This window comes from Mercenaria mercenaria, chromosome 5 (genome assembly GCF_021730395.1).
Source record: "Mercenaria mercenaria strain notata chromosome 5, MADL_Memer_1, whole genome shotgun sequence".
In the NCBI taxonomy this organism is placed as follows: domain Eukaryota; kingdom Metazoa; phylum Mollusca; class Bivalvia; order Venerida; family Veneridae; genus Mercenaria; species Mercenaria mercenaria.
Window position 1 is genome coordinate 48827624 of NC_069365.1, and position 72089 is coordinate 48899712.

At 34.7% G+C, this 72089-nt stretch overlaps 2 protein-coding genes across 4 annotated transcripts; one reads left to right on the forward strand and one right to left on the reverse strand.

Moving 5' to 3' along the window:
• The first annotated feature begins 12317 nt into the window (after positions 1-12317).
• On the forward strand, positions 12318-23028 carry LOC123557103 (uncharacterized). Of its 2 annotated transcripts, none has more exons than XM_045348341.2 (15): positions 12318-12448; positions 14113-14139; positions 14651-14863; positions 15202-15234; positions 15913-16119; positions 16351-16422; positions 16888-16920; positions 17378-17590; positions 17853-17885; positions 18225-18431; positions 18589-18651; positions 21088-21123; positions 21551-21763; positions 22045-22083; positions 22433-23028. In XM_045348341.2, the coding sequence occupies exons 1-15, from the start codon at positions 12373-12375 to the stop codon at positions 22642-22644; spliced, it is 1677 nt and encodes a 558-aa protein (XP_045204276.2). In that variant the 5' UTR covers positions 12318-12372; the 3' UTR covers positions 22645-23028. The 2 variants fall into 2 exon arrangements, with proteins under 2 accessions (XP_045204276.2, XP_045204277.2); XM_045348342.2 differs by having other exon boundaries at positions 18592-18651.
• Positions 23029-30820: 7792 nt separating this feature from the next.
• Positions 30821-55113, reverse strand: LOC123557102 (heat shock 70 kDa protein 12A-like). Of its 2 annotated transcripts, none has more exons than XM_045348340.2 (7): positions 55006-55113; positions 37346-37505; positions 36949-37100; positions 33665-33889; positions 33196-33352; positions 32784-32918; positions 30821-32479 (listed from the first exon to the last, which is right to left on the reverse strand). In XM_045348340.2, exons 2-7 carry the CDS (start codon positions 37485-37487, stop codon positions 31548-31550), a joined length of 1743 nt encoding a protein of 580 aa, XP_045204275.2. In that variant the 5' UTR covers positions 37488-37505; positions 55006-55113; the 3' UTR covers positions 30821-31547. The 2 variants fall into 2 exon arrangements, with proteins under 2 accessions (XP_045204275.2, XP_053399446.1); XM_053543471.1 differs by lacking the exon at positions 55006-55113 and adding an exon at positions 43535-43770.
• Between the last annotated feature and the right edge of the window lie 16976 nt (positions 55114-72089).

The window sequence follows — 72089 nt, forward strand, 5'->3', positions numbered from 1 at the left end:
ATGTTGAAGTTAATGGTTGTCATTCTCCCATACCAGATGTCTAGCATTGCAGTGTTTCTTCACCGAAATTTGGTCCCATTCTTCCTTCCAAAACGAACGTAAGGACATCGGACATTATGCTAGGGATTTTGCCCTAAGTTCAATGCTATTTCTTGACTAAAATAGTTTTATATAATAGCTTCAAATACTGATAAATAAATTATATTCCTATCAAACTGTCACAAAAAATAGTTTTATTTCATATTCGTTTTCTTGAAATTCGAACAGTTTGTAACTAAGGGTCATATTTTTGAAAAATTTAAAATGTGTATTGTTTAGTTAAAATAAGCATTGGCATTTAAGGCATGTCAACTATGAAATATTTCAACACATTAAATAAACATACCATGTAGATTATCAGTTTTATTGACATTTTTGAAAAACAGAACGGAAAAAATAAAAGTGGAACAAAACTTTTGGTCCCTAACTGTACTTCAGTTATTTCCACCCGAGTGCCCATGATAACTGATGCATTGATCATAGCCTATTGTTTGTTTTCTATACATCTATTGTTATAGTGTGCTATTTTTTAACCTGTCAAATGTGCATGCATTATACGCTCTGTGCGTTCGATATTATAATATTCGGCCCAACTTCGGTGCTATCCGTATGTTTTACGGAAATAAATTTTGGTTAAGTGTCTAAATGCCATTATTAGTATTGTAAGTGAAACCCTTACTTGTCGTTAGTATCGATGGCTCAGTGGTTACAACACATTGCTTTTATGCGGGAAATTGCTGGTTCGAGCTGGTTCATTTTTAATTGCTTATTGGTTTATATGTTTTAAATTACAAAGGGACACGTGAAAATCAAAATTCACGGGCTTCACGTTCAAATGTGTTTCGTACTGAAATTATAGCGATCGAATCTGAATCATGAATATAGCTTGTTTTAATTTATATCTATGAAATTGTAATATACTGAAATAAACCGTGAATAAGAATGATATTAAAGAAAAGAAATTAAAAAAGAGATAATAGATAGTTGTAAAAATGGAGGAAATATTAGATAAAAATGTACATGTACAAAGTGTTTGTGAAAAAAAATATAGATACTGCACGGATTCGATTTTAAGAGCTCGAGGTTTCATGCTACTGACAGTAATCACTGAGCTATCGTGACTATCGAACCTCCGTATACACGCTTTAAATATAAACCATTTTAATTGCAGGTTACTTTCCGTACACTGTACGGAATGTACCGAAAATCAACCGAAGATTAAATATTCTGTGCACCGACCATGTAATCAATATGCATTTTGACAGGTCAATAAAATAGTACAATACTGTATTTATACACATGCACAATACTGACCGGGCATTATGTGGAGGATTATTATTGAATACATGCTGTGGTGTAGCCGGCCATACATTGGCGTAGTTGGCCTTTTTCAGTTGAAACGGAAGGGTGAAGGAGACTCCCTATTCCACTGTGGGTTCAGGGATGCCTTACTTTTAGCATTTTATATCAGTGGAACAGAACTTCACTAGTAGCTAGTATCAACATTTATTTAGATATTCTTGGGGTGTCTGTGTTAGTTCTTTGAGGTCCTTACTAGTATTTCGGTTGGCTTCAAAATAAGCTTCAGACGTGTGAGCGAATTGATATTAATTCTGGGCGTGTCAGTGTTAGTTCTGGGCGAGTCAGTATTAGTTCTATGGGTGTCAGTGTAAGTTCTGGAAGCAACTGTGTCATTTAAGGAGATGGTGTCTGGTGTAGCTCTGTTAGGGTATAGGATGCTGGATCGAATAAAAGCAAATGTTGCTCTTGAAATGTATTCTAGGCTCGCTTCAATTGTGTCCTACAAAAGGTAAAAAAATGCACCGAAGTGGCACTATTCCCATAGAAGTTCGTCTGTATTTCTTTGTCATGTTTACGTTGAAGACACATATGTAACATGTCTAAGCCACTTGCTTGGTTCTTGACTTAAGACAGACGCAGTTGTCTTAATCCTGATGACACTCAATCGTCTTAGACTGTCAAGGGGTAACAGATCTGATTGAAAAATTCATAAGATATACTTATACGATCTGTCTGCTTTCTAGCTTGACTATCTATGTCCGCTATTTATTTAGTTTAGTGTTTTCTGTGCTTGAAATATTTACAAAAATGAATAAAGCTGTAGATATGTAAGGTTAAGGAAACACATGCAATAAGTGTCAAATATTTATGTTTGCTGACACCCTGTACGTAGTTTATTTTCAATTTTAAACACTTCCCCCCTGTGACCAAGTATCATTTTTTGCAGCATACGTATAAATAATTATTTACAAAGGCATGTGAACTATTTTGTAGCGTCACTGGGGGAAAATGTGTTTAAAACGTAAAAATGATTTATGTTCATATTTTAATAGAAAAGAGAATGAGAAATGTCTGCAAAGTCTTCTTTTTTGTTCATAAACTTGTAAAATGAAGTCGCATTTATCAAGAAATGGTCTTCAGCTATCGTAACTATGCAATTTCAGAAGTCTATCCCTATGTCACTTTTTCCTTAATCGGATTGGCAATATAAATAGGAAAATGTCCGAGATCCTTTGCATTTATATATTATGGCTAATCATTGATTGAAATAACAGAGCATGATTTTCCTAATACGGATCCGTAAATACAGATATTTGCAGCCATTGCAATAACACCACTTCATTTAATTTTAAGGGGCACTGGTGATTTTTTAAGGAGTTCTAAGTTGCACTGAATTTAAAAGCTAAGTATTTTGAAATATGAAACGAGTACTAATTCAGAGTCACCGCTAAGTCAGGGGACAAAAAGATTTGATTTTTTCACTGGAAGCCGCCATATTGGAAGGAAGCTTGAACTTGTTGCATTATCCTACGACCGGGCATAATTTGCAGTGCGGTGCCGTCGCAAGTTTTGCACAGATCTTTTAAAAGGTAAATTTCGTTTTCAGGCAGAATCTTGATTTTCTTCACAGAAGTACATATCTATTTAGCTAAGTTGGTCAGGCGTTATTTCTATTTTGTGACGGTCGCGTCAATCTGAAATATTGTTGAAATAAAGCAAAAAAACATATAAAACTAGAAAATTTGTTGCAGGCTATCGTTGATTAATCTGGTGAACATTATAGCTAGGCCCGTCATCGATCTCGAGTAAAGCCGTAACAATTCCAAATGTAATAGTGTTTTAGTGCCTTGTTAAGTTTAATACATTTAAAATGTAACTGCTACTCATCTCAACATAGTCTCACATCTGGTGCGCAATATTCAAGACGTCTTGTGATTAATCACAGTACTTTTGTGTCAGTTTGCTGTTATATAACCTGTATATAATGTTCACAGTTTTGTTTTGTACTTGCACTGAATGGAGATGGTCATATTGGCTAAATAAATTCCCGGTCAAACCACCGGGTGGGGCATGTATTTCAATCGGTTTAATACAGTGTATTGTTTTTTTATGAAACAAACGATTACTACATGTAGGGCTGTGTTCATAAACCATCTTGAGATATGTTTACCTAAGTCACTATATTTTCCTTATATTCAAAACTTGTCCCTTTAATTTATTTCAATGAAATATTTCACACGCATTAAAATGATTTGCATTCACTGAAATCTAGAAAGTAAAAACGTAATCAAGTATTTGTGATTACAGTCTCTCTCAGTTGAAAGGGCTCAAAGTTAGGAAAACAATTACCTAAAAATAAAGACAAAGATGCTTTATGATTCTAAGCCCCGGAATGTAGTGAATAAGACAAACTATTTTTGTAAATGCATGCATGTTGAGAATCCTAATTTTGTTTGATTTTTTAGAACACTTTAAATTAGTCTAACATTGTTTTATTACTATATTAAAGTTTAAAGAACATACAATGTTCTTTCTTTTCTCTTATAACTATGCTTGAAATGCGACCAATATCTAAATTCTGAAATTACCATAGAGACAACAAAACTCCGTTTTAAAATTAGCAACCGGCAAATGCCCAGGTAATGACGGATTGAATGCTGAATTTCATAAGTTTACAGATGATATGATAGCTCATGCACTGTGCGCTCTATTAAATAAGATATTCATCAGTGGGAGTTTGTCCACTTCTTGGGGTCAAAGTATAATTTGTCCAATACATAAGTCAGAACCCCTTAATGATCCGAGCAACTACAGAGGTATATCTGTAACTACCACAACGTACAAAATCTTTTCTAATATAATGAACTCACATTTATATTCTTGTGCTGGAAACAATCAGAAAATTGACGAAGCCCAACAGGTTTTGTAAGAAATTTAGTGAGATTCGAAATCAGGTTTTTTTTGTTTTGTTTTTTTGTAAATTGTAAATTGAAATTTAGCTGAAGTATTTATAACATACTTAGCTCTAATAATGAAAAGGTGTTATACCGAACAGCATTGTATCTTGAGAAGCTTTTAAATAATGTGTGACGAGTCCACACTCAACTTCATTTTGTAGAAATTACTTAAAATTATAATCCTGGCCAGATAAGATTCCGTAGCGAATGTAATAGGAAGGTCATTTTTCTACAGTAACGCATAAAACGTCCGTACACGAAGACATTGGCTGGATAGATTTACTTGTGAATTGATAGATTCCTCCAATGGAGACGGATACAAAAATATTAACTTTCGATTTCAGTGGCACAACCGCCATCATTCGGATACGTCCGTAACTACGCTAAAGAAAGTGGCTAATAGTACGGCCCTACTGATTTATTTTCAACCGATCTCTTTCATTTTCATTAACAGGAAGTGATTTTGAATATAGAAAAAAAGGCTAATTTTATGTATGTGTGCAATATTGTTGTCATCGTATGGTATATATGCAATAAATCAATGACTGTAAGTGTGAATAATTAAAATGTCATCTATAGAAGTTCATTTGAATATCATATTTTATGGTTGATCTTACCTTCATATTTCGGTTGATAAGACTAGAATTAATTGTTGACAATATTCAGAGACTCTCTCTCTCTCTCTCTCTCTCTCTCTCTCTCTCTCTTATGTATTATCTTACTTCATTATTCATGCGGTAGAGCCGTATTCACTATCCATATATCATTACATTATATCTGTTTCTTATGTATCGAGTTCAATCCTGATAAGAGGATTACTCGAAAGAAAAAAAATCCCTATCATCTACAATAATACACTCTATACTATAATATAAACTAGAGACGCTGCTAAATACCTGGGCGTCACACTAAGTAAACATCTCAGTTGGTAAAAACATATTGATAACATCACAGCAAAAGCAAATAATCCCCTTAGATTAATCAGAAGGAATGTAAAAAACCCATATCAGGAAAGTAAAAGGAACAGCTTATAACACCAATGTCCGCCCACATCTTAAATACTGCTTCTCTATAAAATATTACTAAAATTTACATGTTTTCACTTGGTACTGGCAGTGTTCCACAAGACTGTAGGACGGCTATCGTTGCCCCTGTATACAAAAACGGCCCGTGAAGCAAAGACAGCAATCACAAGCCTATTTTCTTACTTGCATTGCTTCCAACTGATGGAGCATGTTTTATTATCATATTATGAATCATCTAGATAATAACATTTGCTTAAATCCTTCCAGCATGGCTTCTGCTCAAAGCACAGTTGTGAAGCTTAGTTAATCAATTTTAGTCAAGAATGTTTTCGATAACCATGAAGATATTAAACAGACCTAATAGCAATGGATTTTAGCAAAGCGTTTGACAAAGTTGGTTACAATCATTTGGTCTACAAGCTGCTTTAATTATGTATAGACAGAAAAACATCCATGTTAATAAAATCCTTCATTAATAAAAACGAACACAAAAGGCTATCAATCAGATATACTACCTATGGTGTCAGGAGTACCCCAAGGTTATGTCCGTAGGCCTTGCCTTTTCGTAACATATCAGTGACCTGCCAGACTCACTTAAAAGCAGCGTAAGACTCTTTGCTGATGATTCAGTAGTTTATCTCACCATACAAATCATGCATGATTGCGAGACTCTCCAGAAGGACTTCCATATATCAGAACTTTGAAAAAGACCTGTTCAATGGAGTTAAGTCTGATAATGCGAAGTGATTAGGATATAAAAAAGAAGTAAGTCATTGCTTTTCCCTATAGAAAATCACTTTCAAAATGTATCAAACAAGGCAAACAAGACCCTAACAACATGAAAAAGAAATGATCAAACCGTATAAAACATGTTCACCCATAATTGAAATATTGCTCAACTGTTTGGCATTCATGGCAACAAAATCTAACATATGAAATTGAAAGAGTACGGAAGGCTGAAGCCAGATATGTTCAAATCAACTATGACTGTAGTTGAAGCATGACAGAAATGTTAACTCTACCTAAATGATAAACGTTAGAAACAAGGAGAAATTTCACATCTCTGATAATTCTATATAAAATCCATCATTCCATTGTTTCTGTAGATCAGCAGTACCTACTAGAATCTAGGGACCTTAACTTTCATATTCCCTCCTCTCGCACCCATTATCACATGAACTCAGTTTTTGTTAGAACCATTAGTCTCTGGAACAACTTACCACCACATCATGTAACATCCAGTGCTACTCTTCAAGTTCAGGAGTGGCCTAGGTTACATGTACAAATGTTCTAACCTGCAATTTATTTGAGCCGCACCATGAGAAAACCAACATAGTGGGTTTGCGACCAGCATGAATCCAGACCAGCTTGCGCATCCGCGCAGTCTGGTCAGGATCCATGCTGTTCGCTTTTAAAGCCTATTGGAATTGGAGAAACTGTTAGCGAACAGCATGGATCCTGGCCAGACTGCGCGGATGCGCAGGCTGGTCTGGATCCATGCTGGTCGCAAACCCACTATGTTGGTTTTCCCATGGCACGGCTCATATGTTTTTATCATCTTTTAATCTGTAATTTGTTAATATGTAACTTGTAATATAATAGTACAGATTTTAATATTGCACACTAACTTGTGTTTTCAATAGCGGCTTAATAATCAAGTGGCGACCAGACAGTCGCCTTCCAGTCATAGTCAGTTATTGACTTTGGGGACTATCGTGCAGATGTAGATGAATTGACTTTTCGTACGGGACCGTACAAAGAGCCACGCTAAATCTATTTTGAGAAACACGACAACAACATGTCTAGCACATTCGTGTCGCATTTTCTGCTAAACTGCCTTTAGATTTATTGAACAACAGGCTTAATTTGGTAACATGAATGTATTTTTTGTAGATATGACAAAGAAAAGCAAAATATTTGTAAATTTCTACATTTATTCACCGCCTTTACACAAAGTCCTATCACGGCCAATCAGCCATTGTTCTTTTCGACGCATTTAAATAGTTGTCACGTGACACTGTCTTCGTTGTTTTACAGAAATCGGCGAAGCCTGGTGAGTTTATAGGGACCAGCGGTTCATCAAATATTTTAAGATTTTATATCCAACAATATGTGGCCATCCAAGTCTAACTAACGGGCGAGTTGTTCATTAGACTGTTTTCAACAAACTATTCTATTAAACATATTTTGCGAGTTGACTGTATTTAGAATCTGTGAATATGTATCTCAACTTAATCAGTGTATGTATATTTTGTGGGATCACAACTATTTGATTTGAATCACTTACCATATATATGTTATGTATCTTGGGCCGGAGGCCTTTGCTACATTTAATAAATTTTTGAATTGACTTGACTTGTTTGTTATAGAAGTGGTTAATTCAACCTATATAAAGAATATATATATTATAATATATATATATATATATATATATATATATATATATATATATATATACATATATATATAATATATTATATATATATATATATATATACAAGCCTCCTAGTGAAACTTTCTTACAGTATACAACAATCTTTCACTTAACCTTCTTTGTGTCCATAGTGTCTAGTGATAAAGCCAAGAAAATTCTACTGTGCAGCATTTCTGAGACGACACCACATGATACAAGTAATAACATGACACTTGTACTGCAGAAAATGTAAACAAGGTTAAAATAAACCTTTATCTGTAACTTGTGCACAATCATAAACAATACAAACGTAGGCTTACTGTACTTTATCTAATTGTTGTGTGACTTTTAGTAAACATTTACTTGTTTAACGCAAATGTTCATTTTTGCTCTGTTTGATTTGCCACTTTTCAAGACAACCGTCCTTCAGTGCTTTCAGCGCTTTGCTTTTAATATTGTCATTGCAGAGATGTGTAAGCACATTACTCATTATTTCACAGGATTTTCTGTCAAGAAGTGTCTACTGTCAAGAATAATTAAACAGGAATTCATATCAATGTTTGCAATACTTACCATGATAACTGACTGCATAAGAGTCCAACCCAAATAGGTCTAGGCGTAACAAAATGTGATTTAAGTAGTTTTATGCTATTAACCTGTAAAGATAATAATGTAAAAGGTCATACATCTAGTCTCATGTTGAGAGACCACACCTCGGTAGTCATGCACCTTAATAATGATTACGGGAGAAATATCTATAGATACTCGTAAATCTAATATACCGCGGAAGTAATCAAAGGTTTATTGTGTACATATGACTATCCCTAGAATTTAAACCCACGTTTCGCTTTTGTGTCTGAATCAATTAATAATCAAAATCGTCCTAGCCATTCAGGATACAACATACGACAAATGATGCAAACATCAAAATTGACAATATAATGTTATGAAAATCATTATGTTCATTTGATATCATATTTTCAATGAGTAAGAAAATGTTGAATCATGTAAAGGATACAGACAAGCATTTCAAAATTCATCAACCCTGTTATGTGCACGTTTTAAATCAATATGTAAAACGATTCAAATGGATCCCGGAAGACTTTTTCCACTCCTTAAAAATTAATCTCTTTCTACTTTATGAGTGTTTAAAGGTATGCTAGACCCAAATATCATATTTGAGAATATGAAAACTTACAAGATATAGTTTATGTGTAACAGTAAAATGCATTAGATTTAAAACATTACAGGTAACATATGTATTTTAGTTAAGTACAGTACAAATGTATAGTGTACTATCACTAAAACCTGGAAGTTTTTTCGTATAATAGTCAACTATTACTGTATGAAATTTAATTATGAATACAGCTCTGTATAAAAATTAATATATATACTTAGTAAAATCAAAGTGATTTAATGTGGATTTTCTATATTGTAGTATCGTCCTAAAGATAAATATTAATATTTTAGTGAAAGATGGTTATTTGATATCTCTAAATATTTGTATAGAAGTAAACACGCCGTCAGTGTTCTAAACCAAGAAACAATAAATTTTCAATTGTATTACAAACAATCAAACCGTGGAAATGTTTGAATTAGAAAATTTATGGTCCTGAATTTTGAAATAGCCACCCCTCCTACGTCTGTAAGCACAAGTGTGTTATGTAGTAATCATAAATAATCGATATGGTGACATGTTCTATACTACGTACCAAAATGATATGATATTTGTATGTTTGAAATGAAAGTTAAAATTACCTTGAACATTTAGTCGGTTTTATTGTGTTTTATGTTGTGTGAATTTCATAACAACAATGCATTCAGGGAAGTGAATGAATACTTCAAACGTATTTCGTCGGCCGATCCGCCAGGCAATATATTCAACTCGTCTACATAATGAAGTCACGATTTTTGTCCTTGTAGGCCAGAGCTCGCTCTTATGAGATAGCTGGAGGATTCTTGTAAAATATGATGTTTTTGAAAGCGTATGGTTTGTTGCAGAAAATTGTATTTTTTCCTAAGTTCTGTGGATTTTCATAAAGCATCAATCTCCCGTTTGCTCAGCCAAATATCTCTTATAAAATGACAGAAACAGTGCGAAATGAATATCATACTACAGATGAAAACAAAATGAGTCACAGACATTTCAGGATGCCTTTTACCTAGCGGAGATGATTAAGCAAAAGTAAATACTAATTCTTTTAGATGCATTAGATCCAAATTCATATTTGAAAATATAAATGATTACTTCATAGGATCTATGTAAATATAAAATCAACCTGTTTGTATGTTCTGGTATAAACAGAACTGTATGTTAGGTTTAAATCAGTTCATAAAACGTGTACAGTACTGCACAGTACAGATGTGTACTACCATTAAAACCTAATAATGTTTTAATAAGTAACTGTTACACATGGCATTTGATTGTAAATGTAGCATGTTATGGTGCCCCGTTAGGGCCAGTCGCCGTATATTGTGAGTTTGAAACAACAAAAGTACAATACTAAGTCGAAATAATGAAATAACGATGTTGAAAAGTCGAAACTACGATAAGAAAACACGAAACTACGACGTTGTAAAGGCAAAACAACGAAACTGGGATTGTGGAAAGTCGTTACTATTTCATACTTTCATCATCGTACTTTCTACTATCGTCTTTTCTTGTTTCGACTTTTTAACGTCTTGGTTTCGCTGTTTCGACTTTTCACCATCGTAGTTTTGACTTTCCACCATCGTACTTTTAACTTTTCGCCATCATGGTTTTGAGTTTTCAGCATCGTAGTATCTCCTTCCAGGCGCACAGGTCTGTTTACCATTACACAAGGTAAAACATAATCATGTTGGTACTTTGTGTTCGTCCATTGTTTTGAATCCGTTGCACATGTGTAACAGGGACGCGAAAACACAAAAGTGAAAAGTCGAAATTACTATGGTGAAAAGTTGAAACTACAATGTTGAAGAGTCGAAAGCACAATTATGAATGTACGAACTAATTTCGACTTTCACTATTCGTAGTGTCGTTGTTTCGACATTTAAGCACCATTAGTTTCTTGTTTTCATTGTCATGGATTCGACGTTTCACCATCGTATTTCTTTCTTTCAACTTTTCAGCATCGCAGTATCGTTCTTTCGTTGTTCGAGTTTGAAATCCTAACTGGACAAGTTAACAACCTTTATCCAGTCAAGTTAAATTCATTTGACGAGGATTTTCTACATTTAAATTTGATACATAAAAAATAAACTATTTTAGTGAAAGATGCGCGTAGTGTCTGTAACAGAATGATCCTTTGTTCATTGTACCCCCCGACAACAAAGTTGTAAGAGGGGGGGGTATATTGGTTTCAGGTTGTCTGTCTGTCTGTCCGTCTGTCCGTCTGTCTGTCTGTCCGTCTGTCCGTAGACGCAATCTTGTGCGCACCATCTCTCCTTATCCCCTTGACAGAATTTAATGAACTTCACACAAGTGATCAGTACCAACAGTAGTTGTGCAGTGGGCATGTTAGGTTCTTTTAGAAGAAAAAATTTGCAGAGTTATGGAACTTTGTTTTTTTGTTACTATACTATATACATAGACACAATCTTGTGCGCACCATCTCTCCTCATCCCCTTGACACAATTTAATGAAACTTCACACAAGTGATCAGTACCAACATAGTTGTGCATGGGGCATGTTAGGTTCTTTAGGAAAAAAATTTGCAGAGTTATGGGACTTTGTTTTTTGTTACTATACTATAATACATTAGACACAATCTTGTGCGCCCATCTCTCCTCATCACCTTGACAAATTTAATGAAACTTCACACAAGTGATCAGTACAACATAGTTGTGCATGGGCATGTTAGATTATTTCAGAAAAAAAATTGCAGAGTTATGGGACTTTGTTTTTTTGTTACTATACTATATACATAGACACAATCTTGTGCGCACCATCTCTCCTCATCCCCTTGACACAATTTAATGAAACTTCATACAAGTGATCAGTAACAACATTAGTTGTGCATGGGGCATGTTAGGTTCTTGCAGCGACAAAAATTGCAGAGTTATGGGACTTTGTTTCTTGTTAACATACTATGTACATACAGTCTGCATATGCAATCTTGTGCGTGCCTAATCTACCAAACCCTTGCACACAATTTAATGAAACTTCACACAAGTGATCAGTACCAACCCTAGATGTGCATGGTGCATGTTACATTCTTTTAGATAAATATTCTGCATAGTTATGGGACTTTGTTTTTTGTTACTATACTGTATACATACAGTCTATACACATACAGTCCACATAATTATGCAATCTTGTGTGTGTCAAATTGCAATGTACTGTGTCAGTGCATGCGGGGGGTACATTCATCACCTTTAGTGATAGCTCTAGTTGTTACTGTAACGATTTTGTATGAAATAAAATTTCCTCCATAAGTTAAACACAATACATATATAAAACCACAAGAAACAAACTGAAGAAAATTGCAATTTACGTTTTCAGTCATAGACATGTGTTTTCAATTTCAGCTCTGGTTTAGAATATTACGGCATCAAACGCTTTTTTTCGTAAAGCAGTATACATACCCCCATTAGTTCATATACAAGTACAAAATCAACAACCAGCCATTACCACCTGAAGAGTTAAAGTTTTAAGATGGCTAGTTGCATGATTTTGTGTTTAGTTTGTTTAGTTTTATCGTTCAGTTCTATATACGGACAACAGAACGAAGGTATGGACACTTTTCCTTTTAAATATGTAGTTATTTTAAAATCATAAAATACGTTTTCTTTGTTTGTCCATATGAAATTAAAAACAAATACAAGCAGTAATACAAAAGATCTTTTTCATTCTTCTTTATAGTTAAGTATATAAAAAAAATCTGTAGTTAAGGGGGCTGGCTAAAACATGTTTGGCAAAAAAAAGGTTCTCTCAAAAATCCATTAAAAAATAAATACTCTGAAAGTAATAAGTGGTACTAACTTATTGACATAAAATTCTTGCAAGATATTCTTATAAATAACCAAGAATATTGTGCTGACGCAACGCTTTTGAAATAATGCAGAAAAATTACATTCTTCTTGCATTTCTACCAGTATCTAAATTTTATTTCCACCCACTTTATAATTTTTCAGTGTCATATATACATTCTATGCTAAACTTGGTGGAAATGAGTATAAGTGACACTGATTCAAACACATACTATCCAGTTTGTGCAACAGCCTGCCTACTTAATAAAAGTACATAAAGAAACCTATAATGGACAGGACTGTTGGACACAACGTTGTTTAGGTGTTGATGTTTCACGGTTTGTGTTTCGGAATTAACATATTTTTCAACAGTTTTTTCAGTTGTATATAAGTAGAAGTGAGCACAATGTGCTGCCTCACTATCTTTATAGTGCAGCATTAATATCACGCTGTAGACACGAGACATCATATCCCACCAGGTCATATCATACTAGCACCGGGCTGATCAGTCCTAGAACTATCCTATTCTATCCAATGGTACCATTTTTCACGTCTTTGGTATGACCCGGCCAGGGAGCGAACATACGACCTCCCGCACTCAAAACGGGCGCTCTACTTGATATGTTAACATGCTCGTTAAGTTATATATATATTCCTTGAAATGTCAAACACCTTTTCGACATTAAATAACAGGCATGACTTATACTAAGACAATAACATTTTGCACGTTTTGGGGGAAATTGTTTCGGTCGTTGCTCTTATATGTTGTTTACGAAAAATATTTAATTTTATTTTTCCTAACTTGATTTCAAACATCCTGCATCTAAAAAGCTTGTTTTTAAATTAAATTTAGCGAACAGATGATATCGGTTGCAGTTTTTACTTTTTAATAATATCTAACATTTTAATCAAATTAATGTCATAACCTACGCAAAATTGTGAATCATAACCAAACTGCAGTTGTCATGTAATGTAAATAAGAAAACACATACTGATTGAATAACACACATCGGTTATGCAAATTGCATTATAAATTAGTCATCTACTTTAGCTGGGTTTACGTTTAGGAAGGCTGCGAGCATAGAACGTGGCATTCCCTGTTGGATATTCATCTTTTTTGTGGCGTTTATCTATAGAAGAATTGTGCACAATATTTCTTATTAATGTACTCTAGTTTAATTTCAATTGAACCATTTGAAAAACAAAAATTTTATCATTGAAAATCTCAAATTCAAATCCAATGAGTCAAATCGTCATATCACAAAAGTACCATACTGACTTTATTTTCACACATGCCCTTGCAATCCTTAGTATAAAAAGTTTAAAGACAAACTACTAAGTATATTGCTTGACAATGTTGATATGGTTGAATTCAAATAACAAAATATCTATGTAACAGTTATAATTCGTTTTTTTTCTATTTCAGAGGATATAGCATGTAAAAGGGAGCATGGTATTTATAAACTTCATTTATTATGTTTATTATGATAACAATGAGCAATGAACGAGCCCAGTCCGTTTTATTATTACAAGTATTGTTAGTTTTACCGTTAAAACTGTTTTGTAACAGGTGACTACTTTGTCTTATTATAAGACAGTAGACTATGATAAGAATCTAATGATAAATCGTGGGCTGAGCGCGAAACTATTGTAACTGTATATAAATAAAGAACAAGATACAATAGTTTTGCGCTAAGCCCTCGAAATAAGTCCATTTTTGCACGGAAAACATATGGAAAGCATGTGGGCTAGCTAACATTTTGTCTTGTTAAATGTGCATTCGAGAGACAGCCAATATTTGATATCTGCACTGCAAGCCTAATCCAAATTATTAGAATTAAAAACTTTTGTATACATAATCCACCAAATAGCAGTCTGGGCAAATAAATATCAGCAAAGTTGAAACATGATTGAGGAGACAGTTAGTATGCTATATTTGATATATCAATGTGTCGTATAATTAGGTGCGTGTACACAACATGTCTACGAAAATATTCGACTTGCCGCGTTAAGACGCTCCGATTGCCAGAGGTTTTGCCAGTGTGTGCATGCATCTACTGAACTAGATGGCAGTGTTACCTATATGTGGGTGCAACAAACATGCCCACCTACCACCTTGTTTGATGACAGTCTTCCTGCACCGGTGTGTAATCACGCGGAAAACGTGCAATGCCATGGTACGAAAAGGTTTACTTTTTTGTGCATATGTTTATCATTTATCTGCACCTTGATACAATTGTATTTTTAGGGAAAAAACTGAACACAGACAAGGAAGATGCTCACTTAAATATAAGTGGAGAAAAATAAAAATTGACAATTAATGTTTACGACACGATAGGTTAAATTAAAATGACTTATTTGATTTGTTTGAATATTACCACTAACTGTGTATGCGGTAATGTTCATGAACATTGCCTTGTTTCACCTGGATGAATTTGATATGTTTAGATCTCTTTACGTTTCTATTTCGAATTGCATATACATATGCTTGAATTCTATCTGTTATACATTTCAGGCGAAGAGTATGAGGATTGCAGAAGTGAACATGGTAAATTACCAATCCATAAAAACACCCTAAGTTAAAATGTGAAGTATGCTCTTGCGTATAACTAAAGAAAAATATTAACAATTCATGTAATTGTATTAATATATTGATAATTTTAGAACTTTTCTTAAAGGCACTGACATTCAGATTTTAGCTAAAAATGTTCTTTCTTTAAAATTGAATTTTAGTCATATTATAAACATTAGAATATGAGCTCTTGTGTCCAGGCTATATTAAAAATGCAAATCGGGAAATAAAATGATGCCCTCGTCAGGAATTGAACCCGGGCGGCTGCGGTAATAAAACATTTTCTGTTGTCTTTACCACGTAGGATTACATGTTTAACGCATTAAATGTAGACGTTGTTGATTAAGGCAGATTACCTTGAGTAAAGCGTTATAAAATAAGTAAAAACAATTTATTATCATGTGTTTCCATAACACATAGTCTGTCAGCGTTAAGTTTCAAAGCTTTCTTAAGAAATATACCGTTAATTGCCTGATACCCTATTTTTATTATTTGTGTTGTACGATCTGGAAGCCAGTGCTTTTAACTTGTGTCCTACTATATTTTTATCTAAAGGTTAAAACTTTTAAAAAAAAGAACAGTTACAAACGATACTTCCTTTTCATAATGATTTGTATCTTTATTTGTTTTAAGCCATAAAATTTCTTATTGTAGGTGCATGCACTCAGTTCATGTACGAGAACGTTCGCTTAGTTGCACAGACAAGTTCTGGTTGTAAGAAGTTTTGTCAGTGTGCGCATGCGTCAACAGAGTTGGATGGGTCTGTAACGTATCAGTGGATTGAGCACACATGTCCTGCTCAGACTCTGTTTGATAGCAACATTCGAGTCTGTAACTTTGCTGACCGTGTTCAGTGCGATGGTAAATAGTGTAACTTCTTTAGTTCCTCAGTCTATAATTATCCCGGTTTCAAATATATTTCAGTCTAATATAAAACTTCAAATTGGAGCATATAGTAAGAGTGTTTTTTTTTTCTGAATATGATATTTGTTACTATAACTGTAATTGTTAAACGCTTTAACTATAAACGTGACATATAATAGAATGCAAGTTACATATAATGTTTATTTTATGGTGTAATAATACTCCTAGGAAATCCTGGGCAGAATGAGTTAACTACTACACCAAGGACTTGGGTGCAAGAAACAACCCAAATTGTCACAGGTAATCTTTACAACAGACTTATATCACAACCGGTTGTTTGTTATTGTTGCAATTTTCAGTCATGATGATACATATAACCATAGGCTTTATAGTTTCAAAAAATGTTCATTACCATTTATTTCGCTTGTTTCTGTTCAAACAAAGAAACGTAGCTTAATAACCACGACAACATTCGCTCAAATACAGTGAATATTCTTAACTTTTTTTTTCATTCTTCAAATAATGACACTGGTAGTAAAGTAATTAAGGTGACGGCCAATTTACCCGAGGATTTTGGGTTCAAGCCGCACTGGAGTCACGACCAAACCTCATAAGACACCAGTACTGGCTTTTCCATGAGGCGGACAAGAAAGTGGTTAAAATAAATTTGAAGCTTTCATCACAGCCGAGTTAAAATAAATTAGTATAAATCAAATTATGTTACTAGGTTACTCTCTAAACTCTTTCGGTAATCTTGCATTTCAGATGAAGCAAGCAACGAGTGTTTTGAAGAATATGGTAAACAGCTTTCGTAACTGCCTAACTTCCTATTGATGTGACATTGAACGTTATCTGTAGGCAAACAGTTGTGTATATAAATCTCGCACCATATTATAAGGGGTGCTTCAGACGAAAAAAAAAATCATCTTTAAAAATGTAACCAGGTTCAAGTGATTGCTTAAGATTTCAAGTGTTTCATTTTCTCTCCTAAATCTTATCACTCGGTTCAAAGTAGACATTATAAAAGTTTGTAAACTTCTATCAACATGTGCGTGTAAATAAAAATTCATGTAAGCAAAAATCATTAAATCTGCATATGTCATTGCCTTTCATGATCGGACTCAATCAAACCGAGTCTGCTAGTATTATTTGATGTGGGTTAATGCTATGTTTCCACGGAATACATTTAATACAATTCGTAGCAGAAGTAACTAAATTGACTGTTACCGTGGCTTATGTTTATTTCTTGTTTTAGGCTATTGCACCACGGATCAATATGAAAATGTAAGACTTGTCGCCCTCAGAAGCTCTAGCTGTAAGAATTTCTGCCAGTGTGCGTATGCGTCAACTGAACTCGACGGATCTGTGACATACAAGTGGGTGAAAAAGACATGCCCATCTAACACACTGTTTGATGAAAGCCTTCCAACACCAGTCTGTAATCATGATTACGAGGTCCAATGTCCGGGTACGTTTCACACTATGTTTTCTAAGCCTCATCTAATCCTTGTTTGTATGATGATAAATATGTTCTCATACAAGTAATTGTTTAATTTACATGAACATAACATAATCCTTTGATATCAAAAAATACTACTCTATATAATATCACTGTTAATATATTTGTATCATATCACCGTTTGTATATAGCTGAGTAATATAGCCTTTCATACATTTGAATAATGTTACTGTTTATATATTCGAATAAGGTCACAATTTAAATTTTTCAGTTGAGGAAAGCGAAGATTGTACCACAGAACATGGTAAATTATAAATAAAGACTTTCATTTTCGCTGTTTTCTTATCAAAATCAGTTGAACTTTATGTCATAAAATACACCGCATCTTCTAAGAGGAATAAAATTATCAAATGCATTTTTTTCTGCTGTTGTGATCAAATAGTGCACCTGGTCAAATTATTTTGTATATTGTCAAATGTTTCTTATCTGAAGCGAGAAAAGTACCTCTCAGAAATTGTTTGTTCAAAAAATAATTGCATGCAATGAAATAACAAGGAAATGTAATTTTTGTAAAAGCGTATAAGCACTTACTAAATAGGAAGATTTAACAAAGCTATGACAAACCTTTCCTTCGTATGTGTAGGTACGTGCACAAAGTACATGTATGAAAATGTCCGACTGGTACCGAAAAGTAGCTCGGGGTGCGAGAAGTTCTGCCAGTGTGCGCATGCGTCTACTGAACAAGATGGCTCCGTCACGTATAAATGGGTTGAACATGATTGTCCCGAAGGACTTTTGTTTGATAAAGACAGCAGAGTCTGCAATTACGCTGAAAATGTTGAATGCAGTGGTATGTATATCGTGTGTATTGCTTTTAGTCACATGTTATTTGTGGTATTATATTCTGCAAATAAACATATTTCAGATAAATAGTTAAATATTAAAATACACGATATGAAGTTGTGTTCCCATTAATTTTTCTGTCAGTAAATACATATATGTTTTAGCAGGCGATCAAGAACGGGAAAGAAGAATTCTTGAGATTTTACGGCAGTTGGTCTCTCCACAAGGTATGTATGTAATGTACATACATTTTGTATATAGAACGACCGCTATAATCGTACAGGTTCGAGTCGTAAATTCGGCCAATTTTTGCGGTTTTTCATAAATATTTCTTTTTTTATATAATTGATTTGTAATAAATTTCTACCATATGTGCTTTAATACAAGAACATTGATTGTTATCATTAACGGTCGTTTACAGTACGGTAAACAAAAAAAAAACCGCGCTTAAAATAACGGACAGGTTTAGCCTCCACATTTTAACTTCTAGAGGTTGTAAATATTCGGTCACTCTAAACATAAAGTTGGTTATATTTTCAACATTGTCTTGGGAATAAATCGATGCTACAGCCAAAATCGTTCTTTTTTCAACAAACGTCAATCAATTTTCAATAGCGTACCTTGTGGAAAATATTTGCCAACAGAGATTTAAAAAAGCGCCTGTCATCCTTCTCACACAAGCACATTCTCGCATACCAGAGGTCTACCGTGGTTCCCCGGATGAACCTCGGGATTTTGACGAACAACTGATGGATGAGAATGTCACAAGCATGACGTAGTTTAATTTTTACGTCACTGTTTATCACATGTTCTAGCATAAAACTGCTGTTTTTGTCACTTTTCGGGGTTGTTTTGACCGGAGAGTAAAGATATTCTCGCGCTCACGTGCTGCTATAACACCTTTTTATATTTGCTCGTTCCGTGGCAAAGCATAAACGTATTACGGCCCAAAAAATGGATAATTCAAAAGGAAATGACGTCAACGTGAAAAAACAACGTAGACATGGAAATTCAATGACGTTGAAGGACTATATATATATTTACCTAATGGTTTTAACGCGTTTTATGCTAGTTAGCGAATGTTCTTTTCGTGTTATAAAGTTTAGATTTGAATTAACCCTTGCTGGACCTCAGCAAAAATGAGCGCATTCGATGACGTCACGCGACCCACGAGACAAAATATTTGCTATTTAGAGTCACAACTTTAGGGAGGACAACTTCTTTCTACTCACCTAAACTTGTTGTTTTTTTGCCGACTTTGTTGCTAACGCAAGTGCTTGTGATGATACAGATATGTTCTCAAGTATCTGGCTCGAAAAAAAGCTTTAAAGTGGGTGGCCGAATACTTGCGACCTGGCAGAATTTACGACTCAAACCGGTATTCAGGGAATCTAAAAATCATGGCTGAGGAGAACACTATCCTCAGTAATTTTAGCTCGACTATACGAGGTATATGGAGAGCTATCCTACTCAACCCGGCGTCGGTATCGGCGTCGGCGGCGGCATCCTTCAGCATCCACATTTTGGTAAAAGTTCTGATACACTTTATTTTTTCGTTTTATCTCTATAACTCTTTGATTTATATCATTCAAACTTGAGTATAGTTTTTTACCCACATCATCTGGCAGCAAGCCTATAACCGTTATTTTATGAATTATCCCCCATTTTACTTAGAATTTCATGTTAAAGTTCACTCTATGTCAGTTTTTTTTCTATATGGATTTGTTTCAAACTTTAAACAGTTGTTCCACATTATGACACACATCATATGACACAAAGTAATAATTTTTCATGAACTATGTCTCATTTTTACTCAGAAATTTAGGCTAATTTTGGTGCATTTTTACTATATCTCCGTAATTACAGAAGGGATATTAATCAAACTTAAAACAATTGTTCACTATAATTATTATTGTTCTATGAAATTGCTTTTGCAGAAATTTTGCCTGAATTAGGTCCATTATATTTTTCTTTAAAGTTTTGATATACTTTTCTTTCTCTGTTAAGTAAAACATTTCACAAAGACTTAAAGATTTTGTCCAAATCTCATCATCCACACTGGAGTCATTAACAGCTCCAGCTTCCTCAAATGTACTCAGTTTCACTTTCCAGCATCGAAATAGTCGATAGCACAGTATCCTGTGACAACTCTTGTTTTAACTGGATGTTGACTCGGCATATATTGATATATATTGGCGGCCGTTTTCGTCATTTACCCAATGCTTATCATTTCATTATTTTCGAATCAAAGGGTAAAGCTATGCGATTTCGATTGTTCCAATGGTATAATTGGGATATCTTCTTCATTCAGCTCGTCCTATTTCAGCCATTGGAAACCTTTCAACAGCCAAAGTCAGCGTGCATTTTCTGTAAAGTAGCTAAACGGATGTCTCCTATAAAATGGTTAAAACACAGAAATTTCTGAAATTGTTGTCGTTATTGCTATCGAAAACATATAATTTGAAGTCGGAACATGAACTAAAACGCGGCACATTACTTTCTATACTGTAAACATGTAATAACAAAATGTTATTAGATATCAGTAATCAACAGACAATATAGCCAACCAATGTCAGATGTATTTTTTCTTTATCTTACTTGAAAAAGTACTGAATAATGCACCATAAATATCACTTTATTACTTTATGCATTGATTTTTTCAGATGACGATGATGACGATGATTGTTTCCAGGAATACGGTATGCATTTATATTGACTTTATGTTACATCTGCCAAATATACATGATGGTACGTTAATATGCTCATTTTAAAAGTCCTCCTCTGTCTCAATTTATATCAATATCAGACTTCTGGACAGTTTAGAAAGTATCATTTCGTTTCGGCATTTGGTTTTCGCGCAACCAAAGTATCGCACAAACAAAGTAGCTGTTCAAACTTTAATATAAATAAATATTTTCAGATCCCGGGAAATATATTATATGGTGATGAATACGTCTAAATTTATAAAGCTGATATGAAACTGTATTCTTTTTATGCTATATGCAACAGAACTGACAAAAGTTATGTCTAACTTTGTAAGTTGTAAGCGTATTTCTAGTTTATAGTAAACCTGGAGAATTGAAATTTAGCAAGACCATTTTTTCATGACATTAATACTTTCTACAGGTACCTGCACACAATACCAGTATGAAAACGTAAGACTTCTTGCGCTTAGGAGCTCTGGTTGTAAGAACTTCTGTCAGTGTGCGCATGCGTCAACCCAGCTGGATGGTTCCGTCACGTACAAATGGGTTAAACAGACATGCCCTGATGCAACGTTATTCGATCAGGACCTTGACACACCTGTCTGTAATCATGAAGCAGAGGTTCAGTGCCCGAGTAAGATATTGTTGTCCAAAATCAAATCTTCAATCTCCCGATTCATTTTTTATTCATGTCATCGAATATCTCTTTCGTAGCAAGTAAAAATTTTTATACGATTTTATGTAGGCAAATATCGAATAAACAAATAATATAAGCCTGAATATTCACTTTAACATGATGTTAAAAATCATTATTCTTTCTTCAGTTGATAGAAATAATTCTTTCTTGAAATATTAAGTACATATTGTAACCTAAATAGCGTTGTAGTGGTATAAAGTTTACAATAAATTTTACAGGTGTCATCGCCGATGAGGATGGGTGCTGGAGAGAACACGGTATTTCTGTTCTTTTTTTAATGTTTCACGGAATATACGTGTAAACATGTTTTGTTTTCACTGACAAGTCGTTCAGGTCTGAACTGATAAAATAATTTGGCTCATAAGTATCAGACGTTACATATTGTGCTTAACAATTAATCTACGGGCTTCTCAATCATTATTATCAACCTTAAAAATAAAAACAGAAATTCGATGTCAATTTTAGTGACAATCTCTTCCTAATTTTTGTTATAGATTTAGTCTATGTTACCTTTATCTTTGTTTTCATTTAAATTTGTACTTTTCCGCAAGGATGAAAGTAAAGTCTAACTTTGTTAGTTAAAACAAAATTAATGTATTGTTTCAGGAACTTGTACTCAAGACGAATATGAAAATAAGCGACTCACGGCCCTGAGGAGCTCTGGTTGTCAGAAATTTTGTCAGTGTTCGTTTGCTTCTACCGAGCAAGACGGATCTGTAACCTACTATTGGGCGGAGCAAACTTGTCCTGCTGACACACTGTTTGACGACAGCCTTCCCACGCCGGTCTGTAACTGGGCTTACAATGTTCAGTGCTAGACCTGCCTGATTCCTTGTGATGAACTCTTTTGAAAACTGTTGTTACATTCACTGCTTTTGCAATTATATTTCTGTTGATAAGTATATATCACATTTAGTGTGTATCAAAATCTTTTTTTATTCATCTGTTCTCTTAATTAACCAATCTGCATACAACCAGTTGAAAAATGACAGTGTTTTTGTTTTAAGATAGGCATCGCAAAAAGCAGCTTGATAGAATAAAAACAGATACCCGGAGTATAGAACATTGGTTCCTTGGTTATTTAAGCACTAGCATTCGCTAAACAAGTCTAAACTTTCTTGTATGTATGAATAAATTGTTAATTTGCTCAAAGACAAAGAAATAACGATATGTACAACTGTTCATAAATGTTCTTAACTTTTTGTGTTTATTTTTTAATTTGTTTGAACATTAAACGTTTGAGAATGAAGTTCAAGCATCAAGTTGAAATATAAAATTTTTAAAATTTAAAGTAAAACGGTATTGTTGTAAATTGTGTGAAAGCTTAACAAGTTCTTCTTTGTTTTTACCGTAACAAAGATCTTGATCAAATAATGATAGGCTACTATGTGAATGACAGTTGAAATTTGTATTAGGTTGATTTGAAAGCAACTTGCTACAGCAGCAGAGCACATGGATATTCTTTTGTTCGTTAATTAACAGGATATGTTATTGTGATTATAAAAGCTAACAGGAGATATTAAAACTCAAATATTACTGCTAGGTTATAGAAAATGTGCGCAAGAGAAATATGATTTTAATTTTAATTGCACAATTTGTTGAAAAATGAAATCAGATATGCAAAGAAATAGAATAAACTCAAATTAACCATGTGAAACACAAGAAAAACAAGGGAAAAAATTATAATATCCAAAAGGGTAAGCCGTGTTCAAAGAACGCAGCCTCCAAAAATCGCAACTCACAGCATGGCACAGACCAACAAACACGCACTGGCTAACGGTGTATGGCAACAGAAAGTACGGCATATGAAACACAAAATGTTCTTGTAAACTTAAATAAAACCGTAAATACATGTACTCAATGCCATGCAGAAGGAAGAGCATTAAAACATAGGTTCTCAAATCTATTGATAGTTTAGAGCTCTAGAGAATGGATGTCTTTGGCAATCGATCAAATACGAAACTGGGTCAAATGTAAGCTTCAGGGTCCTAATTTATGAAAAACATGTTGGTCTTTTGATGAAGCATTTTCTTGTTCCGATGGTTCCACTTAACCAAATCAAGTGACTCCTACTGTTACATGTAGAAAACCTTTGGAATGACTAATTTTTACATAAATTGCATTATGTATATTCACCAAAATTGATACAGTTTAAAGGTATACTAGACCCAAACTTAATATTTGAAAACATGGACAAATACTACATATAGTTTATGTAAACCTGTATCAAGCTTATGTGTATTAACAGTACTATGTGTTTGGTTGAAATAGTACACGATGTATACATGTATAGCAGGGCACATTATAAATGTCCACTACCACTAAAAACTGGAAGTTTTTTCAAACGATCGACTGTTACTGCATGACATTTGATTATGGATGTAGCTCTGCATGCACAATATATCTATATATTTAGTAAAATTACATTTATTTGACGAAGATTTTCTACATTTGAAGTAAATATTTAAATATAAAATATTTTAGTGAAAGATAGCCATTGAATATCTTTAATTTGCTGACTCAAACATAAATATATAACGGCATTAAGATTGTCATGTTTGATAATTTTCGTTATTACTCGTAGTAAACCAAATGCATTATTTTGTGCTTTACAACTGACTAAGTTTCATAAATTGGAAGTGGTTGCATATTTTAATATAATTTATAATATCTTTTCGATGTATATAGAATTCATTTACATATAACTTAAAGCCAGCAATGTATGTTTGTACGTGTAAATGCCCGTTTCATGTAGTTTTTCAGCTTGATCATTTCGGCTAGGTTGGTTTCCATTACTTTTATAGCTTTGAGTATTGTTTAATTACCCTCTCAAATCCCCTCCATTAATTTCAGTTTATTTAGTTCTCGTTATATTAAGGGCAAACACTTTACTTTAACTGGGCACTATACACCGCTTTTCATGGAATTGAACGCTGTGTATTATTGTACATGTAGGTTCGATGTACACTGCCCATCTGAAATCATACATCTGCTAATGTCCCTAAAATGTACTGGTACCTGTAACAAGTGCAAATGTTGAGTTCTTTTCAACCCGGGTCTACAGGGCGCGGACGGTATCATGCATTACCATTACTGTCCATGAACAGGCTCAATAAAACCGAGCCTGCAACATTTTCTGTTTTGCAGTGTTGGGTGACCTGTAGAGTTTCCACTTTTTCTATCATATTTGTACAAATGTGATTTTGTTAAAAAGTGTTCAGAAGATCTTGCAGGAAAATTAAAATGGACCATTTCTCTGCTCTGTACAAGATTTATTTCGAGATTGCATTATTGAATATATGTAAAGTTTTAATTTATGTAGATTTGGATCACATGGTATTGTCGACGACTGACAACCATTGCAATACATTATTTAACCTACCCTACAATACATTGTTAACCTACAATACACATTATTGTGAAGATAAGCGCTAAAAAAGGACACATTCACATATTTACTGTATGTGCCTATCTTTGTTTAATGTTCAATCTCAGTGTAAAAAGATGTTTTATTTTCCCCACTGGCACCAGACCAGAAAGAAAATGCCTCTGAACAATATACCCTACCCCTAGGTATTCTATAAGAACCATGATCATGAACGGGAAAATATACTAACCCATTTCAATCACACATTTCATACCTAAAACGCGCAGTTCGATAAATGTGTACTATGGATATTTAACAAGTGGTAATTTATGTTCCATCGTGTACCGGTCACATTTCTTCAATATTTCTATTCTTAGAGAAACAATGCTTAGTTCATAATTTTTTCAACGTTACACAAAAAACTTGGTTAAACTTCCTTAGTGAAGTTCCGGTCTGGATTACAAATCCGTGGTGGTCGGATAGCTCAGTGGTTAGCACACTGGCCTTCCAATCCTGAGGTCGGAGGTTCGATCCCCGGCAGCTACTCGGGAATTTTCAGAAACGCTTTTCAGTGTTTCCCACCAACTACAGGTGTACTGGTCAGGAACCCAGGCAGTCCTTGTGTGTATCAGTGCTATACATTGGGCACGTTAAAGAACCAGGCTGTCTATTCGCAACGAGCTAGGCTAAGTTAGCCGGACAAGCCTGTATCTGATTTCTGATCTCTCTGTCGTGGGGGCTTTGTCTCGCTCTGTCCCTCTGGTCAGATCGCTCTGTGTCTGTACTAGTAAAGGATGAATAATGCGCCCTGTGTGGCTGCATTTGAACTAGTATGTAAAGCGCCTTTGAACGTGAAATTGATCATGAAAAGGGCGCTATATAAATCTGGTATAATAATACGAATCCATTCTGATTGGCTGATGTGAAAATGTATGTCACTCGTCGTTTAACTACACGTGTACGCTAAAATGTGTATATGCAGCATAAATATGCAATATGAATTGAATAAACAGTACAGATGTATACCAATGTATGACTTAAAAGTCAAAACCATATCTAAGATGAATTTCATTCATCATTTCGAGTTTTATTGTGAACATTTTACATTCTGCAATAGATTTACATTCAAATGTGATGCCTCTTAAAGGATCATTTGTGTACGTTTTTGTACATGTTTATTGAAAATAAAATTCTGGTATAAGATAAAGGAGGGCCATAAATACTCATACCTGCAAATACAGAGACTGTATCACAATACGATAACACATGAAAGAACAAAATGCATCTAGCAATCAATATGCACCCATGAAAAAGCTGAGCATCGTATGCATGTGTTTGTCGCAAATAAATTAATGCAAAGCCCCAAATGGATAATGTTACGTGCAACAAACACTGAGGCACCCTGGTGTTCTGCTGGTTGTCAGTTGTAGCTGCATGTGGCCATTCCAAATGGTTGTGTCTCTATGGCAAACCGACATTTTGGCATGTGTTTATGCATTATCTCGTTCCAATACAGTCTCAATACATTTGCAGGTGTATGGCATCTTTACTTATTGCAATTCCTCGTTTAAATGTTTGTAAAGACCACATGAACATTATCATACAACAAAAACCAATATGTGAGTTAGTAACTGAAGCGAGGAAAAGATATTTTCTGAAGGCAATGGACAAATTGGAAACAACTCTCTAAGAGTTATTAACTTTTCTAGTGTAGAGCACTGTACCAAGCTGCTTGTATATTGGGTCAGGCATTTACTGCAAACACTAACTTTGCTAATCCTGTGAGTTGACCAAGAGAACTGGCACTTGGTTTCTAACAGCTGCAGAGTTGTAACTAAGAATACATACACAGTGTGTATTTCATTGTTGTTCTTTTTGTAATTTATATTATCATTGAATGAACCATTGTACGCAATATGTCTTCTTTGTCTATAGACTCCTCTATAACATGCTGCATTTAAACTTCAAAGTTCTCATTCTGAAACTGGTACACTGACTTACAACTGAGGCATGAAAAACAGAATCGTCTACTTCACTGAGATAATCTAACAAAATTCATTTCTGTGCAGTTTTTAAAGAAAAAAGACATTTTGTTCTTGTGCGCTGATGCAATGATTGGGGAATCTAATTAGGTATATTTCCTTCACAAATGTCTTCAAAATAATATAGGAAAGCTATTTTTAATTGTTTATGAATGTCTATAGCTGTATTTCAATAGTTATAGTTAAATAAATTCAGGATTTGTTTAAAGACGCTTGCAAAATTGGTTTGTGAGGTTTAGATCTAGTTAATACATTTGAAACAATTTAATTATATACAAAAAACGGACTTATCTTTAACCGTAACAACCGTTACAAATGAACAAAACCGAGATATTTATCGACGCCAAAGCGGTATTCTACTCGTCCTCCAACCATTTCTTGGCCCCTTTGAAAACTGGACTTCGTGTATGTAATTTAAAAACAAACTTTAAATCATTTGATTAATGTCATCAGTTTTTAAATTTAAGTAACAGTGTCAAAAGATGACATCATCTATGCTAAACAATTTAAATGTAAAATGTATCGAATATTCAGAATTTTCAATACCTAGTTTACAGCTGTTATAACTAAATCATGATAAGGGTTGGGTGGTCTAGTGGGTAGGGTGTCAGCCACTCGACCTGGGGATTGTGGGTTCGAGCCCCACTGGGGTCATGACCTAACCTCATATGACACTAGTACCGGCTTGTCCTGGAAGCGGACTCGAGGGTGGTTCGAATAAACTTAAAAAGCTTTGATCACAATCGAGCTAAAACAGATTAGTATAATATATTCCATTACTGAGATTTCAAACGGTATTCAAAGCGACGGCGCGATCAGTTGATGACATTTGCAACTGTTTTAAGGTAGTTCTGCCCGTTTGGGTCAATTTTTTCTGCAATATAGAATTAGAATAAACTTTTTTTTTCAAAACTTCAAAAATACATAGAAAATTCAGCAAACAAAAATGATAGGGTCATGTGCTTAATATTTTGCTAGACTGATTTGAAACAAATGGACCTCACACAAATTTTCATAATGGAAGTCTATTGGAAAATCACAACTTTGATGACATTATCGCTAATAGAAATTCTTCTACAATGTAAATTTTAATGAAGTTTTTACAGTGGTAAATAAACATATGGTCTATGATATGGTGAAATGAAATGAATATATCCGTGTTTGTTTTTTTATATTTTCCCTTAAGTAAAGAAATTAGCATATTTCAAGTTGTTTTACATAATTATACGGAATTATTTAACGTGTCAAACCTAATAATATCATATTTTGTTGGGTTGTCATTAATTCAAAAGGTTATAATTTTCGTTTCCGTATGCCGGGTACAGGCTTTATTTTGGCTGTTATATTTCGATCTTTTCAAATCGTTCAGACTTTTATGGTGTGCTTTTGGTACTGTTTAGTTTTTTCTTCAGCTTGAACATTTCGGCTCGGATGGTTCCAATACTCCCGCTTTCATAGTTTTGTTGTATAGTCACCCCTTGGATATGATGCCTGCTCTTTAATTTTGTCTTTTGGCAATTTCAGTAATATGCAGGATCCGTTCGCTCAGATCCTCTTATTAAATTTCAGCTTGTTTAATTCTGCCCACTGTTTTCTCGTTAAGGGCAAGCTCATTATTTTATCTGGGGTCCATACGCCACTTTTCAATGAATTACGCACCAGTATTTCTTTGAAGATTCAATGAGCACCGCCGTATGAACACATCTGCTGATGTCTCCAAATTGTTTTTTGTACTTGTATCATGTGTAAATTTTAAGTTCTGTTCAACCCGGGGCTTGAGGACATGGACGGTAGCATGCATTTCCACTATCGTCCATGACCAGGCTCAAACAAACCGAGCCTGCAACATTTACACTTTTCTTTGTCGTGTTTTAGCGACCTTTGGAGTTTCCACTTTTTCTATTTTATTTTATGCTTTACGGATAAATGAAGTTACATCATCACTTCCGGTGTTTCAAACGTGCAGAACTACCTATCCCACTCCATGGCCTACAGACAAATCCAGACAAGCTCCGACTTTTAGAAGTATTCAATTTTCCCTCGCATTATTGTCCATTGGAACTCACTCCCTGAGAATATTGTCTCTCTTTGAGCAAATCAGTTCAGCCAGGCAGTCTGCCAGGTTGAACATGTGTCCCCCTAGAAACCTGCTCTGTTTTAAACCTATTTTAATACAATCTGTATATACTCATTCTTTTATGCTTTAATTCTTTTCTCTCTTTGCCAGTTGACGCGCGTCAAAGTCTATGTCATTGCAAGGGGTTTGACTGAATGGAAGATAGATTAAAGGTAACATGAGCTGTCCCTATTAGTGACACATGACCCCCAAAGCGTGCCCAAAAATGCTTCAATTGTCTGTGCAAAATATGCCAGAAAAGTTTAGGTATTAATCATTTTGTGACCTTGACCTTGACCGGAGAGACCCGGGTCGCGACACACTGTCTTAATACGGTTAACACATTCCTGTCAGATCATTTTCAAATCCCTTGATAAATGGACCAGACCTTGTGTGACCTTGACCTTAGAGCTAGGGGTCTTGGTCTTGCGCATGACACGTCATCTCATTATCGGGAACATTTATGCCATCCCTTAATCGATGGTAGAGTTATGGACCGGACAAGAAACAGACCTTTGACCTCTAAGTGTGACCTTGAACTTAGAGCTAGGCGTCTGGATTTTGCGCCATGACACGTCGTTATATTTTGAGCAACATTGATGCAAAGTAATTTCAAAGTTCCTTGATGAATGGTAGAGTTATTAACAGGACAGGAAACAGATCCTGTTTATCTTTCAGTTTTATGCGTGACTCTGACCTTGAAGCTAGGGATCCGGGTCCTGCACAAGACAAATTGTCTCATTATTGTAAACATTTAAGCCAAGTTATTTAAAAGTTATGGACCGGACACGGAAGAGACCCTGTTAACATTCGACCTCTAAGTGTGACTTTTATATGTGACCTTGACCTTGGAGTTAAGGATCTGGGTCCTGCGCATGACATATTGTCTCATTATGGTAAACATTTAAGCCAAGTTATTTCAAAATCACTTCATGGAAGGCAGAGTTATGGACCAGACACGAAACAGACGATTTTAACATTTAACCTCTAAGTGTGACCTTGACCTAAGAGCTAGGGGTCTTGATCTTGCGCCATGACACGTTTTACTATTTTGAGGACAATTTATGCCAAGTTATTTCAAAAGCCCTTCATGGATGGCAGAGATATTGACCGGGCATGAAACAGTCCTTGTTAAACATTGACCTCTAAGTCTGACCTTGACCTTGGAGCTAGGGGGTCTGGGTCTTGCGCATGACACGTCAACTTATTATGGTGAACATTTATGCCAAGTTATTTTAAAATCCTTTTATGGATTGCACAGTTACAGCCCGGACAAGAATTTACACGGACACAAGCACACATGGACGGACGGACAGTGCGATTTTAATATGCCACCTTCGGGGGCTGCCGAAAAGGATAGTTCTCGATGCGTTTTAATGTTCTTTAAATAGATATGTCCTGTACACTAAAGTAACATTTAGCAACGATATCGTATATTTAATGCTCCAATAGAGTACAAATTGTTGACACTGATGACAACTTTTATTCCACAAAAGTAGTTGTTACAAATACTTTCAGTTCTCTTCATAATCATAATAGATACGTTTGATATTCAATAAAATATAAATACATATTTTTATGTACATACGCATGTAAATATGCGGTTAGTTGTTTGAGAGGATAAAGTTTATGTTAATGCCGAAACCTTCATATTAAAGATTGTGTACAAATACGTATACATATGCTTTCCTTCCCCTATGTTAAGGTTTAGGAGTATATAATCAAAACACAGATAAAAGAAAAACATCTTCACCGACAGTCTACCTGACCATGCATATTCTGCCGTACTGTCCCGTACAATGGATACTTAAAATATTCTAAAAAGGTTTTCCTCTTTAAACATAAATGTCATTTGTAAAGAAAAATAAGAAAAAAGAAATCACTGAAAACTAGGTTCCACCTATTTATGTTAATTTCAGCACAGACATTTTTTCAATGTATCCAAACGAAGATATGTAACAGTTCTTTGAAAATTGTGAGTTTTTGAAGGCGTTGAACTGTCAAAACTGTGGCCACTCTTTGCAGTTCTTTTCCGAATTTCAGTGTATATTTCAGTTTTCTGTCTAATGTTTTATAGAGTTATATACATTTTTATATGGTGTTTAATTTTCATGTCAAACAACACTTTGTTTCAATAATTTGATTTTTTAAAATCATTTTAATCCAAAGCGTTTATATTATCTAAATGTTGACTTTTTAACCAAGGAAATCTACAGTCTTTATTGTCACTTCGCCTGTTGTTTTGTCAACGACCTTTACCTCGATTTCTGTTCCTCCAAATAAAAAACTCACCCCAAATCTTCTTTCTCTGCCTAATGAAGTGTCAGAAATAGGTATTGTTAAAGTGCCGATTCTGCTGCATCCCACATCTGTAACGAAAACTGGGTCTACACTAGACGAGGCATAAATGTCGTAAGTAACAGATGTTTGATCATCATACATAGGCCAGGACAGACACTCTTTTTGCTGTTCCCCAATTCTGATTGATTGGCCAATTTTCGCATGCTTTTCAAAGATACCATAGCACCGCATCTCACCATATTCGTCAGGTCTTGTATTCTTTCGATGGTGTTTGCACATTGGAGAGGCTACATGTGTGATGTCCGTGCCATATGTATATTTGCAAACCCTCTCAGCAATCATCTTCGGGTTGTGACCAAATATAACTGCTCCTTTTAAGACAGCTAGCCCAGCTTCCTCTGGAATTACGATTTTCAAATCTGAGAACATATTTTGAATATGTTCTTGCAAAATCGTAGACTCAGAAAATCCACCAACCATAACGATAGCGGAACATCCGTATATCTGCGGTTCTGACAGAAGCTTACCGACGTGATCTAAGATACTCTTAAGCGGCAGATAGAAAAATCCTTTCATGACATTTGCTTCCATTCGAATTTTGTCACCAATAAGGCTTAACTTCTCCTTAAACATAGACTTTGAAATAGACTGTTTCATTGGTTTGCCATTCGTTTTTTTCGCCATCTCAACAAGAGAGACTGGTACTCGTATCGTGATTTTGGAATCTTTACTTGGAGCTGTTTCCCGCTTTTTTATTTCGAAATCTCTAAATATGTCAATGTAATCTTCCATATGATGCTGTTTGAAGTTTTCTACAGCTTTTTTTCCTTTAAAAATAGGAACATATTTTTTTTTTGTTTGTCGTTATCTTATTTATATTCTTACTAAGATAATTTCAAGGTGTGTATACATAACAAACCAATTCTGATACACTTACATAAACATAATCAAGGAACACTATTATCTTTACGTGTATTCAGATTCAAATTTAATGCTATTGAAACACAGCTTAGGAAAACAGATGAAAACACAATGGAGAAAATATTCATAGATTTATTTCGTAATTATGTAGAAGAGTACCATTTACACTAAGACGTTGTTTAGAATCTTTATTTCTGTTTTTGAACTCACCAATGACCACTGTAAGGAAGTTTTCGAATGCATCGTCCACTTTTGTTCCTCCCCATGCTCCACCACTAGCCTTGTGAAGTTCTCTTAGGTCTCCGTTGCTCATAACCTCATGTACAGTAATGTCAACTGTTCCACCTTGTTGATGATAACATTAAAAAAGGGATATATCATAAATTAACGAGTGCAAGGTGCGTCATAAAGGCATATCATGGAATATCAGTAAGAGGAGAAAGTATTATCAGAATGAGCCTGAATTGCAATACCCGTCAATTCCTTAACACCTGCTTAAACGGAATGTATTATATTTCGTTAAGCCAAAGTAATGTTACACATACAGTAAATAAACCATGGCATAAAATAATGATAAAAGATAATCATAATATAAGAAATCCGAGAAATATCTTAGTATTACCTCCTGCATCCAGAACCAAGTATTTGGTTCCTGCTTTAAACTTTGATAATGAAATCTTTTCTCGGCCGAGACATTTCTCAACAGGAAGGTGTCGACAAAAAAGAGACGCTGCCTCGGGCTCTAGAGCAATTGTCAGATTTTCTTTAAGAATTCCAGCCTAAAAGATTAAAATAACCTTTACTTTTAAACAACCTTTTCGTTTCTCTTACAACGCATACACAATGATTTTGCCAGTGAATTTGAAATACAGTACACATGTATCTCTGAATCATTTTCTAATCTTCATATAAAAAGATATCAGAGATTTATATTTTATCCTTCAATTTAAAAATTCATTAGAAACAATGCATAACATTAATAAGTAAATAAAACACTTCTGATTTATCGTAATTTGTGCTATACCTATTCAATAGAACCTTTACATGTAATGGCAAATCAAAATAAAATGCTAATAGTGAATTGAAACTACATCTTGTGCGGCTTCTCTCATGAATTGTTTAGCAGCATCGTTCCAGATTGCAGGAACTGTCAACACCCAGTGGATACTATAATTTCTAATTCCTGCGCCGGCCAAACGTTTCTCTGACATCTTGATCAGGTCATCTTTTAGATATTTGATAGACAAAGCAAACACTGTCTTCGCAGTAAGCTTCTTCCCGCTTGCATCTTCAAGCATGATATTACGTTCAATACCCTATAGAAAGGAAAATGCTCACTGTGCTTACTAGACTAGCAACTAGACTGATAATAAATATATTTCTATATTTTCCCTTTTTTAGACGAATATAATTTCATAGAGACAAAAGCCAGTCTATTTTAGAAAATTTTCACAGCGGAATGATGTTGAAATTATCAGTCTAGTACAATCCGAAATGCTCTCAGAGAGATGGTTGGCACCTATGGCTACTAGATTACCCGTGGATAATTTGGTACATCATGCCAGTGGTCAAGTGTTATGCTGCTGATCATAAATCTGTTTACCTAACTAATTTTTCAATGGTGATAACTGAAGAACCATTCTCATCTAGAATAAACCATTTTGCTACTTTTGAAATCTTGATGTAATATGTTTATTTTACTTAAAGGATTATTCTAATCAGTAAAATTCTGAAAATGAAGAATGGATTTTAAAAGTTTCTTACAGTATGTCATGATCAGAAGCACAATTTAAAAGATATGTTGAGTTCAAGTTTATTCAAACGATAAAGAAACTGTTTTGTGTAATATGTGGCAAAAAAAAAAAGATTACGATTGCTACCATATAAAACTGTTCAAAGGTTTTAATAAAACTAAGACTTGTTGTCCCATTGGAAAGCCAGTTAATAGTTTACGTAGGAATTTTTGTACTGAGCAGTCTAAACTCATGCATATAGACAAATTATGAGAAAGCTGTACCAACATTGAAAGAAACACAAGTGTCGGCAAAAATAATTTCTATTCAGTGACCAAACACCGTACTGCAGTCACTGCAGCACCAAACAAAAAAAAGATGTTTTATTTTCTTAACAAAAATTGATAAATAACAAAACTATTGAATGTCAATGCATATATGGAAGGCTGGTGCACCATTCTAATTGCCAGATATCTAATAGCTAAATACAATATTCTCTCTCTCATGATAAATGCGAACTTTTCAAACATCTAATGTTTCTTGCTGAAAGATAATGCTAAATGTCCATTAATTTTATGAAATAAAGATCTGCATCATGTCTAATGAGTCTGATTTGAAGCACTATCATGTTCTACCATGTCATGCCAACATTGGACAATACATGTAAGCATTCAGCTTTGTATGGAGAGCCGGTGCGCCATGCTAATTGCCGAATGTCAATTTTAATGCTGAATGCCAATAACTTTATGCTAAATAAAAATTATTTAATGCTAAATGCTATAATTTTATTAAATTATTTGTTATTTAGCATTTGGCAATTAGCATGGTGCATCGTCCTTCCATAATACTGTTTTGCCATCGCATTTGACAATTATGACTCAATGTTTAAGATTTAGCATTTGGCTTCAAATACTTTGCATTTTGCATGTGGCATTTTTCAAATGAAAGGGCGGAGGTATAATGTTAACTGCCTAATGCTATATATTTTATGCTAAATATCAAATGCTTACTTGTATTTAGAGTATCAAAATGAAGTATTTGGTAAATTGAACAAGCCTTCCATGGATGAAACTATACTATTATCAACTAATAGCAAAAAAAAAAAACAACATCAACTGGCGATTAATTGAACAAATGCATGTACCTTATAAGAGATATGTAATTGAATGTTAAAATGTAGAGTTACCTTTCCAACACCATAAACATTTTGAAACCAAATGTCTCTATTTAATGTTATATTTTTCACAAATCAATTAATTTTTATTTTGAAACATTTTGCTCTGCTAATCTTTATTAAAGATTATACAAGCATGGGGTTTTCGTGATTTGTAAAGTAGTAGATAACTAATTGGTGTTAACTGAAGAATATTGTATGCAACATGCGAAATTCGCACAAATCAAAACTATAAGAATTAGAATAAGAATAAGAATTATAAGCTTAAATGTATTTCTAACTTTGGGACTTTTCTATCTTCTGCAGAAATACCAATTTTGATGTAAAAATGTGCTTTCGTGTATTTACATACATATTTTTAAAGCTAAAAATTCCTCCAATGAATGTGACACCTGCATTAGATTCAGAAAAGCCATAGACCTTCTAACTAATAGAATACAAGATAAGAAGAAATGAAAGCATTTTGTCCGAATATTCTCAGAGCAAGATTGCAGATTTATGTGCCTGTACATGTGTTTCACTGTCCTTCAAATACAACACTTTAATATGCATTTATTCAGCCTCTGAACCTGGATATCATTAATGCACCAAGAGGTGAAACCACTTTATTATATATGCATTCCGTCTTTTAACATTCAAGGTTTTAATACAAATATCGCAAAAGCTAACTTTTCCGCTACCAGTTCGGGGAAGAAAACATCTTTTTTTACTCCTTTATTGTTCAGTTACAGTTTAATTTCATATGTCCATTTTATGACTTGCCATAGGAAATGTGTATCTTTCAGATTTTCCAATCTAACTTCAAGTACCAAGTACATAGAAATGAAATTCATTTCTGATAATATTTCAATTAAGCTGACCCCTGCAGTTGTAAATTCCAGCTACCAGATGGTATCAATGAGTTACTTAAACATGTGGCAGTAAACCACTGATCTCTATCAGTTAGGCTGTGGTCAGTTCTTGACTTTGATTGATAACAAACCTAAAATAAGGTTTGTGAATTTTCGGATTGCACTAGACTATGATATTGGACATAGGATATAGACTGGCTCAGTTCACTACATTTAATCATAAAAAATGTAAAAAGATATATCATAGTCTAGGAGCTAGTCTATATGCTTACTAATAACGTTAATTCTACGTAAATGTCTCATATTTAGTATTCAGTTTATAAAAAATATATATCTGACAAATAAACATCCATTTAGTTCCACTTTTTTTCTATTAAATGACTAATGACTAAAGCGGTGATACAGGTTGTATAGATTCTACTAGATCTACTTATTTTGGAGAATAGATGTGCAAACACAACCCTGTCTACTTGAAAGACCCTTTTACTGGAAAACAATACGCAGATTGCGAAAATGACTTAATATGCTACATGTACTTGCTTCCTTTAAAGTCTATCCAAACTATTCACTAGAAAATTTGTCCATAATTACGTGTAAGATATTGTAAATAAACATACTATTCTACCATACAGACTCATTTTGAAACGTTTGAAAAAGAACCATTGTTTGTGACGCTTGTCTAGTGCCAGTTCACCGTATTTGCTTTCCGCCTCATATCCAAAAGAGTGCAACCTTTTACCGTCTGGGTGAATGAGAACGCACGTTGGACCTACAATATATAAAAAGTTTAAATGTAATTAATTCAAATGTTCAAAAAAAAAAACGATTTTTAAAAAATATATATATGAAAGGTTTCAGAGCGGAATGTTCACATACATGTGATAATCATATTCGATGCAAAACGCTAAAATTTTTCTTCAGCAATGATTGAGAAATTGGATTCCATAAAAAGAAAACAAGTATTTCTGATGATTTCTGGGTATTCTTTTCGGGATACATAGTTTAACAGAATACCTTTTTGTGACACAAGTTGACCGCCGCTCCAGTTCTTAGCAAAGACTTTGGTTGGGTCTCGTTCATATTCGTGTTCGAAAGAGAACGCCCATCCCGAGTATGTCGTACCAAAGTCTATAGCAGCAACAAGTAATGCACTCATGTCATATACCTTCTTTAACTGAAAATATACATCTTGTTGTTGGTTTTGTAAATTTAAGATATACAAAAAGCAGCAATGTGTTTATTAAAATGCTGTAAGTGCTATTGGGAAAGACTGGCACAACATATCTACGCGAAGTGTTCAACTTATAATTGAACACTTTGAAAAGCATCTTCCAGAGAGACATGCATAGGAATTTCGAAATATATGTATCATAACAATATCTTACAGATGTATGTATTTTGATTCAAGGAAATATGTTACAAATGAGACAACATAGCGTTTTGGCTTTTGAAGACTGCCATTCTCAATGGCCTATGGTATTTGGAGAATTCTGAAAATACTTACGCTAGTTATTTGTCACAATAATGCTTTTTGACTGTCTTAAATCTTGTTTGGTTGTAGAGTAAAATGTCCATTATTCCTTTGAAGGCAGGCATATTAAATTTGCACTGTCACACTTCCGTCTTTTTATTCATCAGACTGTTGTTCATTTGTTCGCCACACTTATGGGCATTTGTAACTATCAGTGACTTATGTCACAGGTCTTGTTAATTCATTAATTTATTACATGACAAGCAGCTTATTCGTAAGGGAATGGTTACAGGGCATGTCAGCAGAAAACAAGCTCCAGTGTTCTTCGTATTGGTTATCCAAGGAATTTCCCCTGGTATTTGCTGTAGGATATCCGGTAATTTGGAAATCAGGAAATGTAAAATATGATATCATTACTTGGTATCAGTTGATAAAAGTGCTTTCAAATATCGCAATTTACAATTAAGGAGCTCTTGTTGTAATTTTGTTTTCTTGGTGAAGCTGGTTTTTTTTCACAATTCTTCACACAGACTGTCAAAGTAGAACAGCAAATGAAAAACACAAGGTACAAAACTTTTTAAGACCAGTCAGAAAGACAGTCATAATACTAAAGAAAGTAATGCCTAGTCAAGTCCGTTACTAATAGCACATTTTATCCAGTTATGCTAAGCGATTGGAATGCATGAGGAAATCGACAAATCACGATAAATATGGAGCTCAACTTGCATTAAGGCCCGTTCTCACTGTCCCGGTTTAGCGTCCCGGTTCACCCCGGTTCAAAGAATCGGTTTAGCGTCCCGGTTCACCCCGGTTCAGAGCACCGGGACAAAACGGGAAAATCCGCGCACTTCCGTGGTGACATCTTGAGCGACCGGGACGAACCGTGGGCAATATAGGGAGAAATCACCAGCCAGAGTTAGGCGAAATCACCAGAAAGTAATATCTACGAACCCATTTTCGACTCGGCGTCGGAAAAATCAAGATTTATCCCAGTCCCAGAGGGTAGACTCATACCACCAGAACGTGTGACCGACCACCTAAGAATCCCACTAGGTCCCGTCCACCCCAATGGGCGATTAAGGGAGAAATCGCCAGCCAGAGTTAGGCGCCATAGTTTTCTGAAGAAAATTCCAATGACAGGTGTGACACCAACATCGATACACACGGGTGCCATACTAAAGGATTTCACGTGTCTGACCGAGACCGCACACGTGTTTTTAGGCCAAGACAGCTTTTTAAAAACCACGTAACACGCAAAAAAATTGAATTTAGTGGTTTTACATCCATAAGCGTTACGAGGACCTGTGTCTTTTCGTTTGAATTTGGCGCCAAAAATTATTTTTTATTCAACAGAAGGACAATACACTGGGGCTAAAATATGCCGTATAAGATCCAGATTGGGTCCATGTTTCGCAAAAAAAAATGAAAAAAAAAATAAATAAAAAAAAATAAAAAAATGTTGTTTCGACGTGGCACCATGACAGCCAGGTCGCACTGCATTAAATCACAGCCCAGTGTGGTATAAGTACTGAAGCTCCAGGATTGATGGGTGTCTCTTCGTGGGAGGCTAAGTTAGCGGTGGGGTGCAGCAAAAGCCCTTACGAAACCTTATGGTAGGGCGAAGGATATGATATCTTTTCTCCTAGATGGGGAAAAATAAATAAGAAACCAGAACCTGTAAAAACTGTTAGAGGTCAAAAGAACTTGTATTGAAAAATACCTTTTTACATGATACAGGCATATGACTAGTATGTGTGTATAATACAGCCTTGAATATCCCGACTCGCAATGTTTTTACGACTTTTTATTTTTACATTTAGTCTTGAGGCAAATTTATTTGAAAATGAACTGTATAAGCATATAGAAAACTGTACAACCTGATTTGGGGTACGTTAAAACTAAAGTCAGTTTTGAAGAAATTTGAAGGAATTTCAAATTCTGTTTTGCTTATTGGCAGATTACATATGTATCTAAGTAGTCAATTTAATATTTTGTCAAAATATTTTCAAGAGTAGTGGATCGAAATCGTCCAAAATCCTGGACGCTTACCAGTTCAAAATAAATTAAATGTGGGCTGACATATACTGCCACAGACCTTGTAGGCTAGTTTGTATAATTATAATTTATATAAAAATAAAACATACCTAAGCATTACTTACAATGTACATAAACAAACAGCTTTTACTGCATATACTCTGTAACTGTTTTTAAAAGTGTCACTTTCTGACACGTGTTTCTCTTAACTGTGTCTGAAAATGAAGCCGTCTAACAGTTTCTTTTTTGTCTGGCTTGTTTTAAAGATTTTCCATCTACTAGAAAGATATAGACCTGTCCGTCTTAATCTATGTGAATTTCAACCTTCATATACCACACACACGACACACAGCAGGTCTAACTTTTTATTTACATAATTATTTTATACAAAAGTTAGTGCAACCTAAATATGTTTATTAATAATATGATTATTATGACAAAGGGTCATACATATTAAAAACGGCTCTAGTTTACATTTTTGACTGTATTTTCTCCGGCTGTTTTAGCCAGCTAGAGTAACCAGAACCGTGCGCATTTCAGCTATTCCTAGTTACTCTGGCCAGCAAGAGTAGCCGGACTATGTGAAAATTATTGAATTGGCTGCTCTGGTCAGCCAGGGTAACCAGAGTTCTGACTACTCTGGCTACTCTGGCAATAGGTTTCACTGTATTTTCTCTGGCTATCCTGGCTAGCCAGGGTAGCTAGAACAAATGGACAGCTCGAAAATTCTGACTGTTCTGGCTAGCCAGAGTAGCCAGAGCAAATAAAATCCTGGTAACTTTGGCTTCTCTGACTGACCAGAATAGCCAGAACATGATAAAATCCTAGAAACTCTAACTACTCTGGCTGACCAGAGTAACCAGAGGAAATGAAATTCTGGCTACTTTGGCTACTCTGGTTACTCTGACTGACCAGAGTAGCCAGAACATGTTAAAAACCTAGACACACTGGCTTCTCTGGATGACAAGAGCAACCAGACCAAATGAAATTCATATTACTTTGGCTACTCTGGCTGACCAGAGTAGCCAGAACATGTTAAAATCCAAGAAACGCATGCTACTCTGGCTGCTGTCTGAAAAATAAGACAATTCTTTGAAGTCCGTTTGAAGAATCACTTGATACATAAAACACAAAAAAATCAACCCTAAGAACCAAAAGAGTCATTTCGCAAGAGGTTTTATTGTATTTTCTCTGACTATTCTGGCTAGCCATGGTAGCTAGACCCAATGGGCATCTCGGAAATTCTGACTGTTCTGGTTGGCCAAAGTAGCCGGAACAAACGAAATCCTGGTTACTCTGGCTTCTTTGGCTGACCAGAGTAGTCGGAACATGTTAAAATCCAAGACCCTCTGGCTACTCTGGCTGCTGTTTGAAAAATAAGAGAATTCTTTGAATTCCGTTTGATGAATCACTTGATACATGAAACACAAACAAATCAACCCTGAGAGTACCAAGAGAGTCATTTCGCAACTGGTTTTACTGTATTTTCTTTGGCTATTCTGGCTAGCCAGGGTAGCTAGTCTAAGAACAAATGGGCATCTCGGAAATTCTGGCTGTTCTGGCTAGCCAAAGTAGCCAGAGCAAATGAAATCCTGGTTACTCTGGCTGACCAGAGTAGCCAGAACATGATAAAATTCCAGAAACTCTGGCTACTCTGTTTTAAAACTAAGACATTTCTTTGAAGTCCGTTTTATGAATCACTTGATACATAAAACACAAGAAAATCTACCTTGAGAGTACCAAAAGAGTCATTTCGCAACAGGTTTTACTGCATTTTCTCTGGCTATTTTGGCTAGCCATGGTAGCAAGAACAAATGGGCATCTCGGAAATTCTGGCTGTTCTGGCTACTTTTGCTGACCAGAGTAGCCAGAACATGTTAAAATCCTAGAAACGCTGACTACTCCGGCTGACCAGAGTAACCAGAACAAATGAAATCCTTGTTACTCTGGCTACTCTGGCTGACCAGAGCAGCCAGAACATGTTAAAATCCTAGAAACTCTGGATACTCTGGCTGCTGTCTGAAAAAACAAGATAATTCTTTGAAGCCCGTTTGATGAATCACTTGCGTAGCCAGAGCAAATGAAATCGTGGTTACTCTGGCTACTCTGGCTGACCAGAGTAGCCAGAACATCTTAAAATCTCCTTTGGGCAGCCAGAGAAAATGAATTCCTGGTTACTCTGGCTGACAAGAGTAGCCAGAACATGTTAAAATCCTAGAAACTCTGGCTACTCTGGCCAGCCAGGGTAACCAGAGTTCTGGTCACTCTGGCTACTCTGGCTGACCAGAGTAGCCAGAACATGTTAATATCCTAGAAACTCTGGCTACTCTGGCTATTCTGACTGACCAGAGTAGCCAGAACATGTTAAAATCCTAGAAATTCTGGCTACTCTTGCTAGCCAGAGAAACCAGAGTTCTGGCTACTCTGGCTGCTCTGGCTAAGACACGCATATGTGTGCTCAAGATAAGTTGAACAAGATTAGTTTTTCGTAAAAGCGTTTTATCATGCTCAACATAATTGAGAAATATTTGTGTCTATGATCTAATTTTGAATGGTAGCCGTACAAGGATAATTTCTCAAATTAGACAGACATAAAGTAAATAAACTCCTGGACCAATTAAATTAATAAAAACAATCAATTAATGATAATTAGCCAATAACCTATGTACTACAATGAAATATCTTTAGTTTGAATCCTTAAAACGATTATGTTACGAAGTATAAATAAATAAGAACTATTTAAAAAAAATGAAGAAACAAACGGAAATTTAGTTTCATTTGTTCGGTAATTTTATAACTTCCCATGCTCAACAGTTGGAATGTCTATTACGTATATTATATATTCTATCCATTTTTTTTGTGTTGCTTGCAAGTCTCTATACAGTGTCTCGCGAATAGTTCAAGGTTGACATAATATAAGATATTACGCGCATCATGTCAATTCTTTTTGGAAGTGTAACATTTAAATTAAATTTATTCAGAGTATTGCAAACTTTTGTTTATCATGTTAAATGTTTTTTTCTAAACAAACTCAAAGATGTGCCATTGATTCAAGAGTTCTTAGAATTTGTACTTACAAGCATGCATTTTTTTCTTTAATCATCCTATTGATTTTAAACTATGTTTTGTTTTTTGTTTGTTTTGGGTTTAACGCCGTTTTTTTAACAGTATTTCAGTCATGTAACGGCGGGCAGTTAACCTAACCAGTGTTCCTGTATTCTGTACCAGTACAAACCTGTTCTCCGCAAGTAACTTTAAACTATGAGTTAATAAGTTTAGTTTTTTAACTATAATTGCTCTTTAACTAAAATATCAGTTACAGACTGGATATAACATTGTTTCTTTGAGACAAGTTTAAAGTTGGATTGCTGAAGGTATGTGGATAGTCCGGGGGGGGGGGGGGGGGGGAACATGAGGCCTTCCACCATCATCCAAAGCTGGACAGCCATTATATGACTAAATTATGTCACAAACAAGACCCCCGAATATCACTTTAATAATAAATACGTTTGATATACAGTTATGTAAGGATAACTCCCTGAGGCCGATATCGTAACATACCTGCTGCGGTGGGATAGGAATTACCACCTGCCGTCGAAGAACATTATCTAACCTTATCATAATCACACTCACATACAGTCAGTTGAAATCATGCAGGGAAACATTATTAACTTGGGTGTAAATTGAAATATACTTACAAAATAATCGAAGTTTGAACAAATATTTTTTATATCCAATTTCGTCCGTAGCTTATATTCAAATAGAACAAAGTTTTCACTTCGAAATATTCATAATTTTAACACACCTACTGCGTTTAATAGATATTTGAACATTAAATTCCCATAAATAGAAATGCATCATTAACACTGAATATTTACATCAGCATTACATAAATTTACACCCGTTTTTGTGTGAATATCAGTGGTTTATTTTGATGTATAATCTATTTATAAACATGTACACAAATGTTGTGTGTCACGCGCTGAGACAGTTAAATTGTAATATTTACATCCATCTTTGAATAATTATTAAATTTACAAACATGCGTTTATTTACATATACTTTTTTTGTATTTTATGAAACATGCTTTGTTGTGTTATTTTTTATCCATTTGTATTGTATGTAATGTAAGTGTACCAATATTTCAGCCTTCTAAAACTTAACATTTTCCGACCATTCATTTGTCTGATAATGGAATCGCATCGTCGGAATCATCATCCGACGGAACTGATATTCCAGAATCAGCATGATAATAAATAAATATTTTCTTCATTTTAAGAAAGATCTCTGGCCGACGCTAAATCTGCATTTTGAATTCCTTGAAAAAGAGAGCTATTTACTTCCTTTTCTGAAAATTTCAGCGGAACATAACTTGTACACTGGTTTTTGCATTGATAAGTCTGCTTAATTTACATAAAATTGCGTACCAGCGATATATTTACAATAATAGAGATGTAAACAAGACATTGCTCACCAAAACGTTGCACTTGAACGAATTAAAGTTCAACACGCACATATAATTTTCAGGTTATCGAGATAATATGTCGTTCGTAGATCTTTTTATTTTATCTTTAAACAAGACGGATATGATGGTCTTACATAAATTACCTGAATTTCACAGCTAACACACACACACACATGAATCAAGTTCTACCCAATAACGGTCTTGATGTTTTAGAAATCAACAGAAGTAAACATTTTAGAACAAAGTTTCCAGGAAAATAACGGGAACCATAATGCCTTAACAAGACAATCGTGCATTTTAAGCATTACGATAATCTGTTGAAAACTTAGGGTTCCTACACACACAAAATTCCAGTTTGGCTGCGTGCAACCTTAAGAACGAGGGCCCTCTACCAAAATTGTTTCAGCCGTTTTAAACAAAAGCGGGCATATTTGTTCTACATGTTTAAAGTGTATTTGACCGCTTGCTCGAATTCTGAATTCATGTTAGTACACAAAATTGTTCATTGGGCGGCCGTCTACCAAATTTGTGAATGGGGAAACGTTTGTCGGGGGAACGTTTGGCGGGCCGACGTTTGCCGTGGGGCCAGTACAACACTCGGCGGGTGACGTTTGGCAGGGTGACGTTCGGAGAGACGACGTTTGGCGGGATGACGTCCACCGGGGCGCCATAACAACGTTTGTCGTTGTGTCTCTGCGCCAGAACGAAATAATGAAATGGAACAAATCAGCCACCATACACGGCATCTTATTTTGATCGTAAGCAGTCTTACTTCGATCGCACGATATCTAATACTGAACGAAAGACACGACATCTTCTTTCAGTTACATGCCATCTTATCACGAGTGCACGACATACTGTCTCCAGCGCTTGAGATAATTTAATCTGACAATAAATGCGCGTTCCCTAAACATACCAACGTTCTTTCCTCCTCAACAAAATGCATTAATATTTAATTTTTTATTTGCTAGTTGACATTCAATCTAATATTACAAGTATGACATTCAACTTTCAAAAGGGGTGAAATTTAATCTTCAAATATACGTCAAATGCATCAACACTGTTTTACAATTCAAAATATTTCGCATGACACAGCGTATATCGAAGGTGAAATTAAAAATATAAACTACATGTAGCCACTACTTATTTCAGATGTATGTGCAGTTAACTGCCTCAAAATTTACAGCCTAAGAAATTATTAAAGAATCAGATTGTGAAAAGGGGTCACGCATTTGAGCCGAAAAACAATGATCATGATTAAATATTTTGGGAAAAAAAGGAGACAATTCCGCTGAACTTTATTGTAGGCTTAGGTGAGGTGACTAGGTTCTTTTCACACCATGCAAACTATGCACTAGTGTATCTCTAGTCATGGAAAAGGCATGAACAATTATTACAGTCAGACGAATTTGAACAGACACTCAATTGCCCCGTGATCAGCAATATCAAAAGAAGAGTATGTAAAGATCAAATCAAGGAAGTGCCTGGGTAGATTATGATATTTTCAAAAGTAAAATTTGTCAACAAACAGACAATATTTTTAAAGTTTTAAACCTAAAGAAATTCACAAGATGAAATGTGCTCATAAAGCTATTGATTAGATGAGAAAAGTTTCTGGTACCAATATATATATGCGCCAGAGTATGAGACAATTATCTAGAAATACGAGAAAAGAAAATAAAACATTTTAGGACTGTTAGATGCATGACTGTGTTATACTGTATTGAAGGTAACATAAATCACTTTCCATTGCATTGACATTAGGACTGAGAAACTGTGTTCACTGTTCACTCAATATCTCCATCTACATACAGGTTGTTTCAATTGAGTAAAGCGGATTAAGGGATCCTCTGGAAATATATAACTCAATCAGGCAAACTAATGCCTGTCTCAGTTTAATTTAGTCTATTTATGACAGGTAATGGGAAGTGCAACGTCCCTCACGCCCTCTAGCACCGGCTTAAGCGGAACTCTGTTACAAAGGTATTGAATGAACTACATGATCACAAGGAACTAGAAAATATGCAACATTGAATCCAAGTACTGGACCACGGGAGGGGATCCAACATTTGTATTCCCAAATGGGCACCGCTTATAATGTGTGGTGCTTCCGGTATTACATACATGTATGTGGTAAACATTTCGCAAAAAAATACGTAACATTTTTATTTGTGATTGAATATTGTGAAAATGACATTGTTTTGCCAAAACATCGCGATGCAGTGCCACCGAGTATACATTACCTAGCATGTAAGTACATTTACCTTACCTGTATTTGTAGAAATGACGGAGAAAAACGTATCCTCCGTGAGGCGGTATAACTGAAAAATAGCAACATTTTTATCAACAGGTGGAAATATGTTGTTTAGTTGCCCTGCGCCTGCTTAATTTTGCACTCGCAACCTTCCGTATGCTAAACCCCATCCAGAAGAAAAAAACATTTGGCGATCACTTTGCTAGAAAAATATTTTTGGGCGAAAAACCGAATGGGATACATATGTTGTGCATGGGCTACATATGTGGTGCATTAGATTTTTTAGAACTCCACAGATCTTGAGCTTAAATGGTACCTGGATAAAGAAACGAACAGGAAATACGTGCCAAGTATATATCACATCAGTCCTAAAATTATATACATTTGTATGAAAGGTATAACTTATAAACGAGCACAGCTTTAAGCTTATATTAGATGTTGTAGAACATTTTCACTAAGGAGTCAACGCATCTCTCCTAAATCCGAAGGCGTTAAGGTGTTGCTTATGTGTGTTGACTTGTGAATGTCGGAAATATGTATGTATAGTTTCACACATAAACCCCATCGGATTTAGGAGAGATGCGTTGACTCCTTAGTGGAAATGTTCTACAGCATCATATGTAAGCTTAAAGCTGTGCTCGTTTCTAATATGTTATCCCTTTAATATACATGTATATAATTTTTCGAATAATGTGACATATACTTGGCACATATTTCCAGTTCGTTTCTTTATCCGGATACCATTTAAGCTTAAGATCTGTGGAGTTCTAAAAAGTCTAATGCACCACATATGTAGCCCATGCACAACATAAGAATCCCATTCGGTTTTTCGCCCAAAAACATTTTTCTAGCAAAGTGATCACCATAATGTTCTTTTTCTGGGTGTGGTTTTGCATATGGAAGGTTTTTAGGACAAAATTTAATCAAGCGCAGGGCAATTACAACATATTTCCATCTGCTGATTTTCAGTCATACTGCTTCACGGAGGATAAGTTTTTCTCTGTCATTTCTACAAATACAGGTAAGGTAAATGCACTTACGTGCTAGTTAATGGATACTCGGTTGCACTGCATCGCGATTTTTTGGCAAAACAATGTCATTTCCGCAAAATTCAATCACTAATAAAAACCTCACCTGTTTTTCTGCGAAATTTTTACCACATATGTACTACCGGAAGCACAACATATGAATTTAAGCGGTGCCTTTTTGGGAATACATATGTTGGATACCCTCCCGTGTGGACGTCACACGACACTGAAAGATTGCTGCTGTGATAGTTAATTAATCTGTAAGAAGGTTCTTCAAATGCATGCGATGCAACCAGGCAAACTAATAGCAGACTCGGTTTGACTGAGTCTATTCACAATAGATAATGGAAAGTGCAACACCTCTCATGCCAGCCCCTAGCACCGGCTTAAGCGAAACTCTTTAACAAAGGTATTGAATGAACACCATGATCCCAAAGGACAAGAAGATGTAACAACATTGAAGTCGCTATTTAATCAAATGCAATAGTGTACTTCTTTAACTGACGTTGATTTCTTACATCTTCTTTTGAATGAAAATAGTTGAGATTCATTTAATACATTTTATGTAATATCCATTGCCCATTTATATAAAACAAACAAAATTCAGTTATTTTAGGATTTCCCACCGAACTGGATACAGATTTCTCCCTTGAACAAGAGAACCAATTTGTCACATTATACGCCTGTCACAGCAAATTTATACTGACTCTTAAAATAGACTCTACTTATTATGCAGACTAGCTGTCATGTTTTTTGCCTTACTCAAGGGTCATACCTCCGGAGTGACATATACTATCTTGCTGGTTATTGAACTTTGACAAAACAATATGACCATTTGTATCATAGCTCGGTGTTTTTTCTTAACAAATTTGGTGCAGGTAAATCGTATACACTGAGCGCAGGGTGCGGTTACTAAAAGTGTGCTGGTATTAAATACCCGCACGCTAATTACCGCACTGTTGGATAGGAAAGCATGCCAGCGTGTATGGGCGTGTCTCTAACAGCAGACAGCGAAGTGCATTTTACTTATTTTCTGCGCTCGCATTGGTTTATTTTACCTGAGCTTTACACATTTGTAAAGCAGCTGTATATGGCAATGTGGAACGCCTACTGAACTACCATATATGGATGGCTATGATACAAAACAGAAAGAACATTAAAACTCTCGGGTAAACGATTTATACTCGGGGGCTACGCTCCCTCGTACAAATCGTTTACCCTCGAGTTTCAATGCTCTTTCTATTACAAACATTCAGACTACTTTTGCTGAACATTTGGTAAGAACTGCCTAAATCATTAAGTGGAACCTATCAATATTCGTTATTTTAAGTAATCCAAGGGACATAACTCAAGAGTAACTGTGAGCATTCGTCTGGTTATCGAACTTAATCCAGATACTATGTACATACACAGAGAAGCACTGTTTTGTGAGCATTGGATAAAAATTGTCAGAATCAAAGTGCGGATACTCTCAATGTTTTAGTAATTTAAGAAAGTCTGAATCCAGCTATGTATGGAGCTTTTAATATGCGTTTTAACAGGAGAAAAACTACTCAGTTTTCAGTGTTCAGACTATAAACCGTAGTTTAAAACAGATTTATTTTTCAATCAAACTTGTGTACACACGCAATTTGTATTAGAATTTGGATTACTTGAATGTCAAGTGGATTAAAAAAAATAGTGAAACAATGAAACTACCTATAGAGGACTTTGTAATGTAACATTTAATTCTAAACATTAAAACTAGTTTTAGTGTAACATTTAAATCTAAACTACATTTATCTCACTAGTGGGTCACACATGTGGAATATTACGGTTTTAAAATCTATTAATGGCTTTCCCACCAAATCTGACATTTTGGCGGAAGAATCTATATCTATATTTTCTTCGTGTATCTGCACGCCTCGCTTCCTTGTTTGATATCTTTTCCGCTTATTACAAATCATTCGCTAAAACAACCATGTTTCCACATCCGTGTTTACTTCCCATAATGCAACAATGCTTATAAATGTTCATGACTCTTGCATGTATATACCTAACCCCACAAACTAGAATATATTTTAATGGCTTTTTTATCTTAAGGTAATATGCGCCACCTAACAATTTTCAACGGACTGTTATGAAATTTTACCAAATTAAAGTTAACGATATTTTCGATTGACTAGTATTTTTTCCAGTTTTTTGTTATTCTCCATTTTGCAGCTGTAAATCTTCAAACTTGACCACTAACGTCATTTTTCAGCAGAGCGCAAAATGACGTACTTGACAGGTTTTTTAAGTAGCGTTTTTATATACAACAAAAATACGGCAAAAATTCTTTATTTTCAAGTTTGTATTAAAATCATCTTTCCAATGATAAATAATTTGTCAAGTTTATTTCGACGTCACATCGGAGGCAAACGATTTATGCACGCAAAACTGACGTCGAGCTTCACCCAAAATTTTGCGTAAAGACGCCATATTTAAGAAACTGCCAGATAGTTTTTTGAATAAATTTGAACAAGCGTGCAAAATTTCAATCGCTATCGATTCCGTAAAAGAAAAATGGGGGTCACCGTTTTAGATTTCGCTCTATTTACCGCGGCGCTTCCCCTACCCCCCCCCCCCCCAACCCCCCGTTAAAATAACGACGTTTTTATATTTATTTTTTAAATTTCCATCAATTTAAATTCAGTTTCGGTTTCTGTTGGTGGATATAATGAAATAATATCACAATAATAATAAAATCAAGACGTTATTTCATGATATTCTTCAAACAGATGAATGTTTTCGAGAAAATGTTCTATACGAGACAAAGAGACAGATTTTATTAGACAACAAACAAATTTGCCTAATACCCCAGTCACACATGCGGCGCGGCGCGGGTAGCTACGTCTAGCCACGGATAGAAACGCAGTAATCAGTATCTATCCGTACCTGAGTCGTACCTCAAAGTAGTAATCCGTATCAATCCGTACCAACACTTGGTCAAAACGTATTCAAGACTTATCCCAAACTTGCAAGTTTCTCCAACTTTTGAACATGCATAAAAGTTTGAGCGATCCGTAGCCATTTGAGCGTGACTTTAGTCCAATTGGTTGAAACTTATTCATCCGTAGTTAAACGTACTAAAACGTAGTCATCCGTACTGAAACGTACCTTGCCGTATTGATCCGTAGCTGAACGTAGTTATCCGAGGCTGCCCGTACTAAAGCGGAGTCCAACGTAGTTCACCGCCAGCGGCGTACCTGGGCATACGCCTGTGCGTACAATTCAAATTCGGCACCGTGAAAATGAAAAGGCTCAAAATGCTAAAAATGCAATAATATGTAAAGCCTTAGGAGGTAAGGTGGCTATTTAAAGTTCTTCATTTGAACAATATCATCTTTAAGTTAATGAGATTATCAAATTCATTTTTGAAATACTGTAAATCACGTTATATCCGCATGATCTTTATTTCGCGAATTCCCGCCCCCTTAATTATTTCGCGGCTTTATGAATTCGCGACGGGAGGGTCAGAAATTTAAATTCGCGAAGTTTCTTATCTTATATTAGTGAAATTCCAATTCTGGAAGTCGTGATTACATTAATGTCCATTATTTCGTATCGTATCGGATTTATGTACGCCAAAGACTCGTTAAATACATGGTCCGTAACGGTTATTTCGTATTAGTAATCGGTTACTGTGTTCACACAAATTGCTTTTGTTCGACTTAAATTGATTGAAAAGAGCTTTTTAATCCTTTATTCAATTTACGGGCGATTATTCTTGTTACAGTTCTTTCACAAATAATTGTAACGTACAAGTATATAATACAATGGTGTGATAAATTGTCCACTAATCCCTATTGTTATTTAAACAAAATGTGTAAAAAATCAGGTTTGTCGAGAAGATAAAGGATGATATGGATCATCCCCTCAGGTAACACGTGCTCTGCTTGTTTGACAAAGTGCATCAAGGAGATGCTCTCCGTAACCTGTTAATAAAACAAAGTTATCATCCTGCCAGCTGCATGTAAATCCAACCTCTACACATTAGCGTTAATTCTGTCTTTAAGGAGTATATTCTACATGAAATTTAGTTTCGATGATTTTTATTATACTTATTGATAATATATTGAAATAAATTGAAGTACATTAAATAAACATCGTGTACAGGCGGCTAGTATTCATTGCTGAACTTGACCGTATTTCGGACATTTTTTTCGAATATGTCTGTATGTTATGGAAGGAAACTTATGCGGATTTATGAATTCGCGATGCACCCGATTCGCGAAAAATAGCGGAAATTAAAACATCGCGAATAATACCGGATTTACTGTATGAGATTGATTTGTATTTTTTAATAATCATGAATACAGTAGAAAAAAAAACGTAAAAGGTAAGTTTAAATTTCATGGAATCCTATAGCACAGCAAACACAGCCAGAGACACAGACCGCCAAATAGAAACACTCATGCACACACGCAAACACCAGTACACAAACTGACAGCGAGGACAAAACGAATGGATATGTGTATATTGAGCATCCTTTGTTCAAAAATATGTCTGCAAAGTGTATTTTCTGTTTAAATGTCAGCCATTTTTGTTACAGCGATACATTTCGCTCACTTAATCCTTACAGCATACCATCATACGTCCTTCCCCCTGGTTATATTGATTTGTCATGTTTGCAATTAAATCTATCAATCTATATCCAAGTCTAGATACGGAAATACCATATAGCAATTTACGCAGTTTGAATTTGCGTTTGCAAATACAGTAACTAGAAAAAGGTTACGTTTCGCACGAGAAAACTTAAAATATTTGCAATGTGTGGGTAGATACATGTCAAAATTCGGATGCAAAAGTCATGCATTAAATTAAACATTGACAAAGATTTCAAAAACGATAACAAAAAAAACAAACTAATACATCCTTAATGTGTGCATTAACGTTCCATTCATTGCCTAAGAAGTATGCAATCTTTACATTGTAGGGGATATTAAATAATAAATAATGATAATAACAGCTTTTCACACGGTTCGAATATGCGATTTGTTCACATGTATATTTGGGATTAGGTTAGAGTTTAGATGCAGTTATAGTACGGAATCCTGTTTCCGCCATCAACTTTTCGACTACACGAACGGGCAAAATGCACTTCCGCCGAGAAATTTCTAACTTTTGCCTGTTTCCTAGCTACCGGCTTGTGCACACATGTCACGTGCATTATTATTTTGTATAACGGTTCCTTTTGTCCCTATCATGCGTTCGACAGAATACCAAAGGAAGATAAAAATACACTGACATGGGAATATCCGGACCCGGCATGAATCATACCTGGTAACTATCAGTTCCGTGAACATAAATTTAAAACGAAGTCTTAGATGTACACCAAAATATCAAGTAATAGAATCTCTTAAAGATTGACTACAAACATTTTGTTTAGAACTATAACATTTGATTTGTGTATCAAAGGATTATATTCATTTTTCTGCCGCAGTAATGTTTTAGCATTTCGACAAATATTATTAATGTTCTCAAATTTAAAAAAAAACGTTTGTTTAAGAATTGAAGCTGTAACTACAAATAAGAAATCAGCGTAAGCCCGGTGAATACGACTTTTGGCTAGAACGCACTTTACCGATACGCATTTCATGTTTCAATAAAAGGATTGTTTGTATTTCTATGTCGTATAGGAGAGCATTTTCTCGAAATCATTCATTTATTTCAAGAATTTCATGAAATAATATCTTTGTTTTATCATTATTGGAATTTGATATCATATATCCACAAATATAAACAGAAACTGAATTTAAATTAATGGAAGTTTACGAAATAAGTATAAAACGTCGTTATTTTAACTGGGGGTAGGGGAAGCGCAACGGTAAATAGAACGAAATCTAAGTCGGTGACCCCCATATTTCTCTATTACAGAATCGATAGCGATTCAAATTTTGCACGCTTGTTCAAATTTATTCAAAAAACTATCTGGCAGTTTCTTAAATATGGCGTCTTTACGCAAAATTTTGGGTGAAGCTCGACGTCAGTTTTGCGTCATAAATCGTTTGCCTCCGATGTGACGTCGAAATAAACTTGACAAATTATATATCATTGGAGAGATGATTTTAATACAAACTTGAAAATGAAGAATTTTTGCCGTATTTTTGTTGTATATAAAAACGCTACTTAAAAAACCTGTCAAGTACGTCATTTTGCGCTCTGCTGAAAAATGACGTTAGTGGTCAAGTTTGAAGATTTACAGCTGCAAAATGGAGAATAACAAAAAACTGGAAAAAATACCAGTCAATCGAAAATATCGTCAACTTTAATTTGATAAAATTTCTTAACAGTCCGTTGAAAATTGTTAGGTGGCGCATATTACCTTAACCACCAATTAGCTGGCACTAGAATGGTACGGATGTACAGTCTGGACAAAGAGCGGTAACTAGCAATTTTCAAACGTTTTAGTAAAACAAGGGTCGTAACTCCAGAGCCACTTAAGCAATCAAAATGGTTATAAAACCTTATGGAGCTACATGTATTATGCCGATAAACATTGTGACAAAGTTTGGTGAACATTGGATTATAATTGCTCAAGTTAAGGAGCTGACAACTTTAAAGAACACCACCGCCGCTGCAGCTGATCACATAATAGGTACCCTATCACGAGCGTATAAAAAGTATTCTCTGCCCACTAAATTCACCTGTTTAAATGTTCTCACAACGGATGTCAGTTTGGTCCCAGTGCTCTAGAATATAAGATAACTAACACTGTGATGTAATATGGATTCTGACACTACTAGAATTTTGTTAATATCAATAAGATAGGCAATTATGAACACAGACATGAGACTGTCATTAATGCATGACAAAAGTTTGTGTTTATACATAAGGTTTTGACAGTTATTTACAAATATCGCTCCCGCGAAAAATTTGTTCTATGATATTCTTTACTAGGTTTTACTTAACTTGTCCATATACAAATTTGTTCAATAAAAGATTCAGCCCCCACTTTACCAAACTTGTCTGTATACCAGAACTGTTCAGTCCCCCACTTTTCTATACTTAACAGTATACCACAAAGTTGCAGTGAAAGATGCTATTTCCACTTTTAAATTAATAAAGTTACTTGTATACCATGACCTATTAGTGAAAGCTTTAAGTAAAAGGTTAAGCCTCTACTTTACTAAACTTACCTACTTAACTTACCTGTACACCACAGCACTACATAAAAATTATATAGATTTAGCCCCTCTTTTACCAAACTTACCTATATACCTGTGTACAACCGCTTCAGCTCCCACTTATGTAACACTTACCTGTATACCGCAGTCTTGCAGTGAAAGGTTTAGCCCCCCACCCCCACCCCCCCCCCCCCCCCCCCACCCGCTTGACTAATTTTACCTCTATACTGAAACTTTGCAATGAAAGGTTCATCCCCAGCTTAACTAAACTAACCTGTATACAACAACCTTGCAGTGAAAAATCCTGAAATCCTGACAGTTCACATTGATATTGGAGAATATATATTCCCTCATCAGTATCCACATTGACTATAGAGTTACAAACTTTCCTTCCTGGTTCACACACTTCATTTCAAGCGATAGCAATACATCCTAATTGCCTCCCTGTATAACATAATACATTTTACGTATAATCATGTATACATGTAGGTCAACTATGGAATATTTCGAATATACTGAAAGAAAGAAACTTTCTGCATCTTAATATCAAGATAAAGAAAAAGCTGCTATGACATACTGTGAAATTATTTAATAACGTGGACAGAAACGTTTGTGGTGTTGGCAAAACGGCTATTTCATGATGATTTCAAATATTGAAGATAAAATGGATGGGACTTTCCTTTGTTCACCATGGGTAAGTTCACGTCGAAGCTCTATGGTAGAGTAGGGACCGACGCGATACTCGTTAACCAACTTGAACGGTATAAGTTAATACTCGTTAACCACCTTGAACGGTATAAGTTAGTACACCACACCTTCCTTGTTGAAGAGCTGAACTCTGAAAACTCCACGGCGAGGTAGGGTTTACTGGTTCCTTGCTTTTCATCACAGCGCTCAATGTGCAGGGAAATAACCTTTTACTAGTGATGGGCCGACAATCGGCGACAATCGGATAATCGTCGGCGTGGCATTCATAATCGCGATCGCCGACTTCACTTTTTCCTGATCGATTAATTACTTGGCATCCTAAACGGATAATTTAGTTGTTTCTGGCCTTTTTCTTTCTGGTATTTACGGTTCTTTGGGGCAATTACGCCAAGGGAAACTACTCTTCTGCAAAAAATGGCTTCCTCAAATGTCTCGAAAAAACTCGAGGTCATCTATGTTCACCCAGATTTTGGAAGATATATGGCTTTTACAAAATTAAGCTTGGAAAACCATCATCCCAAACTCTGGACATTAGTATGGCAGTATGCATGCATGCCGTAAGACTGACGCAAACAAAAGTATTTTCAATTCTTGATTTTGTGGGATTGAAAACATTCAAGTCGTGAACTAAGAATTAATAAATCGTTATTACTTTTTTTGCTGAACTCCAATTCATTTTTAATCTAATAACACAATATCACTGGATTAATACGTCCTGTCTGTCTGTACCCTGGTGAAATCAAGACGAGTACCTGATTTGAAGTTTACTATCTTCACAAATATTTTACTTTTACGCTGTTAACATACTCCTGTTAATGAAGGGATACAATAGAAATAGGATATTTAATCTCTATGTAGTTCATTTCTTAAGAAATGATATAAAACATACACTCTGAAGTGAACTTACAGATATGCAATTAAAATAACCGATTATCCGATTATATCCGAGTAATCGAATCGGTTGGCTTGTCCGATTATGCTGATTTATCGGTTGGCAAATCTAACAGATTTGCCCATCACTACCTTTTACATATTTACTTTTTGATTGGTCGGTTACTTTACTGTTGGGAGTAAGTATCATTTACACAACAGCCTACCATTCCCTAGCGTTAGAGTTTAACGCAACTATGAAAATTCACGAAAATTAGGCTGCCACGAACATTAATGATTTCACTGTAATCCTTTTAAAATCAACTGTACTCAAACAAAATGACCAAGAAAATATTGCTGTATGAAACAAACTATAGTGTGATTCCTGTAGTTATAAAACTACAATTCTCCATCCAAACAATTTTGGACGATTGAAATGGGAAATCATGGGAATCAATGATTTAAGCATTTTACTATCTGCTTTATCAAATATGTTTATTGTACTGTACTGAGTAGTTTCTACGACAAAATGAAGTTGAAAAGATGAGGAGTTTTATAAAGTATCCAGTTTTTATCTTTGTGAAATTAATCCAACTGTTGTGATTTTAGTGTTTACTAATTGATATGCGCAGGATTCACATACTCTATAATGTGAAATTGATTTACAAACCAAAATATCTGTTGTGTGGAAAAAAAGTCTGTAAATTCCACCAGGTGTCAATTTAACAAAATGACACTGCTTGATCTTCCTCGCCTTGTTGATAAGCCATTCTGAATTACTTCAAACTTCAGATAACTGATAAATACAAAGTATCTATAAATACCTCAATAACCTGTAATAGAGATGGCTAATTGCTCATCAAATAAAGCCATTGCCAGTTAAATGTCTTGCATTGAATATAATTAGATTTGGTATCAGTTTTGCAGTATTGGTGGTTGCAAATTCAAAATGTCGAAAGATTCCGTATTACTAACATACTTGCAATGGCTAGAACTACAGATAGATGTGAAATCTTGCAGAAATCATCATGGACACATATCATGCATTTTTAAGGGTAGAAAAGTAATCTACTTACTTTTCTCCTCAACAGTCAGTGGGCTAATCTATCACCTCATGACAGACTACAGTGACCGTTTATGGTTAAACTTGATTTTGTGTAAAAACAACAGTATAACAGTTACTGTTCTCACTTTTAAACCAAAAAAAGAATCAGAAGGAAGTCTTGGATTTGGAGATACAGTACAATTGATCATGTAAGTCTCAGTTCAACGAGAAAGTATCTGTCTGATTCAGAGGATTATGATCATCTGTAAAAACTTTGATGAGCTTCAATGAATTTAAGAAATTTTCTTTCTCCAGTTAGTTTGACTCAAGTATGTTAGTTTAATTGTTATAGTAGCGAAAAGTAGCGAACTTACATCAGTACTTGGCAAGAGCTGAAATACCAGTCTGGAGGCTCGGAATTATGAGGAGGAAAGTGTATTATCAAGAAGGAAAATCACATAAAGGGAGAAAAAAACATTACTGTTGTCTCACAGCATCATATCCCTTTCAAAATACAATTGTTTATTTCGTTTTAAGTGTGCTATTTTAACAATTGAGTCATACATCTTAGCAATTTTATGTTCCTTTTTTCTACTTTACATATCTACAATAAGTTAGGGTGATCAACAAGCAACTGTCCTGACCTTTTTCGTCATAGAGCACTACAAATAGTAGAAAATGAGTTTTTCCTCATATAAGTGGTATTAATAAACGTAAGTCATACAATACCACAAAAACCTGCTATGTTTAGTTTCACACAAATCTTGTCAGTACAACTTCCATTCATTTTCAGTGTTTCACTTACTGTTAAACTACCAGTGCAATTAAAGTTACTGTGTGGCAATGATATTTAATTAATAATTAATACATTTTTTTGAAGGTTAAAGTTTATTATTTATCGATTTTTTTTCCACAATAAAACGCTTTATTTCTAAGGACTACCTGTTGTGCCAAATAATTAAAATACCTGATTGTTTATTACTTGACAGTGTCAGATATGCAAGTTGTAATACTGGGTAATTGATTGATTAGTTTGAGCGCCATTTAAAGTGCCGGTACAGCTTGTGAAAAACATTCAGTTTTATTTTCAATACAAGGCATATAATATACATGGGGATATAACGCAAATAACAAAATAGTCATAAAATCAATATTATAAAATACGTGGTACAACATAAAAATGCCTGACTAAAATGAACTGGGTCTCCCACAGAAACTGACTCAAAGATGAAAGGGAGACAACCCAAAACCTACAGATATGAAAATAATGACAAAGTATATTCCCCATAATATTAACTGTTATTGGGAAATAATCCAGTGGCTTAGAAATACAGATAGAATCACATAGTATTCTCCCTTATACCATGTACGATCCAATTGAATAATAGAGAGTGATGTGTTACAATTAACTTCTACATAGTCATAGTTATACCCAAAATTGTAGTATGTTAACTTAATACATTGAGTTTATGATAAAAGTAACTGATATTCAAGCTCAGTCTTATAAGTAAAATAAAGTTTTTTGCTAAATGTGGAAGTATACAGAAATTCGTATGTTATAGACTAAGATAGTCCTTGTTAATTATATCCAGGCATGCAAAGTTTTACTTGATTTTAAGAAACTAGACCGGAAGACATAAAACTGATGAGATGATGTGCAGGTTACACGAGGCTCTGCAATTAATTAGAAGCAAAGTAAGGCCAATCAGAGAGGGTAATATTCATTGATTCCTACTACACTGTCTAAATCTTGTATGAATGTAGTGTACTATGTTCTAGCTGACAAAAATTGTAGCATGACCATAAATTTCGAAATACATGTAGTACATTTGTATTACTATTTTAATTATTTTAAAGATCTCATGTGATACAGGTAATTACGAGATATTCTATCAATTTTACTGATTAGAAGAAAATTACCCGTATCACATGAGATCTTTACTTGTTATGACTCATTTCTCGTTTTTACGAGAAACTATCTCGCTATTACAATAAATAACATCGTTATTGCAAGAAAATTGTATTCAAGTTCAATTAAGATCATTACGGCCAAATTTTCTGGTAATACCGAAACATGCAGTAAAACTGTAGGGAACTTGACGTTGTGTTTAGGCTGGCGAACTTGATCGCTAAACTATTATTACCAAAAATTGAAAGTCACAAAGACTGCTGAGACTGACAACACAAACTTATTTCAAATAGTTCCGTGCTGTATATCAATTTTACCATGAATCTGTTTAATGATAGTTAAACTTACCTGTTTTAATAAATCTTTTTTTTTTCAACCATTTTATAATCATGATTTCTTTTAAGGATATTCTGCAAATTGAAATTAGAAATTCATGTGAAAAATCAGAATCCACGAAACAGCTTTGGAAATGCAAGAACACAAAAAATAAATGATAAAAGTTGAAATGATATGTCCGGAAGGACGTTTGCGAGCATGACAGCTATACTGAACTGTATCTCCACAGTGCATTGAAAGAAAATGAGTGAAAGTTTTCGATGCAAAATTTTGGTATCAAATGCAACTCAAACTGCAACAAAATATGTATTTTCAAATTAAAGAAATGACAAAATAATGCATACGACCGTTACCTTTTTCAAGAAAAAGTCGTTAAACACTCTAATGCGCAAAACACGTGCACAGTTTTACTAAAATATTTCGCCGCCATGTTTATTTCAGGGAATTAAATATATGATTGTTCTTTTTCCTCAGATTTCCTTACTGAAATATATATGTCTCCTTACTCCTGGCTACTGGTATCCATTTAGTACTGTTTTGTACTGTTCGATCTCCATGATCTGTTACCGATCCTTTACATTTAAAGGATAAAGACAATGTGTAAACATAGTTATTCGCTTTACTCATCTCTCTTGGACAAGAAAGCCTTTTCACTTAAAATTTGTAAGCATCCGCTGGCAAAATATTAATGAAAGATCAGAACTTTTTCTAAAACAAAGTTCGATTTCAATCATTTTGGAAAATAAAACAAAAATCCCCAAAATAAACCATTTTAGAACTATTCCGGGAACTAAACCTTTCAGCCGAACAACGCATTTCAAGATGACACAAAATTGATTTCTCTTTGTAAACAATGTCAAAGTTCACCTGAGGGAAATAGCTGAAAATGTACAAGTGCTTACTTGTTTTAGTTTAAATGGTCCTGTAGAAAACAATCAAATTGCAACTTTAAATGCATATACATATATTATGCATGTGTACGAATATTTCAAAGTCTACTCTGTATAGACGACGACAGAAAACAAGTGTGCACTCGGCAGATAGCAAGACTATTATTTTCAGATGAACATGGAAATTGCGGAAACTTCATGGTTTTAGCAATCTGATCAATGCATGCAAGGGGATTTGTTTAGAATGGTTGAGGTACAATATTCCCACGTGTGGATTGTACAGCCACACCCTCTGCTGATGATTTATTGGTCAGAATGTCAGATATAGCTTTGCTCTAGCCAGGGTTAAGCTTGCTGTAGTTGTTTAGTGAGTTGACTACTGCCATGTATTTGAACTATTTGATGAGACGGTACCCCCGCATCATTTAGTTTCTGTATCAAATGTTTACTTGCACTGAAAATTAAAAGTTTTTTTCATAGCTCTTCTAATTCGTAAAATATTTTTAGATATTGAGATTATTCCAATGAGTTCGGTATCAGTGCGTTGAACCCATTAAATCACAATAGCAATAGGGATTTGATGCATTCATATTCGGTTATTAATAAAACCTGGCCCGTCCCAACCAAAGAAATAGCCGATCGTAATGACATGGGATCAAACCCGCTAGAAACTACAGGAGACAGCATGCTAATAATTAAAACAAAAGCTGTCGGAGGACAGCAACGCTCGGCTATTCAACAGCCTTGTCAATTGAATGAATAAAAAAGTTGATAAGGCCATAATTTTTTAAACTTGCAAAACAGGGTTATGGAACTTGTACAATGCATATCAGCTCATGACAATGGACAATTGTGTGAAGTTTCAATCCATTCCCATTAGTGGGTACTGAGATACCAGCTTACATACAAAAACTGAACCAAGAACTGCTGAGCCGATAAAGGGGCATAATTTTGTAAAAATGCAAAGTAGAGTTATGGAACCTGTGCATTGCATGTCAAATCATCACAGTGAACAAGAGTGTGGATTTTCAATCCATTCCCATTAGTGGGTACTGAGATACCAGCTTACATATAAAACCTTAACTAAAAATTTCTAAGAAAAAAGGGGACATAATTCTTTTTAAAAAGCAAAAAGAGTGATGGAACCTGTGAAATATAAGTCAGTTTATCACAGTGAATGAGTGTGTGAAGTTTTAATCCATTCCAACAAGTGGTTACTGAGATACCAGCTTACATAAAAAACGTTCGGTCGCCAACGCCGACGCATGGGTGAGTCCAATAGCTCTACCTAATATTCTTTGAATAGTCGAGCTAAAACGGAAAAAATAAAAAAAAAATTCTTTTGTTCTATTATTTTCAAGGTAAAATACTGTTTTAAACTTTCTCATAAGATGTATTTTATTGACCGTATTTAAAAATTCTTACTTTAATATTTTTATATAAGGTCCTATCTTTCGTACTATCGAATTATTCCGATTTTTTCCGTATCATCACGATCGGCAGGTAACGTTGGTTGAGATGGGCCATGCCGGGTCAGGTTTTATTAATAACCGTCATATTCTTGTATTCTTTATGATCTAAATGGAATATCAGTGTTAATTTATAAGCAGAATATTTAAACACTAACATGGTACCCTATCATATGTGAAAGAATTGTGTAACCATGGAAACAGTGATGTTTAAAGTATCTTATATCTTAGGGATTTTTTTCGATATTTCTTTAAAAATTATATAGACAAATTATTTGCGATTTCACTTATTATTTTCATGGACTATTTTGAAGTTTTGAAGTTAGAAAGCCTTGAATATGTCAAAGTCACAGCTTTTGAATTTTAAATTTAGATATATAGGTCGCGCGGTTTGTTTCCATGGTAGCATTTATATAGTTCATAACATCACAATTTTCTAAAAATAAAATTAACAATTTTAGCATAGTAGTTCGAATATGAATATCAAAAGACTACTGCAATATCTTTTTGAAATTGGCCGTCATTAAAGTCTTTGTTCCCGCCTATTTTCCACCTAAAGTCAATCATCAACAACCATTTTCTAACATACCGCATAACATTTTAGTAACAGAATCTAACAGCTGCGAAAAAGTGGTCATTATTTCAAAACGAAAGATTGAAGAAAAAAATCCAGTTTAAAGTACGGCTACTCACACATGATGTCATTTGAATGCAAAAATGTGTGATAATTCATCCATTAGTTCAGCAGTATTTAACCATTTAGCGTCAAGGAGACAGATTAATGTATGAATATACAAACATATTTAAACTGTCGTAATGTCGAAATTCTGTACATGTTTCTTGTTGGGCGTGTGCATGTTCAACATTTATGGTATACAATGTTAAGTACCCTAGAATTAAATGATTTTCTTGTATTCATGAACACCAAAAAGAACTGTTCAGTCCTTTTAATTCCAAATGACCACGTTTCCGCACCAGTTTTGCAGTTTTCAATAATTTTGCTCTACGCATAAAAAAGAAACCATTCTTTTATCAAATTTTGAACTGAAGCAAAAAACATCGGATAGGAAATGATCAAAATATGAAAATGAGTGCTCACACTTACAAGTTTCGTTAAGAAATAAAAGTTATCGCCGTTTTTCGGATATCATTTCTATCGGTTTTGGCACTGACACAATGCTGAAATACGCGCATAAATACAAAAACGATAAAAAAGATTCACCGGTGTATGAACCAATCAAATTGCTTAAATCATTATATATTGGAATCACTACATCAAACGCATACTTTCAGGCGTGCATTGCCCTTACGTATACCGTAATATCATACATTTGCATCTGCCGAATTGTGTGTATTTACATTTTTGTTCATAGAAAATGCCATTGTTTTTGGATTGAACGTTTGAAGAATTATCTTATCGAACGCCTGGCCTCGTATATAGAAACTTAAATAAACGTATAATCGTAGGGTAACTTTGCATAACTAGTCTTTAAGTAAAACAAATTCGAATCTAACTAGATCCATGACGTAAACGTAATAAATTTACTTAAAATGTATCTTAATGAGACAGACAAAAACAAAACTTCGGCTTTGTCACAAAGTGCAAAAATGTGCAGCCAGACTTGGACTCGAACCCGGGGACCTCGAAATACCGCTCCGATGCCCTACCAGCTGCGCAATCCGGCCGTCTATACAGTTTCACCCAAACCAGAATAATCAAGTCCTATTCCGTGTCATATTTTCCCTTATTTAAGATTAGTCCCCGAGTTTCACCGGATACTTTTTAAATCAAGCAATTACTATCAAGCAATTACAGTCGTCCGAAACTAACCTGTGTAATTCTTGCTGTCACATGGTAACAATCTAATAACGATATCTTTTCTCGATAAGACGAGATTTTTTTCTCGATATTTCGTGATCTTTTCTCGTTATTACGAGATGATTCTCTCGTTTATTACGAGATGATTCTCTCGTTTATTACGAGGGTTTTTCTTCTCGTAATAAAGAAAGTTGATAAATATTCGTCTTTTGACATCACTTTCTTAAATACTAGTCCTTGAACAAGAACTTGCCCTGCAAACGACTCCCGTTTACATTTTCAATACTGGAGATACATGTATTCTGCTCACCTGTAACTTACATAAAATGTCGAGGGAGTATGAACAAAGCTCATTTTTGGAACATCCCTTATTCAAATGAAAACGACACTGCGGCAAATATTTCTGGTTATTTACTATTCAGAAAAAATGACAACAACAGGATCAACTAATAATATAATAAAATAATTTATGCTCAATTATAACAAAAGTATATAGAAACAACCACTAACCAGGAAAATTAAATGTATATTTGTAACAGTAAATATATAGACTTAACCCGTATCAATTACATACTATTATACGGGTATTGTTTTTATCAAGATTTATATGAAGCTGGGCATTTTGATATAGAATGTTGTAAGCAGTGACACATTATTTTGACAATTTCATTATAATACTTAGCTTGTGTATAATTTGACATTCGGAAAAAAAAAGTTAATTTGGCCTACTATAACGCTATTGTTTTAGTTTGAATGCACTTTCATTAACTTATTGCTCTATGGCAAAATTTGAAAATAAAACATTGATTATAGTGACACGACATCCAAAAGATACCCACGTGAATTCATATTACATTTGGAAAATGAAACTCCCTTGAAATACATTTGTATATGATAAATGTTTTCACAAGTGTGCCAAACAGATGAAAATGTATGAACAAGGGTGATAATGCCTTAATATAAAAATTCAAAAGCAATGTTCCATGGCACTGGAAGTGTTTAGTTTTTATTCCAAATAGCATATTTTGAAAATAAAATTAATAATAAGTGAAAATTTGATTGTTCTTGAAATAATTCTTATCAACCAAAAGAACAAATGAGAAAAAAATTATCAAATCCAATTTCATGCTTGTGAAATGCATACATCTGATGCTTATGAAATGCATAACAAGAGGGCCAAGATGGCCCTAGGCCGCTCACCTGAGTAACACACCATAACAGTGTAGACATGTTTTACCTAGTGATTTCATGGAGACAAATATTCTGGCCAATTTTCGTTAAGATTGGACCAAAAAATGTGACCTGTTGTGTATAAACAAGCATTTCCTTTGATTTGACCTAGTGACGTAGTTTTTAACCCCACATGACCCAGATTCGAACTTTTCCAAAATGTCATGAAAACAAACATTCTGACAAAACTTCGGGAAGATTGGAGCAAACAAGTGGCCTCTAGAGTGTATACAAGCTCTTCATATGATTTGACCTAATGACCTATTTTTTGACCCTACGTGACCCAGATTTAAAATCACCCAAGACTTAATAATAAGAAACATTCTGACCAAGTTTTATGAAGATGGAATCAAAAATGTGCCCCTCAGGGTATAAACAATCTTATTCTTTGATTTGACCTGCTGACATTGTTTTTGACCCCACATGACCAAGATAAAAATTCATGCGATAATTCATGCAGACAAACATTCTGACCAAGTTTCATGCACATCAAATGAACAATAGTGTTAACAAGCTTTTCCTTTGATTTGACAGGGTGACCTAGTTGTTGATCCCAACTGACCCATTTTCAAACTTGGCCAAGGAATCATCAAGATAAACATTCTGACCAAGTTTCATGAATTTAGGTCATAAATGTGGCCTCAAGAGTGTTAGCAAGCTTTTTCTTTGATTTGACCGGGTGACCTAAATTTTGACCCCATATGACCCATTTTCGACCTAGGCATAGGAATCATCAAGATAAACATTCTGACTAAGTTTCATGACGATAGGTTCATAAATGTGGCCTCTATGTTGTTAACAAGCTTTTCCTTTGATTCAGGGGCAGTAACTCTAGAACAAATGATGGAATCTAGCCGGTTTTCGAAAGAAACCAAGATCTTATTGTGATTAAAGTTGTATGTAAGTGTGGTTAAATTCAAATATAAAATGTCACTTCTATCATCTTCACAAGGTAAAAATTAACAAATTTTGGCTCTTTCAGGGGTCAATCAAGGGCCGTAACTCAGAAACCTATACTTTGATCTGACAGATTCATCATGGAATCCAAGATTTATTATTGTTGAAGATATGTAGCAAGTTTGTATCAAATCAAACCATAAATGAAGTCTCTATATGGCTGCAAAAACCAAAATAGCAAATTTTGGTCCTTTAAGGTGTCATAACTCTGGAACCCATGATGGGATTTGGTCAGTTTTTGAAAGGCACAGAGATATTATGCCAATACAAGTTGTGTGCAAGTTTGACTAAAGTTGATTCCAAAATATGGTCTCTGTCATGTTCACAAGCCAAAAATAGCAAATTTTGGCCCTATAAGGGGCCATATCTCTGGAACCCATGATGGGGTGTGGCCAGTTTTCAAAAGGAGGCGAGATATTACGCCAGTACAAATAGTGTGTAACTTTGATTAAAGTTGATTGCAGAATGTGGACTCTATCGTGTTCACAAGCCAAAAATAGCAAATTTTGGTCCTTTAAGGGGCCATAACTCTAGAACCCATTATGGGATCTGGCCAGTTTTCGAAAGGAACCGAGCTATTACTCCAATAAAAGTTGTATGCAACTTTGATTAAAGTTGATTGCAAAATGTGGTCTCTATCGTGTTCACAAGCCGCCAAAAATAGCAAGTTTTGGCCCTTTAAGGGACCATAACTCTGAAACCCATGATGGGATCTGGCCAATTTTCGAAAGGAACGGAAATATCTTGCCAATACAAGTTGTGTGCAAGTTTGATTAAAGTTGAATGCAAATTGTGGTCTCTATCGTGTTCACAAGCCAAAAAAGTAAATTTTGGCCCTTTAAGGGGCCATAACTCTGAAACACATGATGGGATGTGGCCAGTTTTAGAAAGGAACCGAGATATTATGCCTATACAAGTTATGTGCAAGTTTGATTTAAGTTGATTGCAAAATGTGGTCTCTATCGTGTTCACAAAAATAGTAAATTTTGGCCGTTTAAGGGGCCATAACTCTGGAACCCATGATGGGATTTCGCCAGTTTTCGAAAGGAACCGAGATATTACGCCAATACAAATTGTGTGCAACCTTGATTAAAGTTGACTGCAAAATGTGGTCTTTATCGTGATCACAACCAAAAATACCAAATTTTGGCCCTTTAAGGGGCCATAACTATGGAACCCATGATGGGATCTGGCCAGTTTTCAAAAAGAACCGAGATATTATGCCAGTACAAGTTGTGTTGAAGATATGTAGCAAGTTTGTATCAAATCAAACCATAAATGAAGTCTCTATATGGCTGCAAAAACCAAAATAGCAAATTTTGGTCCTTTAAGGTGTCATAACTCTGGAACCCATGATGGGATTTGGTCAGTTTTTGAAAGGCACAGAGATATTATGCCAATACAAGTTGTGTGCAAGTTTAATTAAAGTTGATAGCAAAATGTGGTCTATTGTGTTCACAAGCCAAAAATAGCAAATTTTGGCCGTTTAAGGGGCCATGACTCTGAAACCGATGATGGGATCTGGCAAGTTTTCGAAAGAAACCGAGATATTATGCCTATACAAGTTGTGTGCAAGTTTGATTAAAGTTGATTGCAAAATGTGGCCTCTATCGTGTTAACAATCCAAAAATAGTAAATTTTGGCCCTTTAAGGGGACATAACTCTGGAACCCATGATTAAGATCTGGACAATTTTCTAAAGTAACCGAGATATTATGCCAGTAGAAGGTTGATTAAGGTTGATTGCAAACTGTGGTCTCTATCGTGTTCACAAGAAATTGTGAACGGACGATGGACGACAGACGACGGACGACGGACGGACGACGGACGAAGGGCGATCACAAAATCTGAAAATGGTTGTTTATTGAGCGTCTTAACAGTCTTAATGTTTTTTTTCACCAGTGCGTCTTTAATCATTTAATCTATATTATTATTATATGATTCATTGTTCGCAGTATTTGTTCGTTATCTGTAGACTCATTTATAAAATGTTGGATTTTAGCATCAAATCTCACGTTCTGAAACTTGTACGCTCTCGACTTACAACTAAGACATGAAAAACAGAATCATCTACTTAACTGAGACAAGCTCACATAATTCATCGCTGATGCAGTGACTGAGGTATCTAATTAGGTCAAGTATCCTTCACAAATGTCATCAAATATTATATGTTAATATACGAAAACTATTTTGAATTGTTTATGAATGCCCATATCTGTATCTAAATACGTAACAGTTAAATAGAATCAGGATTTGTACAAGGACTCTTGCCAGAAATGTTTGTTAAGTTCAAATCTATTACCCCATCATTTAGTCAGAAACAGTTTTTATGTATAAGTTACAGTGTCACAAAAAGATGTCATAATGTATCATAACCAATACTAATATGTAAAATGTATCTATTTTACAGGATGAATATATGTATAACTAAATCATAACTGGATTTTCAAACGAATACAAGGCGATAATCCGTTGGTGTCAGGATCTCGGTCTTAAGCTGTATTTTAATGAAATGTACAAAAATGTGAAACAGCAATACAACTTTCCAGTCCTATGTCATTGCTGTTGTTTTAGTTTATTAATTACTTGAGAAATAAGTACTTATAATTGATATGAGTAGGATTCGCATTTATAAATTATTTACCTCATGATGTGGAATTGATTTAAGAACGATTCCAAAATATTTGTTGAGTGGAAATATGCTGTACCATGTGGCAATTTAACACAATGAAACACGTCTTCTCTCCTTGCTGATAAGTTAAAAAAAAAAACATCAGACAACTGATAAATATAGAATATATTTAATTATTATTAAATCTATATTTATAGTCCTGTCCATTGGTCTAGATGTAGTCACATGATCAATGATAAAAAGTCATAATGACTCGCGGAGTCAAAAATACATATTAACCGCCAGTTGTGACGTCATCATGGTTTGACGTCAAAATAATGCGACGTCGTACACAATTTACCACGAAAAATGACCAAAGGCTGCAGATATTTGTATTTAATGTTTATACTTATGTGTAGGCTGGATTTACTAATAAAACAATAATGTTGCCTTTTAAGTTCGGTCGATATGTAGATTTATCGACCTGATAAATCCACATATCGACCTCACCAAAAGGCAATAATTGTATAATATATTAATTACCTGTAAAAGAAATGGATAATTAGTCAACAAATAAAGACAGCTGTCTTGGAATGCATATAATTAGATTTTGTATTTGTATTTTGTTTTCAGAACTAATTGGCAAATTGTAAATAAAAAGATTCCCTATTACTGACATACTTGCTGCGCCCCCGGTCGATATCGCTTTTATCAGGTCGATAAATCCACATATCGACCTCACCAAAAGGCAATAATTGTATAATATCTCAATTACCTGTAAAAGAAATGGATAATTAGTCAACAAATAAAGACAGCTAAAGGTGATAACAACATGCCTTGGAATGCATATATTAATTAGATTCTGTATTTGTATTTTGTTTTTCAGAACTAATTGGTAAATTGTAAATAAAAAGATTCCCTATTACTGACATACTTGCAATGGCTATACATACGAATAGAGGTAAACCCTTGCAGCATGCAGCATGGACGAAATCATGCATCTTATTTGGACAAAACTCAAATCAGAAAAAAAAATCAGAAGGAAGTCTTTGATCCGATACAATTGATCATGTAAGTCTCGTTTCAACGAGAAATTATCTTGCTGATTCAGAGGATGATGGTCATCATGTAAAAGCTTTGATTGTTCAACGAATTCAAAGCGAAGACCATTTTATTCTGTCGTTAATTTGACTGGTTGTTGGATTTAACGTCGAAACGATACATTATTGGTCGTATGACGACTTTCCAGCTTTAATGTCTGAGGAAGACCCCAGGTGCCCCTTCGTGCATTATTTCATCATGGGCAGGTATTTGGGTAGAACCACCAACCTTCCGTAAGCCAGCTGGATGGCTCCCTCACACGAAGAATTCAACGCCCTGAGTGAAGCTCGAACCCACACCCGTGAGAGGCAAGTGATTCAAAGTCAGCGACATTAACCATTCGGACACGGAGGCCCCGCCGTTTGTTTGAACCGAGTGTGTTAGTTTAATTGTTACAGTAGTAAAAAGCAGTGAACTGACATCAATGTTTGGCAAGAGCTGGAATACCAGTTAAGAGGGAGGCTCGGGGCATTATCATGCAGGAAAACCCATAAAGGAACAAAACATCTTAAATGCAACACAACTGTTGTCTGACTGTATTATATCCCTGTATATTCCGTTCTAAGTATGGTTTGTTTAATACTGAGTCATACACCTAATAAACTTTATGTTCCTTGTTTCTGATTCTCCCAAATAAGCTAGGATTATCATCAAACGATTGCCATAGTCGTTTTTCGTAACAGATTACTACAAATAGTAGAATATGAGATTCTCCCTTATACAAGTGCTATTTATAAACGTTAGTCAATTTTTTTCTAGATCAAACAATTACTAAAATGACTTTCAGTTGTTTATCCTTTACTGTAAAATGAAGTTGATCATTGTTTTCAATATTGCTCCTTCTAACAACACACTGCAGGCCGTGTTTATGTTTTTAATGGTTAAAAGTTTCTTCCTATGATAGTCAGTGTTAGCCATTTATCAAACTGACAAGAAACAAATGTGCCTGGTTTTGTTCGGTATGCATATACTGTTAAAATATTTGTGAAATATTTTATTCAGGTAAATAAGAAATAAGATGAAATATCGGAATAACTCAAAGAATAGTGTCACCTCATTTATCTTCGAGATAATTACCTCAACAAGAATTACACAAAGTTGGTCGGTTTTTAATTTTTCGGGAAATCCTGTACCACATCAATGTCAAGATTATTTAGGAAACCCAGTATTTCCAGTTCATCAATTGTATTTATCAGATTATCTGCATTTGCACAGTACAGTCTGAGACCATTTTCCCTTGTACTGCTAAATTCAAATGAACAAGAAGAATTTTCACTCAAACTATTCATGTTACCACTCGAACTAAAGTCTGAATGCCGTTCAGAATATAATTCAGTAGAGTTATCGTCCACTGTAACAAAACTGCTGTTGGCATCATCTTCAGAATACAAAATTGTAGAACTAGAGTCAAATAGAGCATCTGTGCCTTATTTAGTACACTAACATTTGAACTATTAAAACTTCAACTATACTTTAACTGTAAACTTAAACTGTTAACATATGTACATGTTGAGTCTTTCTCTATGTAAGTGTTACTAGTGAAAAGCCCCACCACTGACTCAAGAAGTGGAATGGAGCACCGATGGATTTTGACGACGCTGTGCCACAGAGTAACAATCCGACCTTTACGAATTGCAAGATTTGACTCACCCGCTGCTTCTCTTCGACGTTTCTCCTCACGTAATTTAAATGCTATTTCACGTTTCCTTGGTGTAAAATCAGGTATGAGAAATACTGCAGAATACTTATCGTAATTTTTCAAGAGCCTAGACATTTCTAGAGCATTTAGTCTGTGGCAAATTGTAATCCTGTGAAATCTTTTCCTATATTTTGAAAAGTTATGTTTTTATGAAAGCTTATGTGATATTTTTAAGAATTCCATTAGTAACATTTTTTCGACCATCATTGTGGCAGCCATCTTGAATTTCAAAATGGCTGCTATATTTCAGTTAGTATGCCCTTAAATATTCCATCTAACCTTCAAATAAATCTGTTTTTCTAATTAATAGATAGAAATGTATCTTTCTAAATAGTAAAGGATTGTATTTATAAAGTTCCTTTAAAGTTTTAATAAAGTATGGATTTTATATACATGAAAAACATAATTTTCAAATGAAATTATAGGTAGAAAATCGTCTTTTTTATACATCTAATTTTAAATGGTAAAATGTGTTCATTGTTTAAAAGAAATAGTTTATTTATTCTAATACATACTTAAGACATTCATCTTAAACATAGTATCAATTATTTAAAGACATTACATTTATAAATCTTGATTGACGGGATGTAGAAAAATAGTCCCTGCTGCAATGAATACCTATTATAGTGTAAGAAAACACAAATATGGATAATCGTGATGAAATTAGAGTTTTTATCTGATTTTTTTTTTCATTTATACATCATCATTGTAAATA

Bases quoted from the DNA above. Each gene is read 5' to 3' on its own strand.
- LOC123557103 (XM_045348341.2), top strand. From the start codon at position 12,373: ATGGCTAGTTGCATGATTTTGTGTTTAGTTTGTTTAGTTTTATCGTTC. The intron at 21,124-21,550 runs GTATGCATTTAT...TACTTTCTACAG, and splicing joins TGATTGTTTCCAGGAATACG to GTACCTGCACACAATACCAG. The intron at 22,084-22,432 runs GTATTTCTGTTC...GTATTGTTTCAG, and splicing joins TGGGTGCTGGAGAGAACACG to GAACTTGTACTCAAGACGAA.
- LOC123557102 (XM_045348340.2), bottom strand. From the start codon at position 37,487: ATGAGTGCATTACTTGTTGCTGCTATAGACTTTGGTACGACATACTCG. The intron at 37,101-37,345 runs GTATTCTGTTAA...TATATATTGTAG, and splicing joins TCAACTTGTGTCACAAAAAG to GTCCAACGTGCGTTCTCATT. The intron at 33,353-33,664 runs GTAGTTTCAATT...TTAATCTTTTAG, and splicing joins TGAGAGAAGCCGCACAAGAT to GCTGGAATTCTTAAAGAAAA.